Source organism: Mesocricetus auratus, unplaced genomic scaffold, assembly GCF_017639785.1.
Source record: "Mesocricetus auratus isolate SY011 unplaced genomic scaffold, BCM_Maur_2.0 Super-Scaffold_100676, whole genome shotgun sequence".
Classification (NCBI taxonomy): Eukaryota; Metazoa; Chordata; class Mammalia; order Rodentia; family Cricetidae; genus Mesocricetus; species Mesocricetus auratus.
Genome location: NW_024429266.1, coordinates 11,822,872 through 11,887,435, shown reverse-complemented (window position 1 = coordinate 11,887,435; position 64,564 = coordinate 11,822,872). Strand labels below are relative to the sequence as shown.

The following is a 64,564-nucleotide window of genomic DNA, read 5'->3' as shown; positions in this document are numbered from 1 at the left end:
GTGCCGCCTCCGACTTCTTACTCATGCCCCAAATGAATGTTCAACCGGTCCCAGTCCATTCCCCTGGACCTTTGCCCCCTGCCACCATTGGGCTTATTCTGGGCCGTGGCTCCTTAACTTTACAGGGACTCATTATATATCCTGGGATTGTTGACCCATATCATAAAGAGGAGATTCAAGTTCTCTGTTCTAGCCCTCGGGGTGTATTTTCTATAAAGCAGGGAGATAGAATTGCACAACTGGTGTTGCTGCCCTCCCTCGGGGATGGAGAAACCTACACTTTACAAAAAAGGGCTATGGGATCTTCTGGAAGTGATTCAGCCTATCTGGCTATACCCCTAAATGAGAGACCTACAATAAAATTGTTAATTAATGGAAAAGAATTTGAAGGGATAATGGATTCGGGAGCAGACAAAAGCATTATTTCACTCCATTGGTGGCCGAAGTCTTGGCCCACTGTTGTTTCATCTCATTCTCTACAAGGTCTTGGATACCAGTCCTCTCCTGCCATCAGTGCCTCAGCCTTAACCTGGCGGGATGCTGAAGGCAAACAGGGATGTTTTACCCCCTATGTGTTGCCACTCCCTGTAAATTTATGGGGACGAGATGTGTTACAAGCCATGGGCATGACCCTAACTAATGAATACTCCCCCAGGCATCAGCCATTATGGCAAAGATGGGGTATACAAATGGTAGAGGCTTGGGTAGGCAAGAACAAGGCAGAATAAAACCCATTACACAACACGGAAATCGGGGTAGAAAAGGACTGGGTTTTATTTAGGGGCCGTTGAGGCTTCACGACCCATACCATGGAAAACAGAGGAGCCGTTATGGGTCTCTCAATGGCCTCTATCCTCTGAAAAATTAGAGGCTGTCACAAGATTAGTGCAAGAACAGGAACGGCTGGGGCATCTAGAGCCTTCTACCTCCCCATGGAATACACCAATTTTTGTTATTAAGAAGAAATCTGGGAAGTGGAGATTACTCCACGACCTGCGGGCCATTAACAATCAGATGCATCTTTTTGGCCCTGTTCAAAGAGGCCTTCCTTTGCTTTCTGCACTTCCTCAAGATTGGAAGCTTATTATTATAGATATTAAGGATTGTTTCTTCTCTATTCCACTTTACCCACGGGATAGACCAAGGTTTGCCTTCACTATCCCTTCTCTTAATCATATGGAACCAGACAAGAGATTTCAGTGGAAGGTACTGCCGCAAGGCATGGCCAATAGCCCAACAATATGTCAGCTATATGTGCAGGAGGCTTTGGAGCCAATTAGGAAGCAATTTACATCTTTAATCGTTATCCATTATATGGACGATATTCTTATTTGTCACAAAGAGTTAGATGTTTTACAAAAGGCTTTTCCCATGCTGGTGGCTGAATTAAAACAGTGGGGATTAGAGATTGCCTCAGAAAAGGTTCAAATTGCAGATACAGGCCTCTTTTTGGGCTCAAAGATTACTCCCAAAAATATAGTTCCTCAGAAAATAGAAATTCGCAAAGACCACTTACAAACATTAAATGATTTTCAGAAACTTCTGGGAGATATAAATTGGTTGAGGCCCTTTTTAAAAATTCCATCTGCTGATCTAAAACCCCTCTTCGATCTCCTGGAGGGTGAGCCTCATATCTCCTCACCCAGAAAATTTACTCCCTGCCGCCCACCGAGCCTTACAGATGGTGGAAGAGGCCTTACAGGAAGCACAATTACAACGAATTGAGGAGTCACTACCTTTTAATCTGTGTGTTTTTAAGACAGCTCAATTGCCAACTGCAGTCCTGTGGCAACATGGACCATTACTTTGGATTCATCCAAATGCTTCCCCTGCTAAGATTATTGACTGGTACCCTGATGCTGTTGCACAGCTCGCGCTTCGCGGAATAAAAGCAGCTGTTACACATTTTGGCAGGGATCCTGATTCCTTGATTGTGCCTTATACTGCTGCACAAGTTCAGACCTTGGCAGCCACATCTAGTGATTGGGCAGTTTTAGTTACTTCCTTTTCAGGACAAATTGATAATCATTTTCCAAAGCATCCAATTTTACAGTTTGCCCTAAACCAGGCTATAGTGTTTCCACAAGTGACAGCTAAAGACCCACTCCCAGATGGGACTGTGGTGTACACTGATGGATCAAAAACTGGTATGGGAGCTTATGTGGTCAAGGATAGGGTTATATCTAAACAATATAATGAAACTTCACCTCAAGTTGTAGAATGTCTGATAGTACTGGAGGTTCTTGAGGCTTTTCCAGGACCCCTCAATATTGTATCAGATTCCTCTTATGTGGTTAATGCAGTTAATCTCCTTGAGATAGCTGGAATAATAAGATCCTCCAGCAGAGTTGCTAACATCTTTCAGAAGATACAAGCTGCCTTGTTAAATAGGAGATTTCCTGTTTTCATTACCCATGTCCGAGCACATTCTGGACTCCCAGGTCCCATGTCCTTAGGGAATGACTTAGCGGACAAGGCTACAAAGCTGGTGGCCGCTGCCTTGTCTACCCATGCACAAGCAGCAAAAGAATTCCATAAGCGCTTTCATGTGACGGCTGAGACCTTGCGCCGTCGTTTTGCTCTATCCAGGAAAGAGGCTAGGGAAATTGTTACTCAATGCCAGAATTGCTGCGAATTCTTACCTACTCCCCACATGGGAATAAACCCACGTGGCATTAGACCATTGCAGATGTGGCAGATGGATGTTACTCATATTCCCTCTTTTGGAAGGCTTCAATATGTTCATGTTTCTGTTGACACCTGTTCTGGCGTAATGTTTGCCACACCCCTAACAGGGGAAAAGGCCTCATATGTGATTCAACATTGCCTTGAGGCCTGGAGTGCTTGGGGAAAACCCAGAATTTTAAAAACAGACAATGGACCAGCATATACCTCTCAAAAATTCCGACAGTTTTGTCGGCAAATGGATGTTACCCATCTAACTGGCCTACCTTATAACCCTCAAGGACAGGGCATTGTGGAACGTGCCCATCGTACACTCAAATCATATCTGATTAAACAAAAGGGGAGTATTGAGGATGTTCTACCCTCGGTACCAAGAGTTGCTGTATCCATGGCACTTTTTACCCTTAATTTCTTGAACTGTGATGCCCAAGGCCACACTGCGGCTGATCGCCACAGTTTAGAGCCTGATAGGCCAAAAGAAATGGTAAAATGGAAAGATGTCTTGACTGATCTCTGGAAAGGCCCGGATCCTATTCTTATAAGATCCAGGGGAGCTGTGTGTGTTTTTCCACAGGAGGAAGAAAACCCCTGTGGATCCCTGAAAGACTCACTCGAAGAGCTCCTTCACAACTCCAGAATAAGAAGGATGGAGGCCAAGTGGGTGATGAAGACTCTCCTACTCGGGATGATGGTTCCTAGTATGATGGGAGAGTTACGGTGGGCCATCATGTCTACCTTCCCCTACCGATGCCAGTGATGCAGAATGCCCAGGTGTTCCCTAGATTTTTCACAAATAATAGAGAGTTGGGGCTTGCCTTTTTGCCTTTAGATCCTCAGATACAGAGTTTTCAGGATGAGAGAACCTTGTCATTAGTAGGAAGCTTGTGCTTTACTGTGATTTCTTCATTAAAGGATAATTTTATTCATATGGATCCAGAAAGATCTAATGCTAATCCTTTTGAATTAATGGAAGCTGTACTGATCTTTCTCCTATGATAGTGAGAAGGGACAGATTGGAAAGGGGCATTAGGCAACAGTCTGAGTGAGGGACAGAGCTATGGATCATCTGATTGGTCCTCCTCCAATGTTAAGTATACCCCTTTTAAGAGAACTAATTATTCAGCTGCCCTTTATTTGGGTTGTGAGTAATGATACCTTAGGTAAGAATCAGAAAGAAATAAATTGCTCTGCTTAGAATTGTTTTTATGCATTATGCTGGGATGCTATTAAGCACCCTTTTGCTTTGGTAATGCGCATGCCTCGATTTGTTCCAGTTCCTGTTGAGACGCCAAGTAATTTGAGTTTGTTTAGGGAAAAGCGAGATTTTTGGGATCTCTGCTATTATTGTGGGCCTGATAGCCACCGCCGCGGTTACTGCTTCGGTTACCGCCTCGGCCCTTGCACTTTCCGCCACTGTGCAGACAACTCAAACCATTAATGAACTATAGGCCACTGTGACCATGGTCCTAGATAAACAGGCCACTGCCAATTCTCAGATACAAGGAGGCCTGATGTTGGTAAACCAACAGATTAATTTGGTTCAGGAACAATTGGATATATTGTGGCAGATGGCCCAATTGGGATGTGAACAAAAGTTGCCTGGCCTTTGTGTCACTTCAGTACAATATGAGAATTTTACAAGAGCAGCTAACCTGTCAAAAGCTCTGTCTCAACATTTATTACAGAATTGGACTTTTGAGTTTGAGCAGACACTCCGTGAGTTGAGAATGGCGATCCTGCAAGTGAATTCGACGCATCTGGATCTTTCTCTGATGGAAGACCTCTCCCCTGGATTTCATCTGCATTTTCTTATTTTAAGGAATGGGTGGGGGTAGGATCATTTAGCCTAGTTCTCTGCTGTGGAATAGTGTTGATGCTTTGGATGGTGTGTACGCTCAGAGCCCAAACAAAAGGAGAAAGTGGTGGTGGCACAAGCACTTGCTGCCTTAGAACACGGAGCATCCCCTGACATTTGGTTAACCATGTTAAAGCAATAGGTCGCTGGCCTCCCAGCTCTTGCACCCCACGAGGCTAGTCTCATTGCACGGGATAGAGTGGGTAGGCTTCAGCAGCCCAAGGAGTTGCAAGGCTAAGCACTGCACAGGAGAGGTCTGCGGTATAACGACTTTCTCCTGGGAGATAAGTCATCTTGCATGAAGGTTCTATGTCATGATCTCCTTCCCCCAGAAAAAGACATCGGACTGGTCAGGACTTCCTCTGGGGATAAGACCCTGGAGAGGAGCTTTGTACATGTTCCGAATTTGCACATGGGGATTTGACCTCTATCTCCACTCCAAAGTTGTGGGTGTCCTATTGCTTCAAAAATAAATGAATAGGGGGAGATGTGAGGAGCCGCCCTCGCTATCGCTATTGCCGTTAGAAGATGGCGCTGACATCTGCTGTCAGTTGGAGTTAACCGTTAGAAGATGGCGCTGACATCTGCTGTCAGTTGGAGTTAACCGTTTAAGCTGTGCCTCTCCCGTGGCGTCATCTGGGGTGATGTGCAAACCACCAATCCCGGCTCTACACGTCTCACTCGGAGCTCCTAGGCTTATATAAGGGGCTGGGTTTCTTAGCTTGGGGTCTCCCTCTAAGAAGCTGATCATCTATCTCTCAAGATGCATTAAAGCTTTACTGCAGAAGGATCCGAGTGTTCTGCGTCGTTCTTGCTGGCGAGACGGTAGCGCGGGACAGGTGACAAATTCACAAGTCACAAGGATGGAATCCTTGGCTCCCTCAGGACTCACAGACAGCTCCTCCAGAAAGCCTTGCTGCTTATAGAGCCTGAGGAGGGCTTTGTGATGGAGAATTTTATCAGCTTCCTGAATCTTATAAGCCTCCCTTTTCCCTCCAGAAGTAGATGTTTAAATCCAGCTAAAGTTAAGCCTGTAACGAAATTACTGAATTAAATTTTAAGTTCCCGCAAAACCCTGGTAACTATAACATATAGTTAGCAAAATATAAAAATATACTGCGATTACCAGTTCAGTTTATTAGGTGTTTTAATAAAGCAAAACTTTATAGTGCAAAATAACATAATAAGCTTTTCATGATATGCTTACAGAATGACAGACACAGGTGGAGGCACCTTTAGTAACAGTAATACAATGCATGAGTACAGGCGAGCGCAAGACTTGACTGAAGACTGAGTAGCTTTTGATGCCGCCGAGATCCTGGCTGGAAATTACGACAGTGCAGCTTCTGAGCATTTCTCATCTTAAGCTTAACAAGATAAAAATTCCACTTTATCAGCTATTATGAAACTGTGCAGAGAATTCCTTTGGCTGTGATATTTACTCTTGCATCTCATTCCCTTTTGGAGGCCTCTTCACCCGTGAGTAGGGACTCAGTGTGTCATCCATCACAAAATCATACAGTACTTTGACCCAGGAGTTGTATTGGGGGAGTTTATCGTAGTATTCAGCTGCTATTTTCCTCACCTGGAAGTGAACACACAGTAAGGTGAACAGTGAGTGTTACTGAGGCCTCAAGAGGACAAGAGGACAGGTGGGTGTCTGACAGACAGAGGGACAAAATACCAACGAGCCAAAGGGCAATGCTTATGGTCCTTCAGCCTGCAGTCCTTCATGATGTCTGCAGATCACATGACATAAACAGCTCCATCATAATCCACACTGAACTTAGGGCAAAGCCACTGGCAATCAGAAAGATTAAACTAGAGTCCCGCCGGGCAGTGGTGGTGCATGGCTTTAATCCCAGCACTCGGGGGGGAGGGGGGGGCAGAGGCAGGAGGATCTCTGTGAGTTCAAGACCAGCTTGGTCTACAAGAGCTAGTTTCAGGACAGCCTCCAAAGCCAGAGAAACCTTGTCTTGAAAAACCAAAAAAAAAAAAAAAAAAAAAAAAAATTGCTAGAGTTCCAAATAGTAAAATGATAAAGCCGGTTCAGAGCCCGGACTTGACTCAAGACACTCCTAAGACTGAAAATGTACTAAAGATCATCTTTAGCACAAGAAGTCGATGAACTGTAGACATAAAGACGTAAAGCTAAAAACTTCAAATCCTTAATAATAAGAATTAAACCTCGGGTATTGGTCAGCAAGGTCCAGTTCACACACTGACACATAATGGCTGTGGTTCTTAGAAAGCTGTGAACAAACTGAAAAAAAAAAAAGGTATGCTTAAAAATGACTTGCCAGATTATAATGATCCCTCATGGAAGGCCTCACCCTCCCTGGGGAGTGGATGGGGGTGGTCATTGGGGGGGTATGGGAGAATGGGAGGAAGAGGGAACTGGGATGAATATGTAAAATAAGACTGTTTCTAATTTAAATAAAATACATAAAACAGTGCTTTGGCAGGGTGTGATAGTGCACTCCTTGGGAGGCAGATGCAGGCGGATCTCTATGAGTTCCAGGCCAGCCTGGTCTACAGAGCGAGTACCAGGACAACTAGAGCTGTTATACAGAGAAATCTTGTCTTGAAAAACAAAACAACAACAAAAATGTTATGTGTTGAAGCTGGAGAAATAGCTCAGTGGCTAAGAGTACCAGCTGCTCTTCCACAGAACCTGTGTAGGGTTCCCAGGACCCACATGGTGCCTCACAACTGCCTGTAATTCCAGTTTCAGAGGTTCCAATACTCTCTCTTGGCCTTTGAGGACAACAGGCATGCACATGGTACATGTACATGCTTGCAAACATACATACACATAAAATAAGAATTAAAATTAAAAAACCGCTTGTGAGGTGCAGAACTCATTAAAATACGTAAAAACCCTTTTAAAAGTTAAACTATTAACGTACATAGGGACTGTGCAATAGATGTCAGGTGGGTACTGAATAAACAGTTCCTCATAGACAGACCTCTTGGAAGAAGAGGAAAGACAGGGCTGTCCAAATCTAGGCCCGTTAATCGTGTATTGACAGACGAGAAAGGAGACAGGAAGGAGGAGCAGGCAGTGAGGTCACCAGTGTGCCACAGGCCCTAGGTAAGCACCGCCTGGACTACACGAAGTTTTTAATTTGGGGACTGGTCCAGGAAAATAGCCATATTTGACGAAAAATTTTTGCTCATTGGTTGACTGATTCTTCTCCTTAAACTGTGATTTTTTTTTTAAAGTAAGAGTTCCCTAAAAAATAAACCCAGCTCCCTTGTCACAGATGAGGGAAACATGGGCTATAAAATTATGTCTGGTAGTACACCAGCAGAATGACACCCAGAGGTTTCTCCACAGACTTGGTGCAGTTTTCTCTCCAACTGAAAAGATGAGGGCAACAGGGAGCCTTCATGTGCCCTTCACCTGTCTCCCAATTAGCCTTGGGCACACTCACGTGTGCACTCTGTAGATGACAAAAGGACTCCTTGCTTTCTTCCTTAGCTGTGCCAACTTAACCTGTATTTCACCTCCAAATACTGCAACATTATTTCCAAAGGACACTTGTCCTACAAAACCCTATGAGCGTTATACCTGGTAATCTAACCTTGACGTATATTTTTATGGTATGGATTACTCACTGAGCCAGTTTTGTTACAGGCTTTTCTTAACCACATCCAAAGAAATAATCACATACTGCAATGTTATCATGTTGTATATAATTTTTCAATTGTGTTTAAAAATTTGAATGAGTATGACATCATGAAGTATCCATTAGGGTTCCCTTATATACATAATTTTTTTAAGTAAAGAAAAACTATTTTTCATATGTATTACCTGTTTTTTTAGAATTATGGGGAGGTTTTTCTTTCTTTTTCTAACAGAACAGGCTACTTTCTTTGTTTTTGTTTTTTTTGAGACAGGGTTTCTCTGTGAAACAGTCCTTGAACTCACAGAGACCCTCCTGTGTCTGCCTCCCCAGTGTCAGGCGACTCACTCTGAGGATGGAAAGGCTGGCGGGAAGGCTCGGCAGGAAAACTGCCGAGGTTAGTAAGAGTAGCTAGTTTTGGAAAAGATGGAAAGAACGAAGGTTGCACTGTCTTCTTTTGCTTACGTCACACATAATACACTGAAGGTCTACTGTCCAGGCAGATCCCTGCCAGGAAAGGGTAACAACATGGGCACTGATCACCTGTGTGCTACAAAAGTAATAAATTTTAGCCAAGTACAACAGCTTAATGGTGATGAATGTTCCATGAACAGATACTTCCCGCACAGACCGCACAGAGCAACAGTTTTCTAATCCTGAGCTAGTTTAGCAGGTAAGAGATTTGCATGTCTGAACGCTAAGCATGACCACTAAGCATAAGGACCCAAAACAGAAGATCTGAACCCTCAGTGCAGTTAGGCTGGTAGACAAAGGATATATGTTTTCCTTTTATCTGACAAAACATACTAGATTACTTTTACAATAAGCAAGCCATGACTAATTTGACTACAACATCATCAAAAACAAAGTATCAAGTCCTTCACTTACCAGGGGCAGGTTTTTTCCAGGAACACTGGGGAAGTCATGGTGTTCATTATGGTAGCCTACATTGAAGGTCAGTAAATTTAGAGGCCCATAATATGAGTATGTTTCGTGTCCCTTTAAGAACATGTAATGTTCGGCTATAAAATGCCCAGAAATTGGGTGCAAACCTAGGCCAAGCAGGGTTGCCGCCAACATGTAGACTAAAGATTTAATTCCAAAAACATAGTAAACTATAATGTCAAAAATGATCTGGGTCACAGTATTGATGATTTCCAGAGAAGTAATTGGTTTGCGATTGATGAATAGGGGTCTAAAAGCATAAAAGAGAGGCTGAAGGACAACCCAGACAAGCTTCCTGAAAGCGGTGCAGAAGAACCAGCCCTCAAAATTGGTAGGAATATCCACATCGATGCCATCAGCTCCCAGGTATCGATGGTGGTCCATGTGGTATCTCTTAAAAGAAATGGAATATGGAACTCCCAAAGGGAGGTTAGCAAATATTCCAAACCAGCGATTCCATAGCGATTTGTGGTGGCCGAAGGGGAAATTGTGAGAAATCTCATGGATCCCCAGAGTCATTGAGTGGTTAAGGCAGCTGCCAAAGACATAAGACCAAAATATGACCCATTTCCAGTCCAAGTCTTTCACTAAGTAGAAGGAAACCAACTGGATGAGAACCATCCCAGTTATGATCCAGATCAGGTTGGGGTCAGGTTTCATCAAGGATTTGATCTCTGGATACTTTGCTATAAGAAAAGAAAATACAAGTCAGGAACAAAGAAAAGCACACAACAGTTTGACAACTATAATTAATGCAATTAGATTTTTCCCTTTTCTAAATCATAATACTTCCCCCTTATAGACTTTAAAAAATATTCATTTCCTAATGGGAAGGAATACATTCTGATAAGAAAGTCACAAAATAGCATGACACAACAATTTATGCGACAAAAATTAAACAAGCTGGACATTCCAAATTCTCTTATATTAAAATAATTACATCTATGCTTACACAAATACACACATATTTTCTCTTTATTTTTTGTTTTTATATGTGTGAGTGTTTTGCCTGCATGTATGTCTGTGGGCTGTGTGGGTTCAGTGCCTACAGAGGTCAGAAGACGGTATGGAATCCCCTAGAACTAGAGTAACAGGCAGTGTGAGCAACCATGTAGCACTGGGAACCAAACCTGTGTCCTCTCTAAGAACAACACTGAACTAAATCTAACCGAAGCTCTGGCATAGTTATCTTATATAAACCATTAAATTATCACAGCTGACACAAGAAAGAACATAACATTTCTTTTTATAGATCTTCAAATTATAAAACTCATTTTCATGGTTCTCTCAGACCAATAAACTTCCTCCAAGTAATTCTACACTGAATCTTCCCAGAACTTTAAGACAAACTGGCACAGTGACACACACCTCTATCTCAGCATGCAGGAGACTGAGATGGCTAGTAAACGCCAGGCTAGTGTGAACTACAAAGTAAGATCCTGTCCTAAAAGGAAACAAACAAAGCAAAACAAACTCCCCAAGCCCATGTATAGGGGCCTCATATAGCAGCCGGAAAGGAAACCAAAACAAGTGCTTACCAACAAGAGAAACCAACACACTGGACCCCCTCCCTACACCAAAAGAGTTAACCCAAAATGGGCCATAGATCCAACAAAATTGTACAACTCAAGAAAAAAACGGTAAACTGAACCTGCATTATAATCTTTTTTCCGGATGGGCAGCACTGGGGAGGTCTACTTTAACCCCAACACTGGGGAGCAAGAGGCAGGCAGATCTCTGTGAGTTCCAGGCCAGCCAGGGTTGTTACACAGAGAAAGCCTGCCTTGAAAAACAAAAAAACCAAACCCAAAAAACCAAAACTTCTTCTTTTTTTATAACAATACCATCAAAAAGAGCAGGTGACAATCTAACAGACAGGCAGATACATTTGCAAGTCACCTATTTCATAAAACAATCATTATCTAGAATATGTAACGAACACTTAAAACTCAACTGATAACCCAAAAATTAAAAAGGCAAAAAAATTTAATAAAAAAGATTTATAAATGGCACCGCCTCCCAAAAACCACATGAAAGATACTTGACATCATTAGGAAAATACAGAGACCATAAAACCGTTGTCATTTAAAAAGACAGTTGTAGCTCAATGGTAGAGCATCTGACTAGCATGCCTGAGGTCCTACACTGAATTTTTAGTACAAGTAAGGGTGGAGTCAAAAGGAGAGTTTAGTGGGTAACCCTGAGGTTATTCCTTTGAACCCACACAGAAAGCATGGTGTGGTGGTGCACATGGTGCACATCTGTCAACCCAGCAGGAGTATGGCAAGGGAATGTGCTGAGACAGAAGACTGTTCCAGAAAAGCTAGGAAGCTTTGGGACCAGCTAGCTTGAAATGGCCAGCACAGAAGCAGAAACAAGACAGATCCTGCGTCAAAGCAATGTGGTAGGAGAAAGCCCGCTCCAGGAAAGCTGTCTTCTGACCTCCACAATTCGTGTGTGTGTGTGTGTGTGTGTGTGTGTGTGTAGCACACACACATGCCTACACATGAAAAGACAGGCAGTAACTAGGTAGTGGAGAAACCAGAATCTTCAGGCACTTTTGATGTAAGTGTAAAATATCGGGCTGGAGAGATGGCTGAATGGTTAGGTGCACTGACTGCTCTTCCAGAGGACCAGGGTTCAATTCCCAGCTCACAACTGTCTGTAACTCCAGGATCCAAAATCCTCACACAGCCTTACTTATCGGTAAAACACTAATAAAATTTTTAAAATGTAAAATGGTTTAGACTGACATTTAACCAAAATGCTAACAAAGAACTGCCAAAATGATACCCAAAGGAAAAGCATCCATACCTTGTACACGAATGTTCAAAGGAACATCATTAAAAACAGTTGCAAGGGGAAAAACATGCTCAAATGTCTATCAGATACCTACTAAGTAAAATCACCATACACGGGAGTATTAAAGGCTTGGTCCCCAGTTGACGGATCTGATCACTGAGAGGATCCTGAAGGCTCCAACCCAATCAACAGACTAATCTCTCCAAGGATTCACAAAACGATGGCATACAGGGAGGAGGAGCTGGTCACCAGAAGCATGCCACAGAAGTCATGCTCCTGCCTGCTCTCTCTCTCTGCTTCCTGGCTAGCACGAATGGGAATCAGCTTTTTTTTTTTTTCTTCAAGCCCTCTTCACCATGATTTTACCAGATCCCCACCCAAAAACAATGGCAGCCGGATCACCAATGGAAGCCATCAGCCAAAGTCAGTCTTTTCTCCCCTGTGTTGCTCGGGCATTTATCACAGCAGTGAGGCAATGACTAGCCAAACCTAAGAGCCCAAAGCAACTGACAGGACAACCGCTGATGAAGTTTCACCTTTCCGACCTAGTCACTCAATTCAAGTTCTGCAGAAGAAGCCAGGGGAGCAGCTCTGAGGTGGAGACCCAACCAGTACCAGGAATCCCTGAGTCTGAATTCCAGGACTAGGAAAAAAAATCCACTTTAAACGGCATCTATCCACTCTTATCTGTGAAACACGACATTTCTAAGTTTAGCTACTACTGAACAAACCAGGACCTCACCCACCCAATGGGCAAAGATTTTTAAGAAAGAGTGTAAAAATGGTGTATATAAGACGATTCCTCGTATTTAGTGGCCTTTTATTGATTTCCTCAATTTTTTAAAAAACAGCAAAAGTTAGAAAAAAACAAAACCTTTCGATCTCTATCTAGCACCAGGAAGAAAAAAAAAGCATAGTCTTCGGCTGCAATCTAACCCGGATGGGAATGGTCTTCATAACATTGCCCCACACACACCTTTTTTAAAAAAATGCCGGCCAGACGAGGACTGGAAAGGGAGAATTAAAATGGATAACCCAAGAACATTATCAATCCCCTTAAAAGCAGTGACGAGACTTCTCCATGCCACTCGGAAACCCCTAACAGGCTCCAGACTCAGTTAGGCCTAAAGTCCGGGAGGCTAAGCCTCGCTCGCGCCGTTGCTAACCATCCGGTCCGGCAGATAAGTGGGAAAGGACGCCCCGGAGGAGCCGTCCAGTCTGCGAAGTCTCGGGCTACCGGGAGCTGGTCCCCCGCTAGGCCAGCGGCTGCCGGGGCCACGTGATCAAGGATCCCGGGGCCCGGGGATGCCCCAGGACCACGCCCTGAGCCTAGCGGGCGCTCCGGCTCGAGCCCACTCACCCCTCCCGCCGTGGGGGGGGGGTGTCACTCTGGCGTCGGGACAGCAGGAGGCGAGCCCGGGTCGCCCTACCGAGGAACCGTCAACTCCACAGGCCGGCGGGGGCCGCCAGCGCCCGACACCGGAGGGACAGCGGCGCGCGGGGGCGCCTAGGCCCCCATCCCGCCGGCCTTGGGCCCGCCCGGAGCCCGCCCCGCGCCCGCACTCAAACAGCCGAGCGTCTGGAAGGAGCCTCGGAGGCCGAGCTCACTCGGCGCGCGGGAGGCCGCGCAGGGCCCGCACACGGCCGCGCGCACATAACGGGGCTCCGGTCCTCACCCAGGATCTCGCGGCGCCGGTCGGCGTGCGGCTGGTCCGAATAGACCCACTCGAAGTCCTCTCGGGACACGTAGTTCCCCATGGCGGCAGCGGCGGCGCCCGGACCCGCTCAGCCTCTCGCTCGCGTCCGGGCTGCGCTCAAGTGGCGGAGGTGGCCGCTCGTTTCCCGGCTGGTGTAGGTCTGCGGCGGGGACGCGGGCGGGGGCGGGGTCTAAGGCCCCGCCCCGCCGTGACCACGCCCCGCCCGGGAGGCCTGCGAAGCGGCGCCTGGATTCCGTGGCCAACAATGTTGCCTGCTCACAAAGCCTGGGAAAAGGTGAAAAGGGAGCGAAAAGTCTGAGGCCCGATAAGGCTGCCGCTTTAGCGCCTCCGTGGGTGGAGTGTTTCGGGGCGGCTACCTCTCCACGAGCCCAGAAGATCACCGGCTTGATTAAATGGCAAAGGGCCCAAGTTTCGTTTAAATTTTAATAGCACATTATCCGTTGTGCCATGCATGATTGGTTGCCTTCTCAAACTAACTCCGGAAAAATAAAAACCTTTCTGATTGCTCTTCTCTCTCCTCCCTCCCTTATCCTCCCCCCCCCCATTATATTTGCTTTGTTTACTTCGCTTTTGTTTGTTGGAGTAGGGTCTCACTACCTAGCCTAGGCAGTCCTCCAACTGGCGGTCTTGCTCTTGCCTCCCGGTGGAATTTCAGGCTTGTCTCAGCTTGGTATCAAGAATAGGGAAGGGAGAGATGGGGTGGAGTTTGTGGCTCTGAATTTCCCTTGTTCTGAGGGTTGCTTAATCATATGTGTCACAGAAGTGATCGTCTGAAACTTCCTGCGAGAGACGTGTGTCTGTTGCGGGAGGAGGGTGATTTTAAAATGTGTTACTCCTTCACTAAGGAACTATAGGGATTGGGGGTGTCCTAGTTGATAGGCTAGAGCCCTGATTTCATACTTGGAGCCAGGGAGTGAAAGGAACTGCTAATTAAGATTACACCCTGGGGAAAGGAGTGGGGATTGGGGGTGGGAGGGCGTGGGAGGAGGGGAGGGAGAGGGAGCTGGGATTGACATGTGAAGCAACCATGTTTCTAATTTAAATAATAAAAAAGAGATTACGAAGATTGTTCGGTAGTAGCTCAGGCTTTTAATCCCAGAACTTCTAGGCAGAGGCAGGTGGATCTGTGAATTCAAGGCCAGCCTGGTCAACAGAGCAAGTTCCAGGTAATGCAGCCTTAACAAGAGAGGTGAAGAGACAACCAGATGTCCAAGTCTGATGAGTCTGCAGATACAACAACTGCTGTATAAGAAACTATAAATAACGTAAGAATCCACTAAACTATATTACAGGATACGACCTTGTGGGCTCTGTGTTCTCTAATTTAAAAAGGGAAAAACAAGTTAACTGAATTAAAAGATAAACTAACCAAGCTGCGATGCTTATTTGTTCCAAAAGGTTAAAAATGATATGATATTATTAAAGGATATATATACACACATGCATATTATATATACACATACACTAGTGTGTGTGTGTGTGTGTGTATGTGAGAGAGAGAGAGAGAGAGAGAGAGAGAGAGAGAGAGAGAGAGAGAGAGCATAAGAATGCAATTGCTTTCAGAGGTCAGAAGAGGATATCACATCCCTTAGAACTAGAATTGCATGCAGTTGTGAGACACTTACCCCCCATGTGTGCTAGGAACTGAGCTCTGTAAGAGCAATAGACACTTTTTAACTGTCAAGACATGTTTATTACTAAAAATAAAAGCAACTGAAGCTTATCCCAGGGTGACCTGTCAGCACAGGAACACCCGTGATGAAGTGTGTTAATATCTTCTCTGCTTCTCACCGGCTGCCATCTTCCACAAAAAGTAAATTTTAGTTTAAGTTAAAAAGTGGTGATGATGAAAAGAAAGTGGTCTCTACCCCCTTCCTGTTCAATCTGAAGACTGCATGGGGCTACATTGTGGACAGCCTGCACTTCAGGTGCTGTGGTCCAGCGTCCACCAAGGGGTCGTGTGTCAGGACCTCTGGCAGGTGAGGTGACACAAAGACGTCACGCTGAAGCTTGGGTGGGTCCAGGGATCCTGACAGAATGGAACCCTCGTGGTCATCATCAAAGGTCTGTGTCTCAAAGGCTGCAAGGCTTGGAGTGGCATCGTTCTCTGAGAGCTCCTGGGAGCTGGCCCTTTGTAGGTTTGCATACATCAAATCTCACCCACCCATCACCGACACAGTTCTGAACTTCTGGACGACTCTGAATCAGGCTGTGGATGGTTGGATGAGGAAACTCAAAGAAGTCAGCACCACATGAAAGTGGGTTAGGCATCAGTGTCCCGGCTGTAGCACTGACGGCCCTTCTTCATAGCACGCATCCGGGGTCATCTTCAGGAACAGTTTCAAACTGGGGCTGCATACCACCATTCTTGAGCTGACAGATATGTACACTTCTGGTCTGGGCACTTCATGGGGCATACACTCAGGTACTACGATTGCCCACAGGGTAGATGGCAGTCTCATTATGGACACCAGGTCAGCTGGTGATGGATCTCCCCAGGCTGTGTACCGTTAGACCCAATGGGCCACCAGTCGTGCAGCCAGGGATCCAGGGCATGGTGGAACCAGCTTGTGCCTCCTTCCTTTTTCTTTTTCTTGGATGTTGTCTTCAGAGCTTCCAGTTTGTCGTTCTCTTTGCTCTTTTCTTTTTTCCTCCTCCTTGGATTTCTTCCCAAATGGTTCCGTGGCCCCAGTGCTGGGCCCAGCTCCCTGTATAGCTCCCTCAGAGCTGGCCACACCATGAGCCAGGAACAAACTGGAACAGTGGGAAGGAGCTCTGGCCTGTGGATCCCCTTCAGTTAGTTACAGCCTAAAGCTGCAAAAGCTTCATCGGCACAGGCTGCTCTTCCAGAGGACCTGAGTTCAATTCCCAGCAACCACATGACCTGCAGGCATAACACCATATGCGTAATAAATATATAAATCTTAAAAAAAATTTCCTCAAGATGAGCAATTTTATCACAAATAGCAGCGTTTGCAAACACCATGGCCTTGGCCACTTTATGCAGTCTCAAGCACTTCAACCGGACCTTCTCATCCTGGCTCTTCTTCGGAAGCTTTTTCACCCTGGCCTTGCTGGACAGCTGGCTGCTGGGCTCAGAAGCCAGGCCGCCACCCAGCATGTTCATGATCCACCCCCAGCTCAGGGGACTTTGGGATTAGGAAGGCATGGAGGGTTGGTAAAAGCAATTGGTGCTCGAACTAATCGCCGTCAATCACTGAGTCATCTCTCTAGTCCCTAAAGTCAGTTAGTTCAGGTATCATTTGGATGGGTGAAGGTATGAAGAAACTCTTGCTGGGTGTGGTGACCCAGTTGTACGTGATCCCAGCTGCACAGAAACCTAAGGTAGATAGATAACAAGGTCCAGGATTGCTTGGGCTACAGAGCCAATGCAAAAAACGACTCTGGGAAAATCAGCAAAACCCAGTGCCCTCCCTGCCCCTCCCAAAGAGAAAATACTGGAGATAGAGTTCAGTGATAGAGTTTCCAGTAAGACGCTAGGTTCAGGATCTACCACCTCCAAAAAACCAAAAGCAAAAAAGCAACAACGCCTTATAATTTCTTATAATAGTGCTTATTTTTTCAAGCAGTTCACACTAAAGAAAAAAAGCCGGGGGCTGGAGAGATGGCTCAGAGGTTAAGAGCACTGGCTGCTCTTCCAGAGGTCCTGAGTTCAATTCCCAACAGCCACATGGTGGCTCACAATCATCTGTAATGAGATCTGGTGCCCTCTTCTGGCCTGCAGGCATATATGGAGGCAGAGTGTTGTATACATAATAAATAAATAAAATCTTAAAAAAAAAGAAAGAAAACAGCCAAAACAACTGAAGTACAGTACAAAAATAAATTTCAAGCTACATTGCACTGTGCTACACAATGATTCTGCCTGGAAATGTAAAAGAATGGGGCCAGAAGTGAGCTCAAAGGCAGAGCTTCTAAGTGCCATTCACATGGCCCTAGGTTCAACCCCCAGTACCTAAAGGGTGGGGATGTAAAAGAACCTGGAGTAGTGTTGGGATAGCCTTGTGGTAATAGCAGTCAGAAAGATGAAGCAGGAAGATAATGAGGTTGAGGCTAGCCTGTGCTACATATGGAGAGCCTGTTTCAAAATTTTTTAAATGAGAAAGATTTTGAACTATTAGATAGTTATGGGTACTACTTTAGTTATAGCTAAGTACAATTTGATTGATTGATTGGTTTGTGTAACCTTGGCTGTCCTGGAACTCCATCTGTAGACCAGGCTGGCCTCAAACTCACAGAGATCCACCTGCCTCTGCTGGGATTAAAGGCGTGTGCCACCAACGCCCGGCAGTTCTTTTTTTATTATTGTTACTTTAATTTTAAATAGCTTGCTTCACATGTCAATCCCAGTTCCCTCTCCCTCCCCTCCTCCCACACCCACCCTCGCTATTCCCCCCCAGCCTCCCACCCTATCCCCACTTCCTTCCACATAGGGGATCTCCAGAGTGTGTTATGGACACACGATGTCTGTTTGTATTCGAGGGATAAACGCTGATCCACTGCCCAGGGCCCATAGGTAGCCCAGGCCTCCTCACTGACTCTCATATTCGGGGGGTCTGGATCAGTCCCATGCTGGCCTCCCAGCTGTCGGTCTGGGGTCCAAGAGCTCCCCCCTTGTTCAGATCAGCTGTCTCTGCTGGTTTCTCCAGCCCATTCTTTGCCAATTTGCTCATCGTTCCTCTCTCTCTGCCACTGGGTTCCAGGGGTTCAGTTCAGTGTCTAGCTGTGGGTGTTTGCCTCTGCTTCCATTAGTCACTGGATGAAGGTCCTAGGATGGCATATAAGGTAGATGTCAAGTTCATTACCAGGAATAGGCATTTAAGGTGGTCTCTCCACTATTGCTTAGCTTGCCAGTTGGTGTCATCCTTTTAGATCGCTAGAGGTCTCACTGGTGCCAGATCTCTCTTCAAATCTATGACTCCCTCAACTATGGTATTTCTCATCCTGTTCTCCCCCTATTTTACCCCCCCCAACCTTCCTGTTCCCCCATGACCTACTCTCTTTTTAAGGTTCTTAATGTATATGCATAGAAAAGCTAACAGAGGTATACATTCAAGCCTTTGAGGTTAACAAGCTCTTATTTTCCTTTCTGTCTTTCACACCTCTTCCTTGCCCAGGAATCTGCAATGAGGCCATCACGCCAGTTACTCTAAATGCCGTCTTCCATTAAACACCATCTGCATCCACATGGCTCTTGATGGGCATCTCAGGTGAGATTGGCCAATGTATCGCTGCTTCCTCTGTATTGAAACATTCCTCTCTGAGCACGTGTTGCTCAATGAAAGGGGGAAATGCTGCAGCTTAACAGGTTTCACAGCAAGCAGGAGCTGAGCAGAGGAACAGGAAGATAGAATAGAGAGGGGGCTTGCAGCGAAGATACAAGAAAACCTGAAAATAGGGTGCTGCCTTTAGTCTGTTGGGTCACTGCCAGAATGTTGCAAAGGTCCTGTAAAACATCGGGATATAGGATTCTGGGAAGTGGTCATTTGGATTGATATCTAAGTGGTATTGGGGCCAGACTTGATTGCAAAGATGGACCAGTTTAGAAACCCTTAAGTTGGGCACTAAGAGTAAAAGTTTGAGGTTTTCCAAGAGGCATCCCAGTGGGAATTCAGGGAGGACTGAAATAAGTAGGCATAGGCTGTCCTGTGTGTTCTCATGCACAGAACAGAGGCCAAGGGAACCAGCCCAAGAGCGTCGTGGCTGTCTGGTCCCAGGGCTTTGTGGGGCCCGAGAGGCAAGAAGCCACGCTGTAGAGAACAGGCCTCACTTGTGGGAAGTGGCCAGAGGCGAGTGCCAGGGAAGAGGGCCCCATAGCCTTGAAGACAGTGGTGTGTGTGTCTGGGGGGGTCCTCCACCTCCAAGAATACCAAAGGGCTGCCGGCTACTCAATTGCCACTCCCGAGGATCCAGGAAGGGTTTACACTGACCAGGATATTCCGTTGGTGTTGAGGGGAGGCCCAGCGACTTGCTAGTAGGAAAAGTGAGGCTGTCACAGATGGACTGGGTTGTTGGGTTCCCTGTGCTGCAGACTGCCCTCAGGCAGGAGGAAGAACCAGGAAAAGGTCTAAAGAGCACGGTGCCCTCAATTCCTATGTCACCATAACCTCTTCTTATCTCCTTACCTTTTCTAATAAACAAAAGGTAGGACTGTTAGTCAGCCCAGAATGACCCACATACCAGATCCAGATGCTCCCTCAACCCCCATCCCGCCTCCAACCCACCATCACTAATGCAACGTTTCCATTGTCTAGTGTTTTCCCTGTACTCATGCTCTACGCGCTCTACACCCCCTATAAAGCGCATGCCGTCATGGCCTGGTCTCTCTCCCTCCCTCCCTCAGTCTGTCCGCCCCCCTAGGCCCCCCCACTTCCATCTCTGCTCAGAGGCAGCCTTTGATGTACTCCTCTCTCCCAACAAATCTCTGTTGTGGTGTGATTCTTTCAACATTCCTTGGCCCTGATCACCAAGGTACTCCTTCACCACAGAACCCTTTCTGTGTTTTTTTCAGAGACCCAGGATTCAGTTCAGTAGTCACACTGGGCAGCACAGCTCCCTGTCCATAACTCCAGTTGTAGAGGATCTGGTGCTGTCTTCTGGATTCTGCATACATGCACATAGTACACATATAGATATAAGTGCGCGCGCACACATACACACACACACAAATAAATCTTTAAAAAATTTAAGGAACACAATAATAAGACAGAATGGAGGGTCTAGAATAAACTTTGTAAATTTATGGCAGTATAAGATCCGTGAATAAAAAAATAAAAAACTACATCACACCGTATGTAAAATTAACATGACTTGAATGTGGAAGAAGGAACTAAGGAAGTTTTTATTTAAAGGGACGTGTCATTTAGCAAGTTTGGGGGGTCCTTTCTAATGACAAACTGCAGAAACTACAAACCGTCAGGCAAATGTATCTGAAAAGTAAATTACTATATTGAATTGTAGAACTGTTCACCAAAACACACTATTATAAAAAAGGAGTTTAAAAAGAATTTAAAAGTCATACATGATGGTACACATCTGTGACCTAAACACTGGGAAGGTAGAAGCATGCTCGTCAGGAGTTCAAGGTCACCCTCAGCTCTGTAGCAAGGCTACAGGAGACCATGACTTCAAAAAGAATGTAAAGACAGACCAGGAACTGTGAGGAGATATTTTCCCACACTGCAGCCAAGAAAGGATTAGAATTATGTGGAGCCAGCAAGGTGATTCAGTTAGCAAGGATCCCTGCTGGCAGAACTCATGACCTGAATTCAATACCCAGCACCCACATGGTGGAAGGAGATAGTGGCTCCTACCAGCTGTGACATGGAACATATGTGCGTGTGCACACACACACACACACACACACACACGTGTGTAAAATGCATGAAGAACTTCTAAGAACCAGTAAGCATAATGTGGCTGGGAGTACAGGGGAAGATGAGTAAAAATGGAAAATTAATTTAGCAGAACCGGAGGCCCTGTAAAATCTAATCAGTGAAAGCCTAAGTAGGGTAAAAATTTTGTTCAAAGCTCTCGTACAACACAAGGCATCTATTACAACAGACTGGTTACTCAGATAACAGAAGACAATGCCACTCAGTTGGAAGGCCTCCTCCTCAGATAGGAAACAGTAGGACCTCAGCACCACGTCACATAGTGACAGCAGGCCAGGGGTTAGAGCCCAGACTACAGGAGGCCCGAGGCAGAAAAAGAAGACAAACACTCCTATTTTCTCTCCTGTCTCCCATTAGCCAAACACAGCCTGAATCCAGCTCCTGGAGAGTCTGCCCTTCTGCAGTACCAAGCAGGAAAGCCTAGAGGAACACATCTGAGAGCCAGCAGGCATGGGTAGTGCCAATGGCCTGGGGTGATATGGGAAATATACCGTCGTTGCTTGTTGGGGCCTAGCCCACAGGGTCTCTGAGTTGTTTGTCAGCTGATAGGCACAGGTGCATCCTGTTTTCTAGTCCTGGCTTACTGCCCCCGCATTGTCCCACTGACATCAACATTTAGCACGAGGAAAACACGCTCTCTTCCACCTGGGGTTTTTCTCCTGTGTTGTAAGACTATATATGACACTGCTCCCTCCTACAAGCGAGTGACCTCTTAGCACTTGCAATGAAGACACACACAAACACATTCTCTTGGCAATAAAGACACTTCTTAGTACAAACAGCTGAACATCTGGTCTTTCTTTTCCTGATACCTCAGAGTTGCTTGTGGCGTGGGTGCCGCAGCTGCTGGAGAATTGTTCATATGGCCATTCTACTGTGCCAAGAAAGCCACCTTGAACCAAAGGATGGAGCCGGTGACTAGCCATAGTGTTCCTAGAGGACTGAGGAGGTCTGCTAGAGAGGACAGGAAGAGAGAAGAGAGGATTTCCGGGGCTGGTGGTTGGAGGGGAAAAAATGGAGAGAGGGTTAGCCAACTGACTCTCCACTGTCCTTGGATTTATCAGGTCTTCATCTCAATTTATGACCACCAAGTTTTTAATTATGTTGGAACAATGTAGATATTCATTACGTATCTTCATTGATTACCAAGGACATTGTGTTGGTCAACTTGCTGTTGTCACAGATACCTGAGTTAAATTAGGTTCTAAGTGGAAAGGTTTATTTTGGTTCATGGTTCCAGTAGTTTTCATCTATCGTGTATCCGCTCCCCTTCCTTGACCTGTTGGGGTGTAGTACAACATGGTGGGATCACATCCCAGAGGAGACATGCTCATGTCATGATGGCCAGCAAGGTGGGGGGGGGCGGCAGGAGGAAGGGCAGAATCCGGAGAGTCCCTGAGCTGCAGAGGGAGCAGGACATGCTGAATGTAGATTAATAGAAATGGGTTAATTTAGTTGTAAGTGCTAGTTAGTAACAAGCCTGAGCTATCAGCCAAGCATCTATAATTCATATTCGGCCTCTGAGTTGGTTATTTGGGACCAGGCAGTCCAGTTGGGACAGGAAAACTCCACCTACAGCTCTGTGGATAGACACACACACAACACACACACACACACACACACACACACACACACACACACACACGCATGCATACACCTGCCACCCTCGTCACATCATACCAGTCGCAAAGGTGACAATATAACAAAATTATAACAACTATTAAAAGTCTCCGGACCTTGGCAAAACCAATACAGTCAATACTATGCTGGGTGTTGACCTGGAATCTATCTGTAACAGGTGTCTTCAGTCATTCTTTGCCAATCAAACTGGGGAAATGACAGCGTGCCATGAAGTCTGGTTGTGTAGAAAGGTTCCCTGTGTGCTTTGTTCCGTGTTGGGCACTGTGTGTGTGCGCGTGTGCGTGTGTGTGCATGTGTGTGTGTGTGTGTGTATTGGGGGGGGCAGCATGTTCTGTTCACTGTGGCTGATCAATAGACAGTGTATCCGGATTCTAGATATGTGCATTATATAGATACAAAACAACCAATGACCCCCAGAATGGGAAGAGAATAACTGTCCAGGACTGTTCTAGGAGCACACAGAAAACATGTACGTATTTATCCCAGAAAACCTGAATCCCAGCAGGGAGAGTGACTGTCCCTGACATGGCAACCATGGCCTTTCTCCCCTCTCGGCATGGCAGATTCTACCACCCAGGCAGATGCAGCCCCCTTTCCCTCAGTTTGTAGGCAAGAGTTACAGTCTCCCTGGAGGTGTGGGGGTGGAGGTTAGAGGCAGGGGGATTCTCAGTCCCTTATATCGTCCGCGTTGCAGTGGCTAGATTCCGGGGAAGTGGAACCAAGCAGTCAAGGGTTCCATTCCTCCTCCCACTCCTGATTCAGTGGAGGCTCCGTTCTAGCTGTGGTGGCTGGGACCACTCAGGCTTATCCTCTCACTTTGCTGGCTCAGAGGAAATAAGTCCCATGATGGAAAAGGTAGACCAGAAGGCCAGAGCAGGTAACTCAGCCTATCACCGGTTTATAAAGTAGGGGTGTCCCTTAGAGGGGAGCAATAGGTCAGAGTTTTCCCTATTATAAGCAGACCATATACCAGGAGGGGCTCTGAGGCGTCTCCTAAAAGGCAGACTCTTAGAGGTCCACCCTCTCTGCTTGGCGTGGATGGGTGGAAGACCATTACGATGAGCAGGTCTGTGGTGGAGAAGTGGGAGAGGAGAAGCAGAGAGGTTCACGTGCTGTGAAGAGGGGCGGAACTGGAGGGTGGTGAGGAACAGGCTGAGGTGAGTGCCCTGTACTGCCGCAGTCAGAGAGACAGGGAAAGAGGAAAGTAGAACCTGTGCAGCAGGCATGTGGCTGGTAAAAACAAAAACTGTGAGTGAGAGAGCCTTCACGTTGGCCTTCAGAAACTGAGTGAGAGAGCCTTCACGTTGACCTTCAGAAACTGAGTGAGAGAGCCTTCACGTTGACCTTCAGAAACTGAGTGAGAGAGCCTTCACATTGGCCTTCAGAAACTGTGAGTGGGAGAGCCTTCACGTTGGCCTTCAGAAACTGTGAGTGACAGCCTTCACATTGGCTTTCAGAAACTGAGTGAGAGAGCCTTCACGTTGGCCTTCAGAAAGCATTTTCACAACAACCAGTTCAAAGAGTCTGAGGAAGCCATGAAAGAAGGAAGGCACATTGACAATGTCACATTAAAGAGTACTAGTAAAGTGACGGAAATTATAAAGACCCAGAGGCAATTCCTAGAGTTGAGAAAGTAGTAGCAGAGATACAAAACTCACTAGGGAGGCTTCACAGTGGATCTGAGATGGTGGAAGAAAACATTATCAAAGATAGTTTAGCAGCAGTGATGAAATTCAAAGAAAAGAAATTTTTAAATAGGTATATATGGACAAACAGACACAGGTGGGATTGTATATAGATGGGGAGACAGACACGTCAAGGAGAAAGGCTTGGAGCATCCACCCCTCACAGCTTCTAAAAGCTACCAGCCCTGCTAAGCCCTCAATCTCTCCGCTCCAACTGGAAGACAGTGATGAATATTTTAGCAGTGAATATTGTAACAGTCCCTAGATCTTGCACAACTGACTCCACAACAGAAGCAAAACTTAGCACGTAGACAGCACCACCTGCCAAAAACTGAAACAAAGACCTAATCCATCAAAGTCCACAGTTCTGGGAAAGTCAGGAAAGTCTCTAAATGGACTAGCCTTACTCTTCTGTTCCTGTAGCTCTGCTTCTGGCTAATTTCTTGTTAAATGAAGTGTGCCAACCCAGCATATGGTTTTTGTGCTTAAAAACTCACCCTGCGACAACAAGCTCAGGGCTACCCTGGGATCCTGAACACTACTTAACCAAGACTTCCTGTTGGCTTAAACCCACGTCCAAGTGGTCTTCTCTCGTGGATCCCCCCACAGCAACGTCTGTTATTTATACTGTGCAAATTGTGACCAAGAAAACCAACACACATACACATCTGCCATCTCTTGTCAGTATTTCCAAATGGCTCTGAAATAATTAGCATAAAATTGGCTTATTTCTCTTTCTCTTCCTCTTCCTCCTCTTGAGGCAGAATTTCTCTGTATAACCACCCTGACTGTCCTGGAACTCACTCTGTAGACCAGGCTAGCCTTGAACTCACAGAAATCTACCTACCTCTGCCTCCCCAGTCAGGGATTAAAGGCAGCTTTGGCTTTTCAACTAAAGAAAAAGGTGCAGCCAATTCAGGTGAATCTTTGAAGTGATGTCACAGTCAATAAGAAATGCTTCTCAGGATGGGTTCATGGAGAAGATAAGAAACCCATTTGTGAGCATTCTTTCACATTTATCTCTATCTGGAAAACAAAGGTTAGGCATCTTCTATAGAAGAAGAAAGTACTTTTGTGGCAAAGACCATTGTATTTCCACACGCAGTGCTACAAGAACCACTCCCCCCCCCCCAAATCAATGTGTCAGAGGAATTTCTAAGAAGTCTCTGGAGGCACAATTTTGCCTTCTAGTCTAGCAGGCAATGTAGAGATTATGTCCTCATTTCCCTTTGCTGAGAGCAGCCAGATATCTTTTCCTGTTGCCCCGCTCTTACAAAAACCTCTCCCATGCATGTGCAGCACATGCAGGAAGCAGCATGTGTGTGGATCCTGTCTCCTCACTTGCACACAGGTTAGCAGAGAAGAGGAATTCGGGCTTGCCGTAGAATGCATGGCAGAGTCCATGAGAGCGACATCAGGCAGAGAGTTTACACTTGTAAACTCCCCAAATGTACTGTGTGATTGGATAGAACTTCAGGTTTTCTTTTTTGTTTGTTTTTAATCAGAGGCTTCCCAAATTATGAACGTTGAGAACTACATGGTAAGACATGAGCTGATGTAGAAACCACACATGGGTACTGCTTACTGGTTTGTTCCTCATAGCCTGCTCAGCTTGCTTTCTTATGGAACTCAGGACTGCCCAGGGATGGCACCACTCACGATGGGCTAGACCCTCCCCCACCAGTCAATCTTTAATAGGTGGCATTACAGGAGCAGAACATAAGCATAACAAGTTAGTCATGATGACCTCCTGAAACAAAGACATGGTTGCAAGGTGCGCATAACAAGGTAGTCATGACATCAGGTAGTCACAGCAAGGTAGTCATGACACCAGGTAACCACAGCAAGGTAGTCATAAGTGATCAAAATAGTCTTTTGAAGCAGGTAAGGTTGAAAGATTACTGCACTTTTTGAAACAAAGGCATGGTGCTTGTTTCCTGGAACAGGGTGTACAGAACCATTTTTAGTCCAATCCTTGAGAAACAGAGGCTTCATCATAAACAGGAATTAACCTGTTTATGTCTTTACTCTAAGATGGCTTTCAGGCTTAAGGTGGAGGCAGGCTGGTTCATCAGGGACCTCAATAGAGGAAATGCTTCCATCAAATTGGCTTGTAGGCAAGTCTGTGAGGCATTATCTTGAATAGTGATTGTGTTGGCCAGTTTTTAATGTCAGTCTGGCATAGGCTAGAGTCATATTGGAAGACAGAACCTCAGCTGAGAGAATGCCCCACCAGACTGACCTGTGGTGCATTTTCTTGATTGGTGATGGATGTGGGAGGATCCAGCTCCCTGTGAGTGGTGTCATCCCCTGGTGGTCCTAGATAGTGTAAGACAGCAGACTGGGCAAGGCAGTAGCCAGCCTTCCCAAGTTGCTTTTGGTCATGGAGTTTTATCACAGTAACGGAAACTCTTAGAACTGATGTGGGAGCCCCTACAGGTGGACCTGGGTTCTATAAGAAAGCAAACCGAGAAAGCCATGGAAAATGAGCCAGTAGCAGCCATGCCCCTGCTTCAGTTCCTGCCTCCAGGCTCCTGCCTTGACTACCCTCCATGACAGACTGCAACCTGAAAGCCCATAAGCCCTTCCCTCGCCAGGTGCTTCCGGTCACTGTGCTGATCACAGCCATGGAACTCTAACTAGGACAGGAGTCCTATTCCGAGGATTACAGATTCCCTACCTCCTTTCCGGTGAAAACAGTGGAAGGTGAGTCAAAATGAAAGGCCAGTAGTTGTCTTTACAAGAATACATCATAGTTTATTTAACCAATTCCCTATTGATGGACAATGTGATTTTATCTTTACAGTTTCTTTATTCTCGATATTGTTTTTAGATTTATTTTATTATGTTCTGTGTACTAGTGTTTGCCAGCATGCTTGTCTATGCTCCATGTGCATGCAGTACCCTCAGAGGCCAGAAGGAGGCATCAGATCCCCTGAGAATGGATTTACAGATGGCTGGGAGCTGGGATTCCATCCTTTGGAAGAGCAATAAATCCTCCTAACCACTGATCCATCTTCCTTGATTTTAATAGAAATTTCTTTCTATGGCATTGAAGGTGATGAAATGCTTTCTTGTTTGGTTGGCTAATGGCTAAATGTTGTCCCTGGTCAATGCTTGTTTTTTTTTTTTTAACAGTATACCAGGCTGTTTTGTTTTAACAGTATCACCATTGTGGCTGGGGATAATTTAGAGCATTACAGCATGTACTACCATACCCACACTAGGGACCAAACCCAGGGCCTCAGGCAACCCAGACTCTATCAACTCCAACCGAGCTACAGTCTCAGTTCATGATGCCAGATTTCTTCATTCTCCCCATTCTTTTTGTTACTTCAGTGATAGGGAGCAAAGAGTTTGGAGTCTTCAGTTTCAGAGTCACTGAACCGGCTGGTTTTATGTCAACTTGACACAAGCTAGAGTCACTGGAATGGGGGGAGCCTCAATTGAGAAAATGCCTCAATAAGATCAGGCTGTAGGCAGTCAAGCCAGTCTTGAATTTTCTTAATTAGTGATGGAGCAGGGAAGGCTCAGTCCATTGTTGTGTGACCACCCCTGGACTGGTGGTTTGAGTTTGATACAAAGCTGGCTGAGTCAGCCATGAGAAGCGTGACAAGCAGCACCCTCCACGGCCTCTGCATCAGCTCCTGCCTCTAGGTGCCCGCCCTGTTTGAGATTCCTGTCCTGACTTCCCTCAGTGATGAGCAGTGACGTGGAAGCAAAAGCCAAACGAATCCTGACCTCCCCAAGTCGCATTTGGTCATGGAGTCTCATCACAGAAGTAGTAACCCTGACGCAGACAGTCAAAAAAAAAAAAAGCATGTCTTTTACTAGTGCTTTTAGCCAATGTTTACCTGAGAGCTTGTTAGAACGCAGACTTACTTCCACCCCGCATGTGGCCTGAGATTCTAGAGTCTGGAGATGCTCCTCAGAGGCTAAAGGCTGCTGGTGTGAAATTCTGACGTCCAGGGAGCCGGTGTGTGCTTTCTTCGGGAAGGAAGCAGCCACACGACTCACCAAGCTGCTTTGTGCAAATTGTCATTGCTACTGTCTCTGATGAGGACAGCTTGTTAGGACATTTTTTAAAAGCCAAGTTGATGAACTGGTTCACTAACCGACTGAGTCGGCTTGGTGACTTCATCATCCCTGTCTCTGGCTCAAAACTGGGGGGGGGGAAGGGGGGAGTAACTTGCTTAGCTGTTTCAGCATGCCTGTGTCAATTGGTGTCTTAGTTTGGGTTTCTATTGCTGCAACAAAAATGATGTGACCAAAGGGGGGGGGGAAGGTTTATTCAGCTTACATTTCCCTCATCGAAGTTAATCACCAGAGGAAGTCAGGACAGGAACTTAACCTGGGCAGGAACTTGGAGGCAGAAGCTAATGTAGATAGAAGCCATGGATGGGTACTGCTTCCTGACTTGCTCCTCAAGGCTAGCTCAACCTGCTGTCTTATAGAACCCAGGACTGGCCGCCCAAGGATGGCGCCACCCACCATGGGCTGGGCCCTCCCCCACTCATCACTAACGGAGAAAATGCCTTTCAGCCGAATCTCACGGAAGCATTTCCTCAACTGAGGGTCCTTCCTCTCTGATGACTCTAGCTTGTGTCCAGCTGACACAAACCCAGACAGCACAGTCGGTAAGTCAGTGCAGTTTCTCTGAAAGCAGTACAGAAGCCCTGAGCCTTCCCTACGGGTGTTCTCTCTCTCTCTGTCTCTCTCTGTCTCTCTCTCTGTCTCTCTCTCTGTCTCTCTCTCTCTCTCTCTCTCTCTCTGTCTCTCTCTGTCTCTGTCTCTGTCTCTGTCTCTCTGTCTCTCTCTGTCTCTGTCTCTCTCTGTCTCTGTCTCTGTCTCTCTCTCTGTCTCTCTCTCTGTCTCTCTCTGTCTCTGTCTCTCTCTCTCTGTCTCTCTCTGTCTCTGTCTCTCTCTGTCTCTGTCTCTGTCTCTGTCTCTGTCTCTCTCTCTGTCTCTCTCTGTCTCTGTCTCTGTCTCTCTGTCTCTCTCTGTCTCTGTCTCTCTCTGTCTCTCTCTGTCTCTGTCTCTGTCTCTCTCTCTCTCTCTCTCTCTGTCTCTCTCTCTCTCTGTCTCTGTCTCTCTCTGTCTCTCTCTCTCTGTCTCTCTCTCTCTGTCTCTCTCTCTGTCTCTCTCTGTCTCTCTCTCTGTCTCTCTCTGTCTCTCTCTCTCTCTGTCTCTCTCTGTCTCTGTCTCTGTCTCTCTCTCTCTGTCTCTCTCTCTGTCTCTCTCTCTCTGTCTCTCTCTGTCTCTGTCTCTGTCTCTCTCTCTGTCTCTCTCTGTCTCTCTCTCTCTCTCTCTGCCTGTCTTCTGTGTTTCAAAGCTGCTGCTTTAGGGCGGCTTCCTGATCAACTTGTTCCTTGTGAGAGAGAGCAAACAGCAGTGAGTCAGGAGGAATGGAGGGAATTTACCTGAGCAGCACACACCAGTCCGTCTGTGAGAAAGGATCTGAGTGCCAGGAGCTGGGAGAGGGGGAGGGTGCTGCTGGCTTACTGGAGAAATTTTAAATGATTTTTACTTATTTGTTCTTTGATAATTTCATACACGTCTACAATGGCTCTTGGTCACATTGTGGTGTTGCCTTTTTATTTTTATTTATTCATTTATTTTTACGTGTATGGGTGCTTTGCTTGGATGTGTGTCTGCACACCAGGTGCTTACATGCCTGGTGCCCACAGAGTCCAGGAGATACCCTGGGCCTGGAGTTACAGATGGTTATGATGAGCTGTCATGTGGGTCCTGGGAATTGAACCCTTGACCTCTGGAAGAGTAGCCAGTGCTCCTAACCACTAAGCCATCTCTCCAGTCTCTAATACTTTTTTTTAACAAATGAGGACACTGAACCTCAGAGATATTAAATTACCTGAAGGGCAATAACATTCACAGGTGGCTGTGTGTCCCTGTGCACAGCACTGCTCCCTCAGGGATAAAAAAAGTGTGTTGGAAGTTATTTGAATAATTTTCCTGATTCTTTATCATTCCCCAGGAGAGAGAGAGAGAGAGAGAGAGAGAGAGAGAGAGAGAGAGAGAGAGAGAGAGAGAGAGAGAGAGAGGAGGGAGGAAGGGAGGGAGGGAGGAAAAAGAGAGAGAAGGAGGGAGGGAGAGAGAGGAGGGAGGGAGGGAAGAGAGAGAGAAGGAGAGACGGAGGGAGGGAGGGAGGGAGAGAGAGAGAGAGAGCGCATATATATACTTAGGCAGGGACTAGAGTAGCCCATGTGGCGTTTGGAGACCAGTAGCAGAACCCACCTCTGCTCCTGGAGTCTGTATGGACTGCATCACGGTGTAACTTATATTCCGTTATCACAGCTATGCATACTCACGTCTGCACCACCTTCAGGGCAGTGTAACTGCCTGTCCTTCACCCCTTCATTGTCCTCTGGAGAAGGCTAGGTAAACCGCCTTTTCCAGCTGTTCGAGAACACAGGGCAGATGTGATCCCAGCGCCCAGGGTCACAGAATCCAGCCCCTTAAAGAGCTTCTGCTCTTGCTCCGAGGCAGCAGAGGAAGTGCTAACCGGCTTGCCCTTCGTTGATCTGACAGAGCAGGGCCACTGCTTTTCTCTCAACACAGAAGGGACGCCCTCGGTTTCCTGTTTGCAGAGCCAGCTTACCATTTACCTTCACAGACTCACAAGTCAGAACCTGGCAAGCAGACAGGGAACTAAGCACACACAAGAGGTGCTGGCGGTACAAAGTTGAAAACCCGAGTTAAATGCCTAGACGCCAAGAAAGGGCAGGGAGAGAGCTACTCCATAAACTTGTCCTCTGACCCCCCACACACGTGATGCCCCCCACTATGAGCTGTCCTGGCCAAGAGTTCATGCACACACACACCAAACAAACAACAGAAGGAAGGCTGAGGGCCAGAGACGGCTCAGCTGGTCAAGGCGCTGGCTGCATACGCCTGATGACCCAAGTGAATCCCTCCGCCTGATGACCCGAGTGAATCCCTGCGTCTGATGACCGGAGTGAAATCCCTGGAACCCACTTAAGGGAGAGACCTGACTCTATGAAGCCGTCCTCTGATCACCACACCAAAGGTCACCTACCCTTGGCTAAGTGTTGAGTTTGAGGCCAGGCTGGGATACATGAGACCCTACACATCAGCGTTGTTTATGTGAATGGCATTTCTGAGAGTGCGTTTTGTTTTGACACACTGGGGATCGAACTGGGGTCTTGTGCACACGTGCTGTCCCTGAGCACTCTAACGTAGAGACGGTTTTGCTAACTTGCCCAGGCTGGCCTGGAACTCAGTCTGTGGCTGAGACAGGCTTTGGGCATACGACCTGAGATGCTGGGATCACAGGCCCATGTCACCAGGCCGGGCTTGAAGCTCATCCTTGGTCTGTTTCCTTCCTGATGTAATCTGCGCTTCTCAGCTCTGACATCCGCCATGACAGTTTTTTCTCCATGCACTTTCCCTCACTTTGCTCTGAGGCCCCGAACCCAGCACACTGAGTTGCTCGCGAGAAGCTCTTCTAGGATAGACCCTGCAGGAGGGGTTTCAGAAATTAACATGGGGAAGCCAGTATAGTGGGGTTTGTTTTTGTTTTGTTATCGGGCATGGAAACTAGAAACCAAACTCTCTGCATGCTATGCCTGGGCTCTGTGCCTGCTTGTTTTGGCATTTTGAGACGAGCTTGCTGTGTGTTCCAGGCTGGTTTTAAACTCATGCCATAATCCCAGAAGGCTGATTCAGGATTGCTGTGAGTCCAAGGTTAACCTGGGCTACCTAGTGCATTTCAAGGTAATGTGGGCTACAGTTCGAAAGTGGCCAAATAATAAAACAAAAGGTACACTGAGATTCTGTCTCACCCACCAGAAAAGAGAAACTAAGAAGTGTCGGCAAGAATGTGGGAGAAAAGAAACTCTTTCGCTTTGTTGGTGGGGATATAATTAGTCAAACCCCTGTGGAAACCAGAAGGGAGGGTCTAGAAAGATGGCTCAGAGATTAAGACGCTAGCTCTGTTCCAGAAGACTGGGGTTGAAGTATCAGGACTCACACGGAGGTGAACAACTCTGTAACTCATTTCAGGGGAACCGATGCCCTCTTCTGGTTTCCCTGGGTACTGCATGGTGCACAGACATGTAGGCAAAACACCCATACACATAAAAATCTCAAAAATTTAAAAAAATTGGAAATAGAACTGTCATACAATCTATCAGCACCACTCTTGGGCATATACTAGAGTCAGGTCACTACAGAGTCATCCACATCTATCTCACTTCCGCGACAGTTAATGAAAGGAACGAAGCTGGTGTCCATCAATGGATAAAGGAAATGTACACATGCACAAAGGAGCTTTACGGGACAATAAATGCAGTTATGTTCTCTGCAGGACATGCACGGAGCTGGAGATCACATTAAGTGAAATAAGCCAACCTCACAAGCATGTCTTCTGTGTGGAATCCAGGAAAACAAAGGACAGGGAATTAACAGGGAGAAGGGGAGTGGGTAAGATTAATAGGGCTGAATACATCAAGGCTTATTATATGTATGGAAATATTAATATGAAATCTCTGTACAATTTATACTAAAAATGATCTGTATTTTAGCTCAACAAGAGTTCTTATTTGTGTTGGGGGCAGGAAGAGTGTTGAAGGAGCTGCTGTTCCCCCTGGCAGAGATTAAGAACTGGTGACTGCAGATAGATCAGCCACATATGTGATAATGATTATAGAGCTGTTAGTGGCCTTGGACCTAGAAGTCAGTAAGTCTTTTACTTGTACATCTTGGGGAAACTACTGTCAAAACACCCCAAGCTGCCTCCAAGCCCAGGCCTTTCCCCAGTGGTGGGGATGAAACCCTGTGCCTTACAGATATATGCCAATAAGCAAGTGTCCCCAGAACCTTTCCTCAGTTAATTCTACCACTGGTGGTGTTGCATGGCTTGCCTTGAGAGGGTGCCTAGAACGACCACCTGTCTTGCCTTGAGAGGGTATCTAGAAATGGCCATCACATAGTACAGCACGGCAGGGAGCAAAGCTTCAGGCAGGTGATCAAATCCCACTGACGTCTCTTCCTTGTCTTAGCGCTGTGGACATGTTGCTTGCCAGCATTCAGCTACCTCATTCAGAGCTAAGCCTGCTTTGCGTGGTGGCTCTGAGCGCAGTGATGTGTCGACACAGGGCAGTGGCCCAGAGCAATAGCTATGGAGATGGTATCTGTCTGTGGTAGCTCCGAACTGGTGCATGAAATAAACAAACAAGTAGACCTGGTGACAACTCATTTATTTCCGTGCCCTGTTGTGTGAGTGGGAGGTGCTTGTTTTCACCTTCCAATAACTGATTAGGTCATAACAACGAAAATTCCAGAAGGTAAACTAGTGGTTTATTGTTGCTCACGAGCATAAGTAAACAGACATACGACAGCACATAAAGGAAGCTTCTACGTGCCTAACCTTTCGGCAGTATGAACCACTAGACTTTGGCAATGGCCTGATTGGATTCCTATGCTAAAGTGTGTGGTTATCTTCAGACACAAAGGGAGAAGGTGGATTTAATGCTTGGGCTTCAGAGATAATAACCATGATTCTTAGGAAACCGGGAAAGGTCAACATCACTCAAGCCTACCCTCGTTCTTATCTGTGTGACACGCTGTTTACTCAAAGTGACAACAGTCGGTGGCCACACTCCAACAGCGGTGGTTGCTGTCGGTTTTGTAGACTTACGTGTTTGTTGAAAATAACTAACTTCCTGCAGATGGTAGGCTCTACATTTAAGTAATGTTAACTGAACCTCTTGCCTGCTAAAGGAACTCACGCAGATCTCAAGCATGGGATAGGCAATTTCCTGTAAGAATCTGTCATTTCCAAGCAGCTGTGTCATTTCATGGGCTCCCTTTCAGGTCTTTCATTCCTGCATTCAAATCTCACGGCGTCTACTTCTGAGGGTTTGGTTTAGGTAACAAACAGGTACTCACCATTAGAAGAGGATCTGTGACTGTGCTGATCACCAAGGATGTGGTTTACATTAAATGCTACACGGTTAGAAACTGATGAGACGGGAGTTCTCGGATCCTAGGAAGTATTATGGCTAAGGATGCAGAGAACTCAAATAAGGAAGGCAGCTAAGGAAACTAACTCAGTGGAGTGAAACAGAATGAGCTCACTAACAAGGAACGGGCACCACACAGCATTTCTTTGGACGTTAAAGTGCAGGCTATGAAATGGCATATAAAACAGTGCATGAAATAGTGCAATCCCAAGGTGCCATCATTTTTGTTCATGACGCATAGCCTATTTTTTGTGTTCACTTTCTCTAAAAAATCCAGCTGTAGTGACACCTTTTAGCTTATTTATTTAGGCATTAAACTCTTGTTTTACCCACACTTGGGGCTACATAGAATATTTTAACATTTCAACACATAGAATATTAGCGCATACATCTTGAAACTACTAAATTAAGGCAAGCCCCTGTGAAGTTCGGTACTCCAAAAAAACATGTTTTACAAAATAAGTTGATTCCAAATTATTGGCTTTCAACCTGGGGCACCCCAGTAGTCTTTACAACAGTAGGGTTACTGCTAATTGCCCCACTACCTCTAGGATCTCCACATCAGAAGGGAAGCTTGAGGAGTTCCTGTAACCCACGTCGGTTGGAAAGCAGTTGAGCAGTCTCTGTAGGAGGTGAGCAGGGCTTTGCAGGACAGGGGCCAGTCCTCTTCACCTCCCATCCATGTCTTTTCATGTTTGTATGCCTGTGTGTAGTGTGTACCACGGGTAAGCTCATACATAGGGATGACCAACTCAGACAGAGGAATCGCTTCTCGGTGGGACACTTTTACAAAAGGTGCTGTAAACCACCTACCGCATGTAAGCTTCTGCCAGGAAATGCAAGAGGTGTCTCTCAGGAGCCTGCTTAAGTTTTCCCATGGCAAGTCAGTTTTAGCTATTCAAATAATGCATGATTTGGAAAACCCTAAATGCTACTACGCTATCCTAAAGAACTGTATTAAATGGTGAAGACAACTTCCTAACATGTGTTAGTGACTCTGAGTAAAGCTTAAGACAAGCGAGCTGTAGTACTTTATTCTTGGTGCGCCTGTATCTGATGGGCTGGAGGTCTCAGGTGCGTGCAGCAGACATACCCCTTCTTACCGTGGGTGCTCATTATGAAAGCCATGCACGCACAGTAACTAATGGAAGACTAGAGGTTACATTTAGGCTAGTTAGATGAAGTTTGAAAAAAATTCTGAGAAATTATTAAATTATTGAAGAAATAATTTGAGGTTCATTTCTTTGATGCATAAGGATTATACTTTGAAAAACCTGTACTTGATGCTTAAGAAAGTCTTCCTCTACCAGAACAGTAGACTGATACAGTCAAGCTCGGAGTGCCCCACAGGCCTCCTCCAAGGCTACGGTGATATGGCTACGTCCTAGGATCGCAACAGTGAGACCTGCTGAGAAAACGAGTTCTAGACAAGGACCTTTATGGATGACCTTGGCTGACAAATCTTTCTAGGAAACTGTTTATTTTAAAATTACCTTCCCAACAAACCATGAAACACTTGGATGCCATACGGTTTCTCACTGAAAACACACGACATTGTAAATTGACAACTTAAACAAAACCAGGGCAGGACCATGACGGGATGATACTAAGAATGGGCAGGAGAGTGTCACTTGGAAAAGTAACCTAGAGGACGCATAATGCATCATGTTGGACGGATGACAACCTCCTGCTTTTTTCTCCCACTGTGAGATTTACCAAAACCTTAGTTTTACACAGGTGCCAATTTTCACCTGGAAAGGGATAGTTTTTACTATCTCATACCTAAACTTACTATAAATAACTGAAGCCCAAAGCAACAGATGTTTAAAAGAACAAAACTACATAATTTAGTACATTATAATAAAAATAGGACAGTGATTGTTGAATGGTCAAAAATATACAACAGGGAAAAGAAGCACTTTACACAATTTGGAGGTTGTTAAAGTGACCACTCGGGTTGGACAGTGCAAGACACACATTTCCAGTTACGAGCTCAAAACAGGAGTGCAAACAAAACTAAAGCTTCTGTTTAGGGATCATGGGAGCTCATGGGCCAGAAATGAAATGGTGAAACCGCTTTCTCACGGCACACACAATGTTCTTCGATGAACTTTTTCCTTCAGTCATGACTGACCCATGAGCACAGTGACAAGTCAGAATCATGACTCGTTCCCAGAGGTCTGACTTCTACAGAAAGAGGCTTGGATATGGGGTTCTCTCTTAGCCAGTGTACCTGAACCCTACAGAGAAAAGACACATCAGTGGACTTTACAGTCTCCTGTGTCTGCAAAACCGGAGGACAAATGGACTGATGATTCTCCCCCTACAGGCAAGCAGCTGCAGAGGAAGATGTTAAGCGCTTAAACCAATAAAGGCACAGCTCTACAAGTGGTGTTAGAGGTTTAAGATCAACACCAGTGCAAGAGCTGTGAAGTGTGCTGACTAGGCAATGCATGCATCCATCCATGCAAATGCAGGACATGGCCCCAAAGAAAACTGAAAGCCTGTATCTAGCAATTGGAAACATCCCTTGCCAGTAGCTTATAAAAATAGACAGTCAGGACTGTAGAGCCCCTGCTACAGTCAACCTACGCAGTCCTTTCCGTTACCCATTGCTTCAATGCCAAAGTATTAACTACTTCTCAGACATTCCAGACAAAGGTCACTTATAACAAACAAAAAGTCAACTTTTTTTTAAACATGATAGTGTCCATTTAAAAAGTAGATTTTTTTTTCTTTCAAGTGAACAGGACATTTTATGTATTAAACTTAATTTTTAGTCTGTCAAGAATGGGTTTGTTTAAAATCCGTATGTAATGTGCATATATGCTGAAACAAACAAACTTAACACATCATCTGCACAGGAAAAACGTTAGCTCCCAAATATGCCAAATATGATAGCATGGGTCTGGTTAGTACAGATCTATTGCAAGTAAGGAGGTTCTGTGCATCGGCTCCACCAGAGAAGCGCGAGAAGGATGCCAACCACAAGAGCCAAGTGTAAGTTGTGTTCTGATTGCCTGGAAGCCTAAGGGACGCCATGTTGCTCCAGCCTCCTGCTTAAACTCCCAGCCATGGATGTCTCCCTCTGGAGCCACAGCCACATTCCAATTTACTTTCTATTCCGAAGTCGTTTGGATTTCCTAAGAGAGTCTATGGCTTCTGTTGCCTTCCTCCTCTTCCGAGGAGACTCCTCACTCTGCCCAGACCCTGAAGATGTTCCTACTGCACTTTCCATGACCTCTCGGAGCTTGCGCTCCAGCTCTGCCAACCGTGCATTCTGTTCACCTATGATCTGGGTCTGCTCTAGCAGTTTCTGGTCTTGGTCTTGAAGCTGTTTCTGCTGTTCTTGCACTTTGGTGCGGAGCTCAGAAATTTCACGCCTGAGAACAGTCACGCCAGCACCGTTGGTTTTAACCTGCTGCTGGAGTTTGGTAACCTCTTGTCTTGAAGGGTTTTGCTTGGAGAAGAGCTGCATTGTTGTCAGGGCTGCAGATGGTCCAGGAACTGTGGAGAAAGCATTTAAAGGGGTAATCATTCATATTTTCTACTGGGAACACATCAGCTTATTTTAGGATTTTGGGTTTATTACAATACAAACTAATTTTAAGTTAGTGGTATGGTCACATGTAAAGAGTTAGCTATGAAATGGTTCTAGAGAGCATAATTTAAGAAAAAAAAAAAAAAAAACAAACCAAAACAAAAAACTCCCCAAACCAGAAGCAGGAGGCTGGGGAAGTAGCCTTGCAGCAGAACATGTGCAGAGCTCTGGGTTCCATCCTCAGCACCAAACCAACTAACTGTGGGCAAATGAAAACACAGACAACAGGGCTATCAAGTTTTCACAAGGGGTATTAAAAACTGAAGACATACCCCGAGCAGAGCTGCCGTGCCGGTGGTGCACAGCCATGATTCCAGCACTCGGGAGAGGCCAAGGCATGACGATCACCCTAAGTCTGAGGCTAACACAGGCTATATAGAGTCTGATGCCAGCTTGGGCTATAGATACATAGTGCGTCCCTGTCAGCAAAAGAAAAAAAAACAAACAAACAAAAAGGATACCTGGAGGAGAGCCCATGAGTCTTCCAGATACATCTGATCCTGGCAGTTTCCTCTTCAGGATTGGAACAATCTTCTCATCAAAGTACTCCATCGCCATGGAGGAGATATCCCGCAATTCTTGTAGTACTTCATGGGCTCGCTGAGGGGCTCTGGTAGAGTTGACGTATCTCAGTACACGGTAAATCTCATCAATCACCTACAATAATGAACTCTTGTAAGCCCTTTTTAAAGTTTTAAAAGAGATCAGCTAAACAGTGAAGTCGGGATGACCCATCTTACAGCTGCTATGAAAACTTACAGAGCATCTAACGCATGAGCTCGGGAGGGGAGTCCACAGCACAGACTTCTGGACGCCTAGACCTAGTAAGCATCTTTCTTGGACCAGGGTACTCTACAGAGTCAGAACAATAAGATACAGCTCCTGCCCTGAAGGAAATTGGAGCAACCAGGGAGACACAAAAACACACACAACAAGAGCCACATGACTGCTAAAGAAACTAGAGAACTAAGTGCAGACATTAAACTCTGCATGGAGTAGTGGCGGGGTGGGGGGGTCACCCAAGTCTACACTCAAACCTGATTCTGTGCCCAAGCCCCAAGAACTCCATCTGGTTCCTCTTTTGTGCACTCCCACCACATGTTCTGTCCCTTAAAGCTTTGCTTTTCTAAGAGTTGACACAACGTGGAGTAAGCTTTCAGACCACACTTTCTCACTGTCAAAGGGCAGCAAATGTGCTTTTCTATTTTAATGACACCTGCAATGGGCAATCGGAAGCAAACATCAATGGAGAAGCAGCCAGGGCGTGCTGCACTGGTTCTAATGCCCCCTCTCCTACTTCAACAGTAGCTCAATGTCCTTAGACAAGTGTGCTCTCAGCTTTACTCCCTGCCAGGGTATTGTTCACACACCCATGGCTTCAACACAGACCTGAAAACAGTGGTTCCCATCTTTGAAGACCACAGAGCAGATAACGTCTACTGCAATGGGACCGCATCTCACAAGAACCAGGGGCTATAAGCCAAACCATTATGCCATCAGAGTCTCAACCCTCCTTGAATCATATTTTCCTCTTGCTGCATTCATCCCAAGTCTGGGCCGGTCTTGTAATCTGCCTTCTCTTCTTGACTCAGAGAACAAACATACAAAAAACATAGAATCTAGTCTAACAGTGCCTGGACAAACCGTAGCCCTTAACATTTTCTAGATTCAAGTTGAAGGTGATGATCCCTGGTCAGTCTAGAATGACTTGCCCAGTAAGTGTCAGCAAAATTAAACTGTCAGGAATGGTCCTTAGGATGATCATAGGATGGCTTCACTGAAGTGACCAACTTTGTGGGCAAGGACCGACAAGGAACAGAATGAGCTGAGACAGAGAGAACATCAGGTAGACTGAATGGGAGTAACACATACTGTGTTGAATTCAATGGGCAATCAGGTGATATGTGCCAGAGGCAGCTGGACCAAAGTCAAGAAGACAGAAGGCAAACTGCAGGAAACAGACAGCAACAAGGGTCTGAGCCCACAGAGAGACCACGAGGACCAGGGAGTCAAAGGCACAGTCAAAGAACCAACAGTGCTGAGATGTGTGTGTGTGTATGTATGTATGTATGTGTGTGTATAAATATATATGTATATATGTATGTATGTATGTATATATATATATATATATATATATTTTTTTTTTTTTTTGGTTTTTTGAGACAGGGTTTCTCTGTAGCTTTGGAGGATGTCCTGGAACTCACTTTGTAGACCAGGCTGGCCTCGAACTCACAGAGATCCGCCTGCCTCTGCCTCCCGAGTGCTGGGATTAAACACGTGCGCCACCAACGCCCAGCTTATTTTATATATTTTTGCCATTATTATTCTATACAGAACTCATGCTAGAAGAAAATGAACTTTTTCAATAACCTATTCAACTACCATGTTAGAAAGCTAGTCTATAGTAAAATGGAGTACTTTTTCTTGGATATAATTATGCAAACAGAGTTTAAAATGCATATTCAAGGGAGCTGGAGAGATGGCTCAAGAATTAGGGCTGTTCTTCCAGAGGACCTGGGTTCAATTCCCAGCACCCACATGGCAACTCACCACTGTCTGTAACTACAGTTCCAACCTTCACACCAATGTACATAAAAAAATCCAGTATTTTCAGAGTGCTTCCTAATGCTTGTGATGTTTCAAAGCATCAGAGTAAAAACCAGTGAACAGGGATAGTAAGACACTTATTCGTGGCCAGGCATGGGGCACACACCTTTAACCTCAGCACTCAGGAGGCAGAGGCAGGTGGGTCTCTGTGAGTCTGAGGCAACCTCGGAATAGACCATGGTTGGTTTCACTACTGGATACATAGAGTCCCACAGTGCCTGGCACATGCCAGCTACTTCTAGGTATTAACTAAATAAGAGCTATTTGTATTAATATTGACATATCCAAATGAAAGTGTGTAGAGGCAAGCGACAGGGTTAACTGCAAATTAAGAACATGGGTTTTAGAGGGTAGTTGCTTTGAATACAAAGAGTTAACAAGATTACTACTGAGAATAATTTCTCAAAACACACAATTCTTATATGTGCTTCTGTTTAATTATGTATCCTCTGTTTTATAACTAAATCTCTAGATATTATGTATACCCATATTTACTGGTAGACTAATATTTGCAGCATGTTTAGCAATGTTTATTTATTCAGCTGTGAAAAGACAGATCCTATCCAACAGTAAGTCACTTTGTGAATGACTCATAAGACAGACAGACATCAGACAGACTACAGCAAGTCCCTGTACAAATAAAGTACCGTGTGAGACACAGAAAGCAGTCTAATGAGGGAATGGAAATAAAACAGTAAACTCTGAGCAGCAGGGGAAAGCAGAGAAGACAGAGGGTTGAAGAAAAACAACAGTCAGAAGTGGTGGCCAAGCCTGCAACCCCAGTACTCAGGAGGTTAAGGTAGGAAGATCACAAGTCCAGGGCCAGCCTCGGCTACATAGTGGGAGCCTATTTCAAAAAGCACAAATGAATGAATAAGTGCAACAAAACAAGGACAAATAAGGAAAAGGAATGGAGCCAAGGCCGGTGGATGGCATAAATGGATAGGTGACAACGTAAGCAATCAACATGCCTGATACTGTACCCGAGACATTTATTCTAGGGTGTATTTCTACAAGCAAACATTAGCTGAGCATGATGGCCTAAGTCTTTAATCTCATCACTCAGGAGGCAGAGGCAGGCAGACGTCTGAGTTTGAGGCCAGCCTGGCCTACAGAGTGAGTTCCAGGACGGCCCCCAAAGCCACAGAGAAACCCTGTCTCAGAATTCATCTGATCATCTCTCATAACTGTTTAATCTGGTGGAGCACACTCACAGGCTGGAGCAAGGCAACCATGACTGGAGGTCAACCTGGAGATCTATCTCAAAACAAAAAGCAGCCACAACAAAATAGAAAATACAAGACAAACACATCCTGAGAGGGAGCAGAAAGACAAGTGAACCTCCAGGGTTACCTAAAGGCTGTTTGTATGCCTTTCAAGTAATACGCCACATACCTAACCCTAACTAGGCCTTAAGCAATAAACCAAGTTTTCAAGAATATTTATGTACTTCAAATGTTTGTCCTATTCCCCATGTGAGTCACTATGACATTTCTTTTTCTTTTTTTTTTTTTTTGGTTTTTCGAGACAGGGTTTCTCTGTGGCTTTGGAGGCTGTCCTGGAACTCACTTTGTAGACCAGGCTGGCCTCGAACTCACAGAGATCCGCCTGCCTCTACCTCCCAAGTGCTGGGATTAAAGGCGTGCGCCACACTATCACATTTCTAAACAGAAACTTCACTGCATGAAGCACATATTCGAACTGTAAAGTAACAGCACTGACCACCTGCACCTGGTCTGGTCAGCCTCCATTGGAATCCTCCTACGCCTTCATTTTCATGCTATCCACCTCTGTGTTTTTCTTCTACCTGGGATTTCTTCACATCAACTTCACCCTTTCCACTCTTCAATATTAAAAAATGTCTTCCATAATCCAAATGGCCCTGAATACTCCTTATATGGCATGCGTTTGTTTGAATATCTTTTCTATTTCACTTAGACTATCAGCCTACATTATTAACCCTTACATGAGCTTTTCATCCAGTTTCACTCTGCTACCTTTTAGTCTAGCAAGTCTTTGTTATTTGCTAATATCAAGACCACAGCACATAAAAAGTCAACCAGAACTTCCCAGTCACCCAAGAAGGTTGCTGAAGGAGAGACCTGCACAAGCACCTATAACTACACATCTGAAGGACCCAGCACCTTCTCTGGGGCACAAGCACCTATAACTACACATCTGAAGGACCCAGCACCTTCTCTGGGGCACAAGCACCTATAACTACACATCTGAAGGACCAAGCACCTTCTCTGGGGCACAAGCACCTATAACTACACATCTGAAGGACCCAGCACCTTCTCTGGGGCACAAGCACCTATAACTACACATCTGAAGGACCCAGCACCTTCTCTGGGGCACAAGCACCTATAACTACACATCTGAAGGACCCAGCACCTTCTCTGGGGCACAAGCACCTATAACTACACATCTGAAGGACCCAGCACCTTCTCTGGGGCACAAGCACCTATAACTACACATCTGAAGGACCCAGCACCTTCTCTGGGGCACAAGCACCTATAACTACACATCTGAAGGACCCAGCACCTTCTCTGGGGCACAAGCACCTATAACTACACATCTGAAGGACCCAGCACCTTCTCTGGGGCACAAGCACCTATAACTACACATCTGAAGGACCCAGCACTTTTTCTAGGGCACAAGCACCTATAACTACACATCTGAAGGACCCAGCACCTTCTCTGGGGCACAAGCACCTATAACTACACATGTGAAGGACCCAGCACCTTCTCTGGGGCACAAGCACCTATAACTACACATCTGAAGGACCCAGCACCTTCTCTGGGGCACAAGCACCTATAACTACACATATGAAGGACCCAGCACCTTCTCTGGGCTCTGCAGGCACTCACCCCATATACACCTTTGTTTTTTAAAAGAACACGTTTTCATTTAAAGGCTTACAGCTTTTTTGGACTAGTCACAGTAAAATAAATAATCCCAAGTAATCTTAGGTTTAAGAGCATTTTGTAGGAAATCTAATTAAAAAGGCAAGATATTTTAGAAATATTAGATAACCCTGAATTGTTAACCCTCACTATAACTGGCCTATGATAATGAAGGAACTGGCGGTCCACATCTTTATTGCCAGCATTTTGGAGGCAGAGACAGGCAGATCTCTGTGAGTTTGAGGCCAGGCAGGAATACAGAGTAAGACCCTATCCTGATAAACAAACAAATAAGGTGGTGCACAACTTTAATCCAGTGCTCGGGAGGCAGAGGGAGGTGGATCTCTGTTCAAGGTTGACCTATTCTACATAACAAGTTCCAAGAGAGAGAGAGAGAGAGAGGGAGAGAGGAGGGAGGGAAAGAGGAAGGGAAGGAAGGAGGGAGGGGGGAGAGGGAACCAAGCACTAGGAAAGTACTACTGTGATATGCAATGAAATCTAAATAGAAACTGTCAAAGACAGGTAGGAGTATTTTACTAATGCTAAATTTCCTGGTTTTCTATCTGTACAAGGAAGACTGCCCTAGTACTTAGGAAACACAGAACATATCTAAGAACCAAGGCTTACTAGTGTCTATAACATATTTTCAAATGATTCAAGAAGGAGTGCACACTAAAGAGAAAAATGGTCTACAATTGCTAGATCTGGAAAACACGCCATTTGGAAATCTGAAGATGTGTCCATTGCTGCCCACTGACTTGATACTAGAATTGAAATCTAAAGGACAGCAAGAGTTTCCAAAAATAACAGACATAGACTGGACTTCCCTGCACTTGTTCAGGCAGTGCAAATCCACGGTTCAGTTATGCAAACCCAAACGAAGACTGGCAACAACTTCTGTAAAGGCCAGATAAAAATACTCATCTTTGCAGGCCCCCAATCCAGCCACAAACCCCTGTTAGAACAACAGGCTGCACTTTCTTTGATGGTAGGAAACTGGATGCTATGACTGTGCTGCTTCTATTATTAAAAAGAGACACGCAGTGAAATTGTCTATTGGAGAGGACAGGTCATACAGGCTCAAAGAACTCAGCAGCACATAGAGCTAAGGGCTATACATACATAAAATCTGCCATAAAAAATGTGAACCCAGGTTTTAGTTAGTCATGCTCTTAAAGTATCTTATAAAAGCATTTGTAGGTCATATGAGGAAATCAGATACAACAAAGAAGATTTGAAATAAAGTATATGCCACCAAATCAGATGTCATTACAAACTGAGAATGGGAACAGTATCTACATACAATATTGCCACTATAATTGTTTATGGAAAAAAGAAATTTCCACCACTGAAAGGACACTTTTGCCAGTGTCTATCAAGAAGTAAAATGATCCTTAAATCCATTTCCATGCTTCTATATCTTATTGAATCTGTACTCAATTCAACAAGTAGGACGTTCCCAGAAGTTTCAGGTCATTCAGTGTGGTTGGGGAGGGGGAATTTACTTAGTAACAGTACAAGTGCCATACTTAATGTGGTAAAGAGGTCAACTCCTTAACCCTGGTATATTCCCACACAACAAATATGACTCTGGTTAAATCTGAAAAACCAAACATTTCTCAAACCAAACCAAACCAAACCCAGCAACTCTCCATCCTACCTCCCCCAAACTGCAGCAATCTTGAAGGCAGCACAATCCCTTTCTTGTTCAATGCAGCATTTCTGGTATTCTGACAATAAAGGTCAAAATATTTTCTTAACTACAAGCCCCCAAAAGTCTCTGTTCTGCTGTGCATTTTACAATTTAGACTTTTAAATGTCAAGATCACATGAATGATGCATATTTATAATTGTACAGAAAAGCTAAATATAGTCACTAATAAAAACACATTCAGAGAGGTAATATTTCTGACATCATAAAAACTTCTGTAACGTTTGAAGACTCAGTTTACACAGGGCAGCCTAACTTTCTGGGTATGTGGCACTGGTTACCTTTCCTGGGATGAAGCAACAGAGGTTGGAATCCACATACTTCATGAAAGTCATATTTAACAGTGACAGCCTCGTTTCCACGGCAGCAAGGATATCTGCATGACGAGCTAAAGAATGGTTTCTCCTTTCTGACTCTCTCCTGAAATAACAATAAAAGTCAGTGGTGAGCCGGGCGTTGGTGGCGCACGCCTTTAATCCCAGCACTCGGGAGGCAGAGGCAGGCGGATCTCTGTGAGTTCGAGACCAGCCTGGACTACCAAGCGAGTTCCAGGGCAGCCTCCAAAGCCACAGAGAAACCCTGTCTCGAAAAACCAAAAAAAAAAAGAAAAAAGAAAAAAAGAAAAAGAAAAAAGTCAGTGGTGACCGTTAAAGCAGTAGTGTAGAATAAAATGTTAACCAATCAAAGCATCTTAATCAAACAGATGAACTTTAACATACTAAACATATGCAACTGGGTCATAACCACAATACTCATATATCTTTAATAAGAACGACTGTTAACAAAATACCTGTCTTAAAAATCACTTTGTTTGAAGACACAGTAACAGTTGGCAGTGCAGCACAGGGGTAGACCACCTGCCCAGTACCTGCGAGGCCCTGAGTCTGATCCCAACACCTTTCTCTCTTTCTCTTTCTCCTCAACCTCCTCTAACAGTCTTACTCACAAGTAATTCAAATGTAAAACTCGGTATTTCTTTATTTAGAAGGCAGCTGTGCACTCTCTGTACCTGTGTCATACCCTATTGAGTATGTAGTTTAATCAGAGTAGATTCTGTGTAATAGAGTGGTATGACCTTCATCACACGAGAACATGTACGCCGCATCAGTTGCAGCCATCTGCCAAGTCATCTACCTTCTGTTCTATGATTTCCTTTTTTCTGAACACCAGAATAAATGGGATTATGAGGCAGCCTTTGTGTCTGGCTTTTCACATTTCTATAGTTCACACAGTTCACTGATGCTCTAACACTGACCTTTTTATTGCTGAATAGCATCCCCTTATACACAGATATCATCCCTTTACACATCTGGGTTGTTTTTGATTATGAATAAAGATGCTAAGCACATCTGGGCGGTGGTGGCGCACGTCTGTAATCCCAGCATTCGGGAGGCGGAAGCAGGCGGATCTCTGTGAGTTCGAGGCCAGCCTGGTCTACAAAGTGAGTTCCAGGACAGCCTCCAAAGCTACAGAGAAACCCTGTCTCAAAAAACCAAAAAAAAAAAAAAAAATCTGTGTACAAGTATGTGTTTTTGTTGTGTTGGGAACCAGATGTAGTGTTTGTTTTTTTTTTTGTGGGGGGGGCTGGGGGTTAAGGGATTGAGAAATGGTTTCTCTGTGTAACCACTCTGGCTGTCCTGGAACTTGTTCTGTAGACCAGGCTGGCCTCAAACTCACAGAGATCTGCCTGCCTCCCAAGTGCTGGGATTAAAGGTGTGAGCCTCCACTGACCAGCTAGATATGGTGGTTTGGAAGAAAATGGGCCCCAAAGGGAGTGAAGCTATTAGGAGGTGTAGCCTTGTTGGAAGAAGCTACTCCCAGTGAGACAGATCACTTCCTGCTACCTGCAAGATGTAGGACTCTCAGCTACATCTTCAGCACCACATCTGCTGGCATGCCACAATGTCTTGTCATGACGATAATGAGCTGAACCTCTGAAGCTGTAAGCCACCCCACTGAAACGAGTTGCTGTAGTCATGGTGTCTCTTCACAGCAATAGCAACCCTAAGACACCACACCAGGACCTTGTACATGCTAGTCAAGTGATCCACTGAGCTATAGTGTTCAAGTTTCTGTATGAACACACTTTTAATTTCTCTTGAATACACACTCAGGGCAAATTGCTTTATTGAAATACATCTGTTTGGGGCTGGAGAGAAGGCTCAGCGGTTAAGAGCACTGACTGTTCTTCCAGAGGTCCTGAGTTCAATTCCCGGCAACCACATGGTGGCTCAAAACTACCTTGAATGAGATCTGGTGTCCTCTGCTGGCATACAGGCAGAAGACTGTATACACAATAAATAAATAAAGTATTAAAAAAAAGAAATATATCTGTTAACTTTTAATTTGGTTCATTTTGTCTTTTAAAAAAGGATTAATCAGTGCTCTGACCTGTGAGCAATCTTGCTGACCCCTAAAGGGTCTCTCTATATAGTCCTAGCTGTCCCAGAACTTGCTAAGTAGACCAGGCTGACCTTGAACTCACAGAGATCCTCCTGCCTCTGCCTCCCAAGTGCTGAGATTAAAGGCATGTATCACCTTACCTGACCAATTTTTTAAAAACATATCATTCTTTATCCAACTGAACTTTCCTGGCATCCTTACTGAAAATCAAGTAACTATACAAGGGTTTATCTTCCAGACTCTCTCTTTTATTCCACTGATCTGTATCTATCATTATATTTGTACCATACTATTTTGATTACTGCAGCTTAGTACCAAGTTTTAAAATCAAGACGTATTTGTCTTCCAACACTGTTACTTAAAACTGTGTTAGTTTAAGATTAGCTGTCCAAATTCTAAAAACTATGTATGCATAGAGAGCTGAGCCTCTGTCAGTAGTGTATATATGTGTGATGTATATATATATATATACATAGAGAGAGAGAGACAGACCTGAGAAACACTGTCACATTAACAATATAGAATCTTCCAGGCCACAAACATATATGCCTTTCTATTTCTGTCTTGTTCTCTTCCCCTATTCTCTTTCCTTTCATTTTGATTTTTTGAGACTCTTTCAAAGATAGGGTTTCATGTAGCCCAGGCTGGCCTCGAATTCCTGATCCTCCTGCTTCCATCGCTCAAGTGCTAGGAATACAGAGGTGCAACATCACATCTGACTTAATCTTTAATTAATTAACTTATTTATTTATTGAGACAAGGTCTCTCTACAGAGACCTGGCTGTCCTGGAACTCACTCTGTAGACCAGGCTGGCCTCAAACTCACAGAGATCTGCCTGCCTCTGCCTCTCAAATCTTCTTAACTACTGAGTCATCTCTCCAGCCCTCTTTTATTTTTTTCCCTTGTTTTTTCTAGATAGGGTTCCTCTGTGTAGCTCTGGCTATCTTGGAACTTGCTCTGGAGACCAGGCTGGCCTCAAACTCAGAGATCCACCTACTTCTGCCCCCCAAGTTCTGGGATTAAAGGCATATGCCACCAATGCCTGGCCAGATTATTATTCATTTCTCATCAAGCAAACCCGCCATGCCCCCTCTGCTAGCTGGAACATACCTTGGCAGTTGTGCTTTAACTTGCTTCTGGCATAGATTGTGGTACCTCTCCACTTTCAGAAATCCCTGATTCAACATTCTCTGACAGACCAAGTCCATTCTTTTACAAACCTATAGCAGAGGGGAGACAGAATTAAAAAGAAAAAAGAAACCAAGGACCAAATTCACTAATGATGAACTTGGATGGGATGACTGAGGTGGGAAGGTCTCTGTGCTTTACTGTTCCCCAAATGGTATCTAACCTGACTTACTGCCAGTGTCATCAGTGCCATGGAATTATTATGGTGTCTCACCACGAAATTGTTTGGGCAAAGCAGTATCACTTGCTTAGGTGTGCAGAACACCTGTCTGCAGTACGGTAAAATGATGCACCTGAAAGCTTTTAATAATTTGAAACATTCCCTTCTATCCCCCCTCCCCCCAAAAAAAGGTAAATTCAAATTTTAGTCTAATCTCCGAAATACACGCATAGTGAGAACTTTTATTTCTTAGTGATTTGGGTCATGATGACCAAGGCTTTCAGATGGGATGCTGTTATATCCTCCAAAGCATCTCAATGGACATCGGAAAGGCAACCACTAGCTCATTCTGCTTCCAACCACCTGAAGCCACGCCCAAAGGTGTGTGGCCACCGTTACAGGTTCACTGGCAAGACTGATAAGAGACAGCTGAGACAATCGCAAAATGGGATTAAATCACACAAGCTAATTCCTTTGGACTACTCTAAACTACTGCATAACTGAAGCCTCAGTTCTACAGATCTAATTTCTATATTTCTGAGCAATCCTAGCATCTTTATTATCTTTTAATATTTTAAATCCAGCATATAAAACTTAGTGGTTTTGTTTTTTTTGCCCTGAAAACTTTATAATGGTTTGGTGATCAACCTAAAGGTTACTTCTCACTATATAGGCTAGATGCTAGAAAGTACAAGCTATTGAAGCTAGTGCTTACCAGGGCCATGCCAATTAGCAGAGGCTATGTCATGCTTCTTTTTATATGTCCTATTCCATTACAGTATCCATGCACAAATGCTTGCTGTGTGCTTGTTAAGATGAAACATCTAAGTTTATTTATCCTGGGAGCACAGGAAGACAAAAATTCCTGCACACTGAGCAGAATTTCATGAAGACTTCCATGTTTTAATATTGAGTCACAGCAGGCCATAGGAAACACATTAGGGAAAAGTTATTTTCAACTGTATAATAAAGTAAAACAAAAACAAACTGAAGGTAGTGACACACCCCAGTAATCCCAGCACTCAAGAAATAAGAGGCGGGAGGTCTATTTCAAGTTTGAGGAGCACAGAATGAGTTCCAGGCCAGCCAGGGCTTTGTAGCAAGAATGTCTCAAAAAAATCCAAATCACTGCTTTTTAAACCCACTGAGGGGTCTGTTCATTCAAAGGCAAAGAGTAACTGGGATTTAGTTTCAGTGGAATGTAAAAGAATCTTATGAGTAAGGCACAATGAATCACTTCTACTTTACCGTAAATTTAAAAGGGGTCCAATGTCCTACACACATACTGAGAAAGACAGACAAGGTCACACATAACCAGGTTGTTCTTGAATTTATTCTGTATCAGAGGATGGCCTTGACCTCCTGATCGTCCTGCCTCAACCTCTCAAGTGCTGGGATACAGGCATGTACATCACACCTGATTCTGAACATATGTACACGCCTGTGCACATGCCTGTGCACCTCACTTGGCCTTTAACATGTTTTAAATGAAAAATAATTTCCTTTTAAAACTATGTTTAGTGAGAAGCACTATTTTTCAAAGTTCTTTGATATGACAAAATTCTAAAAATTATTTCCACAAGAACATACAAGTAGATATTTTAATTGTTACTAACATACAGATGAGATCACAGGCCATATAACTACTAGAAAAGGCTATGGTATACTTTAGTGAGAAATACAGTATCTTAGTACTGTAACAGAAGTATCTACAGGGCTTTGCTGCTTTTCCAGCACTCATACGGAGGCTCACAACCTTCTGTAACTCAGTTCCAGGGGATCTGATGTCCTCTTCTGGCCTCCCCAAGCACCAGGTGCACACATGGTGCACAGATACACATGAGGACAAAACACCCATAAACATTAAAAACAAAACAACAAAACACAAGAATGAGCCCATTCTGGGAACCTCTGTGGGCTCTCTGGAACACACTTCAGAAATTCAGTAGCCTAATATGGAGTAAACACATCGAAACAATCATGAGCACTGAATTGGTTTTTTTTTTTTTTGAGGAAGAAAAAGATAGTGTATTTATTTGTGAAATGGAAACAGAGAAGGCTACATTCTCATCTTTCAAGGCAGAAAGTTAAGAGAAAATGTGAAACAGAGTGGTCAGAGACTTCAGAGTGGGGCATCTGGAGTAAGAACTGGGGACAACGGAAGGGAAGAGGGCTACTAAAGCCCTCTACTGTTAAGTTACAGGGTATTCTACTAAAGCCCTCTACTGTTAAGTTACAGGGTATTCTACTAAAGCCCTCTACTGTTAAGTTACAGGGTATTCTACTAAAGCCCTCTACTGTTAAGTTACAGGGTATTCTACTAAAGCCCTCTACTGTTAAGTTACAGGGTATTCTACTAAAGCCCTCTACTGTTAAGTTACAGGGTATTCTTGTGTCTGCAGACCCCGCAACATTACTAAGTTCTGAGAACCACATTCTTACAAACCCCCTAAGGACAATCGATTATTCCTGTAACAACTATAAAGTCTGTTGAAATTACTTGTTATGAATTCTGTTCCACTGGATCTAGCTGGTTCTAAGGGTTCTACCGTCTTTCTTTAACCATGCAGAAATTCAGTAATATGAGTGCTTTACTAATTTGAGTAGATAAGAGTCACTAATGAGAAGCCAAGTCAACCAAGGGGAAAGCACATGACTAAAGCACATGACTTGGGCCTCTAGGGAAGAAAGAGCAAGACTGCAGTATGATAGGCGATAGTCTGCAAAAGGACAAAGTCTGCAATGAGCAAAGTACCAAGGAGGTATTTCTGAAGACAGATCAGATGTACAGGGAAGGTGAGAGAAAACTTCCCAAGTCTAAAGCCTGTAAATCAGAAAATGAGAAACCACTCTCAAAAGACAATCCCCGATCTTTTCAAAGATCTGATACTGGTGCTGGCTATTTCTGCAAGCATTGTAATATCGTAGTTAAAAAAATGTACTTCTGAAAATTCAGTGGAGACAGCTGAAATCAATATGGATGAAGCCCAGAGGAAAAAGGAAAAGATAAAAATATAAAAAAGAATGTTTATAAATGAAGCCTCCACTGACGTCCCTAGATGGGAGTTAACAGAAAGGACAAAAACAGAAAACAAAACAAAACAAAGAACACGTCACAAAGACAAATTAGAGCAGCACCACCGAAGCCAACATCACACACCATGAAGCATTAGTCAACAGCGTGTGACACGCAGTGTTTTATTGGACCTTCTCCTTTCATGAATGTTCAATAAGCACTGACAGCACAGACATGAAGATATAAAACCACACACACATCTTCTGTTTAGGATTCAAAAAGAGGCAGTCATCTTAGGAAAACTGGACTATACTGAACTTCCTTCCCTATGGCAAGCAACTTAATGACCATTGCTGCCAATGTGTGCTAGCTTGCAACTTTCAGTCACCCCATCTAGGATAAGGAGGTAGCATAGTGGTAGAGAGGAGAGGTTCTGGGTTCAGTACCACACCACACCTAACTGCACCACCCTGTACAGCAGAAACAATTCCCAAACTACCTCACCTAAAGTGCAGCTCTAAATTTAGGGGTATGTTAATAATTTTCCAAGGCTCAAGGGAAAATATTTCTCTGGTTAATAACATCAACAAAAATCCTGGCCAATTGGCAGTTTACACAAATTAAAAACACAGAGCATAATAAACAAAGATGATGCCTATGTCAGAAACCATTGGAGCTCATGGGAACAGGCTAGAATTGTAGAAAGGAGAGGTTGAGAAGGGTTGAGTCGGGTGGAAAAGGACTAACCAACACTCACTAAGCTCCATTTAGAGGCTGTAGTTACCTTGCACTCATGTAGTTACTGAGTGCAAGTTAACTACAGAGATCAAATACAGTACACTTATAAATGTCAGGAAAAGATTTTAAATGTTTCCACTATAAAAAACTGTAAAGGTTTGAGATTCATGTTTATCCTAATTTGGACATTACACAACAGATATGTGTGCCCAAACCCGCTCCAAGCATTGGTGGTACATGCCTGTAATCTTAGCACTTGAAAGTAAGAGCTAGAGTTCATGGCCAGCCTGGGCTACATATCAAGAACAGGCCAGCATAAGACTGTCTCAACTAATTAACTAACAGTTTTCCAAATATGCACAACACTTATGCATCAACTTAAAAAGAATAAAGCGGGGGTGGGGGATGGGGAGGAGTGAGGGGGGGGAAGGGCGACGGCAACAAGACTGGACACCAGATGTAGGAAACAACTTTTGGCAGCACTACAGTTTTTAAAAGTCAGTCAATTTAAACACATCAGTTATAAACATCAATACACACAATGAATGTATGCATCGGTTAACAGTTCTTAGTTATCTTATATGTATAGGTTTTGCATGCATATATGTCTGTGTACTATGTGCGGGCGTGATGCCTACAGAGGCCAGAGGATCCCCTGGATCTGGAATTACAGGTGGCTGTGAGCTGCCACATGAGTACTGGGAATGGAATCCGGTTCCCTGGAAGAGCAGAAAGCACTCTTACTTGCTGAGCTGTCTCTCCACTCCCAGTTTTTCTAATTTTATTAAAGGGGAGAAAAACATAAATGCTACATAATTATTGAAAAAATATACTCCCTCCCCAAAACCCCAAACAAAGGGAACTAATGAAATCCACCATTGTACAGGAATGACACTGCTCCTTTAATACTAGGAAACAGAATTAAGTTTTCCTAATTCATTAATTACTTCAGGATTTAAAATGTCATGTTTATCCTTTTTAAAAATAATTTTTAAACTTAAGTAGTAACAAAAATTTTTTCACATATATTGATTTTTTTAATTGGTGTTTTGCCAATATGTATGTCTGTGTGTGAGGGTGTTAGATCTTGGAGTTACAAACAGCTATGAGCTGTCATGTGGGTGTTGGGAATTGAACCTGGGTCCTCTAGAAGAGCAGTCAGTGCGCTTAACCACTGAGCCATCTCTCTAGCTCTCCTTCATATATTTGTTTAGAATTTTTTTTAGATTTGTTGTCGCCATGGCCTTTCTTGACAATGCAAAGCAACTGCATGATAAATCTGTGAAACTTGCAATTTTCCTTTAATATCTCTGAAGTTAAGTTTTGGTTAATTCTAAGGTAGACACTTGGCTGAGCAGCTTATAATACATGATGCCTTTTAATTTGCAGCATTTCCTCCTCTGATGCCTGAGCTGTCTTGAAAAATGCTACCCTAGAAGTCTTCAATTTTGTTTAAGATGCTGTAAAGGCTTTCAGATGTAACTCATATAAATCACCACAATGACATACACAGCAGCTCAAGACACACTCCGATCTCATAAATACCGAGTTATGAAACACTACCTTGGAATGGAGGACATTGTGTAATACAGCTCAGTTTTTACAACATATTCTCTGGTGCTCTAAAGTTTTGCTTTTTAAATGAAGCGCTTGATGTTTTTCTCTAAAGAGCTCAGAAGCTATCACTAAAGACCCAATGCCTGAGTTCAAACTACTGACACCAAACTATAGAGTAGGGCTTCATTTTTCACTTGTTTTGACTGCTTGGGACAGGGTCCTGATCATAGCCCAGGCTGAATGTGAACTTGGAGCAATCCTTCTGTCTGTTTTTCAAGTGCTGAGATCACAATTACATGCTAATACATGTGATTTCAACTGATTTTACTAGTTATATGTCTCTGAACTCTTCAAAAGATCAATAGCAGAAAAAAATGAAAACGTGGAGTATTCTAGAGCTTAATTCTTTTGTTTTTTGTTTTTTTTTGGGGGGGGGGGGGGTTCAAGACAGGGTTTCTCTGTATTGCTTTGGAAGCTGTCCTGGAACTCACTCAGTAGACCAGGCTGGCTCAAACTCACAGAGATCCACCTGCCTCTGCCTCCTGAGGGCTGGGATTAAAAGCGTGAGTAACTCCTGACCTAGAGCTTAATTCTTTATCAGATCCTAGATGCTCCTCCCCCCCAAAAAAGCTATAAAAGACATCTGAGGGAAACTGAGAAAGCTGAAGATAAGCTGGAATACTAACTCCTGGAAATAGATGACACTGTGGTTATACAAGGCAAGTATTCAGAGCTACGCTTTATATTTGTGCTCTTTAAACAAGTTGGTAAAAGGTGAGCTATATCTTTGCCAGTGCCTGTGCACCCAAACTGCTCTGCCTTCATTTAGAGTAAGAGAAGGAGCAGACAAATGAAGGAAACGTGCCCAGAATTAATGATGGAGGAAATGTTATTTATAAAATCAATAGTGAATGAGGACATCCATTTTGCCTGTTTTCTTTCCTATTTTCTTTTTCAGGGAACTCACTTTCATTTCTCTCATCTAAAGAAGGACCAACTTACTAAGTCTTACATAACAGTATTTTATGTTTCATAAAAAATGATGTCCATCTTACAAAATAGGCTGCCTAAGAGTACTTGTACAAGTACACAGCATATTTATACATACGGGTGACTTGCTTACATGTACGTTGTGTGCACCATGTGCCCTTGGAGGCCAGAAGAGGGCATTGGATTCTTGCAACTGGCATGGATGGTTGTGAGATGCCAGCCTTAGGAGTGCTGGGAATCAAATCTAGGTACTCTGGAAGAGCAGCCAGTGCTTGTAACCTAATAATTCTCAATCATCAGCAGGTAGAATTCTAACAAATATTTTTATCTTGGGTGGTTTGTCCTCTAGATATTCACTTGAAAGAAAACAAATTAAATTCATCTTACATTAGTCTGAGAAAAACAATTAGGAAGAGTCTGTTCCGAGGATTCCTATAAAGCCATTGGGAAGACTTTTTGATGAGTTTTCTGTTACCTGGGCTGTTTACAGTAAATGAAGTGAGCACTGATTAAAATGGAGGTACTTTGATGCACTGATAAAAATGACTATCTTGTTTATACTATGCTAATTTAGTCTCAAAACTTTTTTCTGGGGGGGGGATGATGACTCAGCAATTAAAAGTATTTGCTGTTCTTCCAGAAGACCTGTTTGGTTTCCAGCACTGTCACAAGGGGGGCTCACAGTCACTTGTAACTCTAGCTATAGGGAATCCAACACCTCTGGCCCCTATAGCAACTGTATACATGTGGCTGACACAGACCCTCACACATAAATACAAGCAAAACAAAATTTAAAACATTTTTTTCCGTTAAGTTAAAGATAGTGGTGCATGCTTGTAATTGTAGCACTTAGAGGTGCTGGCAGGAAGACCCAGAGTTTGCTAGTTTGAAGGAGCTATACCAGGCCAGTCAACCTCTGACCTTCACACTCACATGCACATATGTATGCCACCCACACACATGTACATGACAACACCCACACACATGTACATAAAGGAAAATTTGTAAAGTGTTGCAAAATATTAGTTTCATGCTGGAGTGAATCACAAACCTGAAAAATAAAAGATCTAATCTAGTCGAGGCAAATAAAGACCACATTTCCAGTAGTTAGTGTAAGTTACACAGAAAACCCCTTTACTTCACAATGATGTGACTTTCTATTGTTTATTCACAACAGTGAAATGCTTTAAGTATTTTGTTCAATACATGGAAAGCTTACACTGCATCACAGACTATGGAAGGCCCAAATGATACACGGTGAATAAGGGGGAGTAGAGACAGGAGGATTACCAATGCTGACCTTATTTCTCCCTGGGTATGTGCACCTACACAGGTGAATGCACAAGTACACAAAACAGCAAAAGAATCACTGCATAGCTGGGTGGTGGTGGTGCACGCCTTTAATCCTAGCACTCAGGAGGCAGAGGCAGGCGGATCTCTGTGAGTTCGAGGCCAGCCTGGTCTACAAGAGCGAGTTCCAGGACAGCCTCCACAGAGAAACCCTGTCTCAAAAAACAAAGCAAACAAAAAACAATCACTACATAGAAGATACCAGATGTATCTCCACACCTTGTTGTCATTTGGATATGATGTCTTCCAAAGATCCATGTGTGGAGACTTAGTCTCCAGCTTGGCAGTGGTAGGAACTGCCCAAGACAGTACAGGGAATACAAATACATATGACATGATTAAAGCAGCTTTTCCCTTCTTTTCATGTTAGGCAGGCACACGTGCACACAGAGAAGTAAGGTGAATATGGAACTTCCACAACCTCTCTTCCTTTATTTTTTTGAAGAGTGGTCTCTTAAGCCCAGGGCTTTCCAACACAGTGAGGCTCTAGCTGGCTAGTTCAGGGATCTCTACCTCAGAGGCTAGAATTACAAGTGGGCTGTCATGCCTACTTGGCACATATGTGGGTTTTGGGGATCTGAATTTCCACTCTTCTGACTGCTAAGCAAGTTTTAACTGAGTCCCCTGTCCAGCCCCTATTCTGCTAGTGTTCTTACACATGTCTCCTCACCAAAGGCTGCCAATCCTGGAGAATATAAAAAATAGTTTCTTACACTTCACTCTGCTGGGGAATAAAGCCCAAGTATAGGTGGAAACGTCCCAACAGCACACTGAAAACTTTATACCTCCAGACTCAAGCTCATGCCAGCCCCTCGGCCAATCCTTCCAGGTGCTTCCATGCCTTCCAGGCCCTTTCTGCAGGCAATGTTCCAACAATGGTCCCGAAGAAGTTTTTCCTGCTTAACTTCAACACCCTTTATGTATGCTTTCTGCCTTTATTAGTCGGGTGCTTCGTAAGTGTGCTGGGAAGGGTATGTCCATTACATCTCCATGAGTACACCGGGGCAGGACTGTTGCTTGAACTCTTCCTCTGTGAGTCCTCAGGAAGAGTGAGGAAGGGAAGAACTGTCCTAGGAGATTATTACCCTTACCTTTCCTTCAGTACCTGCTGCAGAGAACTGGGAGGAAAACAAAATCCACAACACAGGTTACTCTGTAAAAAGGGCAGTGGTTCTCAGGGTAGGTGGTAGGTGGGGTTTCCAAGGCCCTTTCAGGAGTCTGCACGGTCAAACTATCCTCATAATGGAAAAGAGGTGACTCGCACTCACTCACAGGTGTCCAGCTGAGGTTCTAGAGCAATACAGTAATAATGCCTTGCCTTGGTATTCTGGCAGCTAATGGATGTGTGTTTGTATGCTTGTGTTTTATGGGACTTTCTAAGGTAAGGTCTTGGGACCATCAAACCCTTTAAAAGGAGTATAAAGGTAGATACACTGAGACAAAACGTCAAGAACTTCTAGCAGAGGGTGAGAAGAGGCAGAGAAGAGGCCTAACTCAAACAAAAGAAAAAGGCCTCTTCGTTGTCCCTACTACCAACCCAATCTATAACTAAAGCTTTCTCCCATGTTAAAACAAACCAACCATGAAAGGAACTATAAACAGCAGAGTCTACTCTCTAGAGTGATCTAGACAAGTCTCTTGGGGCAGAGCATGGCTTTACATACTTGGCTGCTGACTGGAAATCTCTATTCCAAATAATAGCAAGAATTCTTGATTTACCATGCAGTCATATTTATGTTCTGAAATATAACAGATGCACTCTATTTGCAGGAGCACCACCGGAATTACAGGGAGGGGAACCACCATCTCTATTATCCTCAATAGTCAAAGTAGCACGTTCAAAGCTAGCTCTGCTAGTCTCCATCCTTACCCCTGGCTACTTGTTTCAAGGCTCTCAGGTCCCTATTAAGGGTCTGAGTGACACACCAAAGCCACATCAACACGAATTTGTCTTTCTGTGGGAAAGCATCGAACTCAAAGCGCATACCTTGCCATTTGAAAAGTAATATTCAGTCAGATACATTTTAACGTATGATAGGAATTAAATATTTAAGCTATTTCTATGGAGCCAGAATTTTCAGGCTGCATATGTTTGGGAAGCAAAATTTAGTAGCAGGAAGAGAGCCAATTGAATAAGGCATTCAGACAGACCCTCAGAAACCAGTAGGCTGGAAAATCAAATTTCAATTATTTATGGTTACAGGAGGCAAAGACTATCATCAACTAACCTGGAAAAATAATTGAAATATATTGTTATAGCAACTCCAGGTCAGAGATCTTTTATAGAAAATACAGAACACTGAGTACTTGGGTTACGCACCTGCTCTTTAAGTTCGGTGCTAGGAACAGGGAAGACTGATGTTTTAGAGGAAGAGGGAGAAAAAAAGCAAAATGCCTATCTTAATAATGCATACACTAGCCCATGGATTACAACTTTGCTTTAGGAAAGCTAACTGTATTCTTTTTTATTTTATTTTTCCTCCCTCCCCTACTAACTGTACTATTATTGTTCCCTTCTGGGCTTATCCAGCCTTACTTCGTATTCAAGTAAACACAATGGAAGGAACTTAAGTAATGTATATAGCAGATGCCAGAACATATACTTAAGTCTCTTGATTTTTTTTAGCAAATAATTTAAGTAAAAATAACCATTTAAATTGAAACGATACATACAAAGAGCCTGCCAGGCAATCTTTCTTTTCTATCAATTTCACGAAAAGATCATAATAAAATTAATGCTGACACCTAGTGACAAGAAAGAACACCTGTATTTTATGTTACTTGGATTGTATTTTCTGAAACCAATGAATCTAAAACCAAAGATCCATCTTAAGTGGCATAAAGACCCAGTACCATTAGGGAAAGAAAGGTACAAGAAAGGTACAAGACCTCCTGGTTTCTAAACCATAGGTGCAGGTATAAAACTGGCTGGGAAGTGGGGAGCAAAGGGACTCCTTGAGAAAAATGGTTTAAATTATAAATCTGTAACACTAGGACAGGAAACAGAAAGACAAACGAATTATAGCTGATAGAGTATCGAGTTTGAAGTCCAGAACAGTGAAAAAGCAGTAACACACACACACACAACAGTGAAAAAGCAGTAACACACACACACACACACACACACACACACACACACACACACACACACACCAGACAAAAATGAACGAGAGAAGAAAATGAAAATACGGAAAATGACTAACATGCAAATAAAAGCCAGTTTTTCTCAACACTTAAAACAACTGCGAACATTCCAAGCTTTGCAAAGCCATTGTCTGACTGACTGGGTCATTTCAATCAAATGCTATGTCCAATTGCAAACATCATGTACATAAAGCATAAATTCTGGTCAAACCCCATTCTTCTTAAACTATACTTATGATTCTACATGAAATTTTAGGACCATGTTTTGAAAATCCAGGGTACCATATCCTGAAATACCTACTTCCAACTGAAGAAATGTTCCATTTTGGAGACTGGCATGGTATCGACCAGGGGAAACACACACACACAACCTGCCCGCCGTCTGAGTGAATGATTACACGCTATTTGAAATGATTTCCTTTGAAATGCAATTACGGTCAATTTTGACCTGGAGGTATATAGGTCTAAAATATGGCATATTGACTATTAAGAAAATGCTACACACAGCACATTCAGAAAGATGCCTTTGTCCTTTTATAAACAATTCTGAACACATTTATAGACTGCACAGAACGGGCTCGCAATCACTTCAAAAATGTCCACCTCCTTCAAATTTCCTGACCACTTAGAGATAAATGCACTGGGAGGAAGTGAGGCATCTTCCTGAACCAAGGAATTCACCAAATCCTCGGACAAACCTCTGGGATGTAGCAAAATTCCAAAGGCAATTGTTTTTTCTTTTAAAGTCTTCGATAGAACGAGCTATTTTTAGGGCATAAATAAACCACTCTGACAGTGGGGGAGTGGGGGGGGCTTGAGGCACTAGTTTAAAAAATGATGGCAAGATAGGGGGTGGGGGGGCGGGTAACAGTTTGTCAAGGGCCAAGTTACTCCACTCTGGGTAGAAGTGTCAGAGAGGCAAAGCCCTCCGGCCATCTCCCAGGGCTCTACTTGGTGGTCAACTAAGGCTCGGGGTTATTAGAGCCACGAAAACACTCAACTGGGGTTGGGGGACCGGGGTAGACCAAACCCACTTCATCCTTCTCGACCAGGAAGCCCGGGTGGCTGGAGGAACAATACACTATTCTTGCAACACAACCCCAGCCTGGCTGGGGCCATCTGCCTCCTTGGGAGTGTACTCGCGGGAAGCCGGGCGAGGGGACGGCCAGGGCGGTAAGTCGAGGCAGGCCGCCAGCCCCCTCGGGGATCCCTGCTCAGCCGGGCGGCGGGCACCAAGCCCAACTCCGTGACTTCTCGCCGGCGGGCGCGCCCCAGGCCGGGGGCGAGGGGACCCCCAAGGCGCGGAGCCTCGCCCGCCCGCCCGCCCGTCCGCTCGCCCGCCCGCCCGGGACTCGGGGTGCCGGGGCAGCAGCACCCCGCCGGCCGGCCCCGGGGACACTGCCCGGCGGCGGGGGCGCGCTCCCCAGACCTCCGCCCGGAGGGCACAGAGGCGGGGTCCCGCGGGGGCCTCACCAGGCGGAGCTGGCTAATTTCGTCGTAGGACATAAAGCTGAGTATGTTCTCGATGGCTACGATGGGCAGCGCCACCAGAGTGTTGTTTTGAGGCAGGTGGTCCGGAGCCAGCGCGGGCGCCGCAGGTGCCTGGGACCCCGGCTGCGGGGCCTGCGACGGGGGCGGCGGGGGCTGTCGCTGAGCGGAGCCGGCGGCCGAGCAGGAGCCGCCGTCGCCGTGGCCGCCGCCTCCTTCCTCAGCCATCCGCTCCTCAGACGCCGCCATCTTGGGAGCTGGATTCCTTCCTCCACTGTAAGGGGACCAGGACACTTCCTGTGCGTCACTTCCTCCTTCTGCCTCCTCCGGGGGGACGGGGCAAGGAGAGGGAGGGGCCTGTGGGATGACAGGAGGGAAGCGCTTGCTGTGAATTCGGTGGGAAGGCAGGAAGGTACTGTACACCTCAAGAAAGGTGGTCCCTGCAGCTCTTTAAACCGGAGACTACCTAGTTAGAGGGGAAATGGTCAAACACTCTGCAAGCCCCAAGAAAGACGGGCCGTAGTCTCCTATCTGGTTGGAAACTGCCTGAGGGTAGCAGTTTAACCTCCTGGTTAAAGAGAAAGAAACTGGGGCGGTTTTATTTCAAAGCAACTCGACAAAGGGTGATAAAAGAAGCCGTGTTGTTTTCATAAGTTTAGATGGAAATTTGTATTTAGGTCAGCACTTCCCAAGTGTCGTTGTAATAATCCTAGCATACAAAAAGGAATAAAATACCGTTGTTTAAAAGCTACAAGACCGTAGGCAAGCCCTGAAGACGTGTTAGTGAAATAAAAACGGAGTCGCATGCTGTAGGACAACTTTTAGATGAGATGTCTCATATAGGCAAATCTATAGAGTCAGGGACCAGAGAGATGTCCCGGAGGTCAGAGCACTTGCTGCTCTTCCAGAGAACCCGAGTTTGGTTCCTAGCACCCACATGGGGCGGGCGGCTTACAACCGCTCAACTGAAACAGAATACACTAGGGGTTGCTGGGACTGGGGACAAGGGCAGTGGCAGTTAAAGGGTGCATCATTTCTTTTCGTGGGTGATGAGAAGGCGGATTAGGGACCAGCAAGATGACTTAGCGGGTAAAGACGCTAGCTGTCAACCCTGGCCACCTGAGGTTGATATCCAGGACCCACGTGGTGGAAAGAGAGAGCTGACACACACCCAGACAAATAAATGTAATTGTAAAACGAGACTGGGGGCCTGGAGGTACGGCTCAGTGGTTAAGAGCACTTGTTCTTGCAGAAGATCCCTGGCCCATTCCCAGCACCCACATGGCAGCTCGGCGCAGAGACACACATGCCAGCAAAACACTCACACGCATGAAATAAATCCAAAATATGTTTTAATGGAATTAAATAGCGGTGATGGGTATACAGCCTTGTGGAAACACCAAAAACACTGAATTGCATGCTTTAAGAACTTACTTTATTTTTAAATGTATGTATCTGTGTACTTATTATGTATATGTGAGTATGGGTATTCAAAGATGCCAGAAGAGGGTGTTAGAGCTCCTGAAGCTGGAGCTATAAGCAGTTTGAGCCGACCAATATGGGCACTGGGACCCAAACTCAGATCTTCTGAAAGAGCAGCAGGTGCTCCTAGCCTCTAAACCGTCTCTCCAGCACCTGATATGTGTGGTTTAAAAGTAATGGCTTTTATTATATGTGACTTACCCGACAAAACAATCAATTCAGACAAGAACCCCTGAAAAGATGCTAGAACTAGAAGCCTAACACGTGGCGAGGTGCAGCACACAGTCTTAAAATGATACCCCCGCCCCCCGTGACACATTAATTACAAAAGATGAGAAATATGTTGCAGAATCCAACAGACAGGTTCATAATCCAATGATTAAGAATGCCACCACAAGCTGTGGGAGGAAGCAGCCTCTTACTGTGACACCCTGTCAGTAATGTAGCATTCATGACATTATGTAGTATTCATGCATAAAAATAAATAATCTGCATTTGAAGTAAACAATGTTGGGTTGGGCTTTGTAGTGGTTTGGATGAGAATGTTCCCTAAAGATTCAGGTGTTTGAACACTTAGTTTCCAGTAGGTGTTGCTGTTTGGGGATGCTTTGCGGGGTAGAGCCTTGCTGAAGGAAGCAAGGCCCTAGGGGGTGAGTTTTGACTGTTGTAGTGTCACCCAACGTTTTTTTCCCTCTTGGTTTTGTGCTTGAGATGGAAGATGTGCTTTCTCTGCTTCCTGCTCCTACGGTGGTGCTTGCCACTTGATGCTGGGTCTCCCCACCACAGGGCATTCTTTTTATATATGTTGCCTTAGTAGTGGTATTTTATTACAGTGACAGGAAAGTAACCAACACAGACTTGAACTTGTAAGGGTTCTGTCTCTGCCTCCCATGATTCCATTTCTTAATGGTTTCATCCATGATGGTCAAGGTTCCAGTGCACGAGTCATGATGAACACACTCAAACCAGATCCACATTATAGCAGGGTTGGTTAGTATTCAACATGTATTTTATGTCTATCTGTTTCTAGATGTTTACATATTTGTAATGTGTTAATTTTCGCTCCACTAATAGACTGTAATTTTACTTTTCTGCCTAGGGCATTGCTACCTCTTCAGAGAACCAACTGCAATTTAGTCTAAATTGAAATAATTTTCTACCTAGCTTTATTTGAATTGGAAGCTTTCTTGATGGGTTAAGTTGAAATAGAATTTCCATAAGTGGAATCATGCTGTATGCACATTATGGGAACTCTCAAATGAAACGCACAGAAAATCTTATAAAAAGTGAATCATTCTCTTATTTAATTCATGTGTTTTGTTAATTGGCTCATTACACACGCAGTTGCTTGTATGAAGTGATCCGAGAAAAAGCAATCCTATTCCCTTAACTCTTCATATGTGGACAACTGGTTAATAGTCAGATCTGTGATCTCCACAACAAGATATGAGTTTGGAAATAATTTTAAACAGTTCTTGTCACTCAGTTCATTCTTTTTTTCTCTTTATATGCACTGGATTACCTGAGTATTATTATTGTTGTTGTTTTAGAGGCACTTAGTATTGAACTCACAGTCCTGTGTATGGCAGCCAAGTACTCCACCATCCAGTTATAGCCATAGTTCCTACAAATTTTCATAAAGAGAATTTCAAAGCAAATGGTAGTTTTGTTATAATTTTTCAAAATCCATCTTTATTTTGGATTTACTTTCCAACCAAAACAAATATGTGCACTATTAGGAGAAGTTCTGAATTCCAAATGTAGTTTTGGGTCATCCAGCTATCAAAGGTACTTTACAAGACAGCAGATTCAAGTGGGGGGGGGACAAATACTTCCAAAGAGC

General features: G+C 44.6%; 2 protein-coding genes and 1 pseudogene across 3 annotated transcripts; all 3 read right to left on the bottom strand.

Moving 5' to 3' along the window:
- Positions 1–5,669: 5,669 nt before the first annotated feature.
- On the bottom strand, positions 5,670–13,782 carry Degs1 (delta 4-desaturase, sphingolipid 1). Its single transcript, XM_040737848.1, has 3 exons — positions 13,593–13,782; positions 9,058–9,800; positions 5,670–6,125 (listed from the first exon to the last, which is right to left on the bottom strand). The coding sequence occupies exons 1-3, from the start codon at positions 13,672–13,674 to the stop codon at positions 5,979–5,981; spliced, it is 972 nt and encodes a 323-aa protein (XP_040593782.1). The 5' UTR covers positions 13,675–13,782; the 3' UTR covers positions 5,670–5,978.
- A 1,549-nt stretch (positions 13,783–15,331) lies between these two features.
- LOC101835227 lies at positions 15,332–16,821 on the bottom strand (annotated as a pseudogene).
- A 16,871-nt stretch (positions 16,822–33,692) lies between these two features.
- On the bottom strand, positions 33,693–61,517 carry Fbxo28 (F-box protein 28). 2 transcript variants are annotated; one of them, XM_005078121.4, is made up of 5 exons: positions 61,225–61,517; positions 48,719–48,828; positions 45,486–45,624; positions 38,442–38,637; positions 33,693–37,886 (listed from the first exon to the last, which is right to left on the bottom strand). In XM_005078121.4, the coding sequence occupies exons 1-5, from the start codon at positions 61,486–61,488 to the stop codon at positions 37,492–37,494; spliced, it is 1,104 nt and encodes a 367-aa protein (XP_005078178.1). In that variant the 5' UTR covers positions 61,489–61,517; the 3' UTR covers positions 33,693–37,491. The 2 variants fall into 2 exon arrangements, with proteins under 2 accessions (XP_005078178.1, XP_021087516.1); XM_021231857.2 differs by lacking the exon at positions 61,225–61,517 and adding an exon at positions 57,393–59,679.
- Positions 61,518–64,564: the final 3,047 nt, after the last annotated feature.

What these genes read in the sequence shown, in the direction of transcription:
- Degs1 (XM_040737848.1), bottom strand. Translation starts at nt 13,674, where the DNA reads ATGGGGAACTACGTGTCCCGAGAGGACTTCGAGTGGGTCTATTCGGAC. An exon ending in CCGGCGCCGCGAGATCCTGG is followed by an intron (nt 9,801 to 13,592) that starts GTGAGGACCGGA and finishes CTTTTCTTATAG; the next exon opens with CAAAGTATCCAGAGATCAAA. An exon ending in CTGGAAAAAACCTGCCCCTG is followed by an intron (nt 6,126 to 9,057) that starts GTAAGTGAAGGA and finishes GTTCACTTCCAG; the next exon opens with GTGAGGAAAATAGCAGCTGA.
- Fbxo28 (XM_005078121.4), bottom strand. Translation starts at nt 61,488, where the DNA reads ATGGCGGCGTCTGAGGAGCGGATGGCTGAGGAAGGAGGCGGCGGCCAC. An exon ending in AAATTAGCCAGCTCCGCCTG is followed by an intron (nt 48,829 to 61,224) that starts GTGAGGCCCCCG and finishes CCTCTGCTATAG; the next exon opens with GTTTGTAAAAGAATGGACTT. An exon ending in GTTGCTTCATCCCAGGAAAG is followed by an intron (nt 38,638 to 45,485) that starts GTAACCAGTGCC and finishes TCATTATTGTAG; the next exon opens with GTGATTGATGAGATTTACCG.